This window comes from Borostomias antarcticus (genome assembly GCF_949987555.1).
Source record: "Borostomias antarcticus genome assembly, chromosome: 3".
NCBI classification, from domain to species: Eukaryota; Metazoa; Chordata; class Actinopteri; order Stomiiformes; family Stomiidae; genus Borostomias; species Borostomias antarcticus.
Window position 1 is genome coordinate 4,273,491 of NC_140236.1, and position 72,089 is coordinate 4,345,579.

The following is a 72,089-nucleotide window of genomic DNA, read 5'->3' on the forward strand; positions in this document are numbered from 1 at the left end:
AACAATCAGAGGTCGAGTGCAAGTGGTGCAAAGGGTATAGCGTGAGTGTGGGTGGGTGGAGGGGGGGTCGTGGGGGGACGCAAGCCTGGTTGATGAGTCTGGTGGCTGTAGAAAGCAGATTTTGTGGCACTCGATGGACCGCAGACTCCTGCCAGAGGGTAGTGGTTCAAAGAGACTGTGACTGGGATTGGAAGGGTCGGCCACAATCTTTCTGGCCCGTTTGTCCTGTCAGTGAATGAGCTTCGATTAGTTCATTTGAAAAAATCCTTAGTCTCTTTTGTCCACAAGGAACACAAACATTTGCAAGGGTGGGTGGGGGTGCTCATTGCATGTTATGCTTTTGTGATGTCCCTACCCTAGGAGGTGAGACCTTAGGGGGTGGCTGTAGCTCAGGATAATTTTTGTAAGGCTAAGTTTGCAAATGTTAGTTAGTTAGTAGATGATTAAAGAGAAAAAAGAGACTGCGTCCATTTTTTTTGTATGATGTGCAATCTTTTCAATGTTTGATTTTGAAGTAATCCAAAAGATCAATTGTTTGAGATCAATTGTTTTGTGAATTAATGTATAGGCTACTTATTACAAAAATGGCATGTAGGGTTAGTATTCAGTAACTATATTTCAAAGTAATCTAATCCCACTGACTATTGTTGCCTACTTGCTTTGCATATCTTGCGTATCAATAGATGTCTCATGCCCGTGTCCACTTTCGCTTTGTCATTTGACTCCGGAAAGGCGTGAAGAGTTGGCCAAGTGACTGGAAAGGTGTGAAGAGTTGGCCAAGTGACATGCAGTAGTGTAATTATTAGCCTACTCATGGGAGTGGCTGACAGGTCATCAATCAGACCTGTTGGCAATGCTTAGCGCAGGCTGCAGACAATTTTAATAGGGCTGTATCAATGTAATGGTCTGTTCTCTCTACTGTAGACAGTATAAGTCGTCTGCGCAGCTGCGCCTATGAAATTGTTGACCACAAGATGGAAGCAAAGCAACGCATTACGAGTTGAGATCCTTCAACATAAACTCAAAACCATATGAACCAACCAAAGTCATTTAGGATTTTAGGTATACTTCTGTTCAGTGATTACTACACCAGTCCATCCAATTATCATGTGTCTGACTGAATATTTTCTGTGTGTGTGTGTGTGTGTGTGTGTGTGTGTGTGTGTGTGTGTGTGTGTGACTTGTAACTTGTGACTTGCTTGATCTCATGTGTGTGACTTGCGACTACTAATAGTAGTAGTAGTAGTAGTAGTAATACAAAGAGCGTGAAATGTACTGTATACTTGGTTAAAGAGTGTGATATGTACAGTGTACATGATTAAATAGTGATAGACAGATAGATAGATAGATAGATAGATAGATAGATAGATCAATTCTTTATTGTCCTCTACAGGAAATTCATTTTCATGTCTCTGCAGTGCTACACATAAAACAAACCCATTATCATAAAATCCCCACATTTACCATTGAGTCCCACATTTACATATAATCACCAGCCATATTTACACATACACACCCCCCTGTGCATACATTTGTACACATTGCATATGATGATTGAAGGGTTATTATGGCGCCGTCTTGCTGAGGAGTGAAACGGTAGAGGGAACGGAGCTCTCTCCAGGCCAGGGCTATTTATCTGCGGGCTGATGGGAGCAGAATGAGAGAGGGGGCGGAGGGGGTGACTGGGGTCAGGCGCTGGGGCGTGAGCTCTGTTTGGGGGGTGTGACGGCTCGGTTGTTGAGGCCTGAGAGGCCGGGGGGGGGGGGGGTGGGGAGGCAGGTGATTTTAGAGGCGGAGTGTGATAGATTAGAGGTGTGTGTGTGATGCGGAGGCGTTTGTTTTTGTTGGGGGTAGTGAGCGGGATGAGGAAACAGGGGGAGCAACATAGGAGGATAGGATGGATGATGCTCTGGTAGAGCAGAAGCAGGAGGTGAGGGGGCGACAGAAAGGCGCTGAGTTTGCGGATGGCAGAGTGTGATATGTACATGGTTAAAGAGTGTGATATGTACGTGGTTAAAGAGTGTGATATGTACTAGTACATGGTTAAAGAGTGTGATATGTAGTGTACATGGTTAAAGAGTGTGCTAAAGAGTGTGATATGTACAGTACATGGTTAAAGAGTGTGATATGTAGTGTACATGGTTAAAGAGTGTGATATGTAGTGTACATGGTTAAAGAGTGTGATATGTAGTGTACATGGTTAAAGAGTGTGATATGTAGTATACATGGTTAAAGAGTGTGATATGTAGTATACATGGTTAAAGAGTGTGATATGTACTAGTACATGGTTAAAGAGTGTGATATGTAGTGTACATGGTTAAAGAGTGTGATATGTTCTAGTACATGGTTAAAGAGTGTGATATGTACTAGTACATGGATAAAGAGTGTGATATGTACTAGTACATGGTTAAAGAGTGTGATATGTAGTAGAACATGGTTAAATAGTGTGATATGTACTAGTACATGGTTAAAGAGTGTGATATGTAGTGTACATGGATAAAGAGTGTGATATGTAGTTTACATGGTTAAAGAGTGTGATATGTAGTGTACATGGATAAAGAATGTGATATGTACTAGTACATGGTTAAAGAGTGTGATATGTAGTAGTACATGGTTAAAGAGTGTGATATGTAGTGTACATGGTTAAAGAGTGTGATATGTACTAGTACATGGTTAAAGAGTGTGATATGTAGTAGTACATGGTTAAAGAGTGTGATATGTACTAGTACATGGTTAAAGAGTGTGATATGTAGTTTACATGGTTAAAGAGTGTGATATGTAGTGTACATGGATAAAGAGTGTGATATGTAGTGTACATGGTTAAAGAGTGTGATATGTAGTATACATGGTTAAAGAGTGTGATATGTAGTGTACGTGGTTAAAGAGTGTGATATGTAGTGTACATGGATAAAGAGTGTGATATGTAGTGTACTCCTCAGAATTATTTATTATAGCTATAGCATTTTCAAAACACACCCATGCACCCATATCTCGCTGATATGCAAAAGAAAATACAAAAGAAAATACATGAAAATACATAATTCCCCCCCAACAAGAATGGGCTCTTTCTATAACTGGATCAACAGATATGTGTAATCACAATCCAGGACTTGCATTGGACTGGCTGCTCATGGCTGCTTTGAAATCTAGACAAAAACAACTGTTATTAAATGAGATTGTGATAGGTCAAAAGAGAGGGAAAATGTGTGTGTGTGTGTGTGTGTATGAGATAGAGAGAGAGAGATAGATAGAGAGAGAGAGAGAGAGAGAGAGAGAGAGAGAGAGAGAGAGAGAGAGAACGAGATAGAGGGAGAGATAGAAGCAGACCTTTTCAAAATAGGCCACTGTACTGGGAAGACCATTCTATTTGTGTCACCGGAGTGACAATGGCGTCCACCTAAAGAGTCTTAACAAACAAATTAAAGGTGGGGTTCACTCTCCCTCTCTCTCAAGAGAATTAATTATTGGTATCAATCAATGATGCTATCTCTCAGTGCCTCTCGGTTAAAGAGAGAGACAGAGGCAGACAGTGGCATTTAGCTATGATTAATGAAGTGACCTTCCCTACAGCCTTGGCTGTGTTCTAGAAAATCTATTCCATTTCAAAGTGACCTACGGGGCTGCTGGGAACACCCATGCTCTCAGCATCCAAATGTACTTAAACCCACTAGGGGTCCCGGCACATGGAGCTCTCCATCTCTCCTCTCACATCTCTCCCAGTGTGAGGTGGTCACGCAGAGTTGCGATGGCGATCAACAACAACACATTCTCTCCCGTCTTGAAGACGTTTCGTTCATTTTTTAAAATATTTTTTTTATAGATATTTTTTAGGGCTTTTCACCTTTTAATGGGACAGGACAGTTTGAGAGAGACAGGAAACATGGGAGAGAGAGAGGGGAGGACATGCGGCACAGGACCCGAGCCGGGAATTGAACCCAGGTCTGCCACGCGAAGGACTAGCCTTCATATGGGGCGCACCCCGTTTTGTTCATTTTTAATAGATTCCCATTTGGTGGCGGGCAGGTATGCACACACAGAGAGAGAGAGAGAGAGAGAGAGAGAGAGAGAGAGAGAGAGAGAGAGAGAGAGAGAGAGAGAAAGAGAGAGAGAGAGAGAGAGAGAGCATCAATCAACAGTCATTACCATTTTATAGGAGTTTGCTCCAGCCCAGACGGTGCCAGCCTGTAGCATGGCAGGCTCTTGGAGGGCCCCACAGAGCCACTTTGCTGTGCCTGGGAGGTATGTACCTGTCTGTGCTCTAATTCATCTTATCTGCTCATTAATGACGATAGCAGGGCAGTGCAGCATGAGGGACTTTAGTTTACCACCGTTTCTTGGCAGTTTTCCCACTCTGGAGTGGCCTTAATCAGTTCCAGTTGATTGTGCGTTAGCCTACATACTATGCAGTACATTTGTGGGTCGTGAGATATGGAGGAGATTTAATAGAAGCAGAATGATATATTACTACATCTGCTTATATTATAACACATATGCATTCAATATTTTGCAATTATGATGACTCAAAGTCTAAACTACAGTACATCAACTGAGTAAACCCTGTAAATGTGATTATGTTTGGAAATGAGTGAACATACTACCATGTCTGTGTGTTCTGCTCTCCACCAGCTCCAAGCTCTGCTGGGTTTGGGGTCTGGTCAGACTGGCCTGACCTCAATGACCTTTGTGTTAAAATTGGAGCATCACTGGACTGAGTGATACTGTATTGATACTGAATATTATTTATCACCTAATAATGGTACCTTGTAAAGTTAGAACAACAGAGACAGCAACAACATTGGACTGGTGAAAAACTACAAGGAAAGCTAGCTTGTGCAGATCATACTGGCTCTCATTCAATATTCAAGAATCTTGCTTGCTTTGTTGATGAGAACATACTGTAGTCACTTTTACAGTTAAAGCCAGATTACAAATCCTTCCAACTAGACTCAATTCTTCAATCTGGTATCCTAACTTGTTTTCTCCTCATTGTCTACACCATGATTATAATTCAGTCATAGAATCATTGTCACATATTCTAAATGGCTGTTATTTGTATAATAGGATGTACATTGCAAGGCATGATATAATTGTTTATTTATTAGTTCAGGACATAATTCCATATGTTCCATTTTCCTTCAAAATATACAAACACTCTTGTCTCAACTACAATGTTCAAACTGTGCAATAGTGAATATGATGCCAAATGTTACAGCTACAGTAATACACCAGATGTTGTTGTTGTTGTTGTTGTCAATGAGGACAGTAGAGAAATCAGAAGTAGGATGTACATTCGATCACCTCGATTAGGCAATCCTTGCCAAGCTTTTAAACTACCAACTGCTCAAGGATGCTATTATACAGCTTGGGTACAAATGTAATTTCTTGGTGTTTATATCTGGAGGTAATGTCCACAACTAATTAGTTGTGAGGGGCTCGCAGATGGCAGAAATGCCCAAGACAAAAGGGAAGGCATTGGTATAATTCCGTTTGATGTCTGCGATAATTGGCAGTCGCCATTTATGGAGGAGACGCTGCTTCCTGTATCCGTGAGACTGAAAACTTGTTGTTGGTATTCTCAAAGATTGTGCATCTTATTGTTCAAGAATTTCCTGTCAAATGTGAACACAAATAAAGATATTATTAAATGAATGAATAAATGTTGTATGCCACCTTTGTACTGTATGTGCTCCACACGTGTGGGTGTTCGTGCACATGTCACAGTGAGTTAGCGTCCGGGGTAAAGCGTGTTTCTCTCACCTGTCATCTCCCCTGGCAGCTGTCAGGCGGAGGTGACAGTGACGACGAGCCCTGTCCAGCTCCTTGTCCCAGAAGGCCCGTCGCCTGGAGGAAGTGGCACTAACCACTGTGAACCCACCGCCATCGCAGAGTTCAATTGGTTAAAGCTCAGTCCTCAGTATTAAATACCGACCAGCTGCGCCATTGAATCGCTAGCTCTGCGGTGGCGTACTGTAGCTGGCTAAAGCGGTGTTTATTTACGAAAGGTTGTCATGATGTGCGCTCGCGGGTCAGAGGGGCTGCGATCGAACCCAGCATGGGCGAAGCGAATCAACAAACGACGCCGTGGTTATATCACTAGGTCCACTTACACACCCCCAGTCGTCTACTTCCCTCTCTCTCTCTCTCTCTCTCTCTCTCTCTCTCTCTCTCTCTCTCTCTCTCTCTCTCTCTCTCTCTCTCTCTCTCTCTCTCTCTCTCTCTCTCTCTCTCTCTCTCTCCTTTCCAGTGGCCCTTGATTGTGTTTGCCTCCCTCTCTGAGGTTTCCTTTTAGTGCCAGATGACCAGAGGCTGACCAAGGCTAGTGGTCCACAGCTGAAAGGACCAGGCAGGTCCACCGCCTCCTCCTCCTCCTCCTCCTCCTCCCTCCCGCTCCAGTGTGGGGAAAGGTGTTGTTCATCACCACAAGTCGTGGCCTGACGAGGGAAAAACCTGCTCACCTGCAGTCACATGGTTGGTGAACACATTTTCATGTCAGATTGAACAACGAATAATGGTTTTATTTATGTCCGTGCATGCATGTGTGCGTGTGTGACTGTGTATATGTGTTTATTGTGCATGTGTTTCAAGTGTGTGTGTGTGTGTGTGTGTGTGCACGCAACTAATTGTTCAAGCGGCACCAAGTCTGTGCGAGACTGTTCAAGCATCACCAGGCTGCACTAATATCTGATTGATGCCCAGCCAACCCGCCCCTGGCTGGCAACATGTAAACAGAGGACTCAACTGTTTCCTTGCGGCGTAATTAGTCATTGATGACAGGTATGTATCGCTCGCTCGCTGACAGGACGGATACCTCTGCTCTCTCCCTTCTGTCAACATGGCCCAATGCTGCTGTTGACAAAAAGGTTAGGATTTGCATATAATCTATCATTCATTTCCCGTTTTGTCTCCTTGTGAGGGTTTTCATAATTATGATTGTTTATGGCAATCTTTCATTTTCACACACACACACACACACACACACACACACACACACACAAATACATATGCTTTATAGAACCTGTCATCTTTCATCATATTGTGACACGACTAGTGAATTAATAAACACCCTCAAGCATTCGTGTAGCAGATTGCCCTGAATGAATGGAGGCCTGTGTATCCCCATACGACACACCTTGCCCCAACTCCACAACGAGGTCAAAGGTCACAACATCCGTCTCTTTCATCCAATCTCCCATTCTCCTCCACCGCATCCATCAAGATGCCGATCACTCCGCCAGATATCGGCAACAACACTGTGAGCAGCGTTCGGCGAAGATATTTTCCGCTGATATGCCACTCACTCCCATGAATGACAAATAGTCCTTTTATTATCTTGAATTTACATGATCTCGGGAGCGCCTTGGTTTATTACTTGCGTCTCACCCCCCCCCCTCCCCCCCCACCCTCCTTTCTTTGAACCCACCCTGATATCAAAGCGTTGCATCATTACGCAGGATAATGCCATTTTTACAAAGCTGACAGTCAAGTTTTTTTTCTCCCACTTTATGAGCGCCGTTTTTTTTCTTCCGCGGTTTCGGAATGGCGATGAAACCATATGGAGACGGGGGGAGGGGGGCGCACGGCCGTAAATGACTTCTTAGCAGTGCAGTGAGATGTGAAGGACAGACTGACAGGAGACGGCGCGGCAAGCAAACTAATGAGCTACGCGCTTCACACGGAGACACAAGGGGGGCGAGAGAGGCGAGCGGGTGAAAAGAGAGAAGGGGGAGAGGGGGGGAGAGAAGGGCTGAGAGGGGAAGAGAGAGAGAGAGAGAGAGAGAGATGAAGTGATGGGGAGCAAATAATGAGAAAGTAAGAGAGAGGGGGATAGAGAGAGAGGGGGGCGGGCGACAGAGGGAGGGAGTGAATAATGAAAGGAGTCGGAGAGAGAGAGCCTTGTGTACATTCTAAACCGAAAGAAGGAAAGATAGACTGTGGTGAATGTGGAGCAACATGACTGATGACCTTTTGGCGCAGAGCTCTCTCATCTATCTCTGGGGTGACGCGGAACAATAAAAGTTTGTTGCGACGACTTATTGGGCGGCCATGCCTTTTCAGAAGCCCATGACTGTATTGAAAGCCTTATGCCTCACTGTCAGCAAATTGTAATTTGATGCTACTGTACTGTGTTGCAGGTGTAGGCTACTTCATCAGAATTTCCCACAGTGAAGAAAGAAAGAACATAAAAGAGAAGATAGTGCTATGAATGTTATTGGAAACTTGCTTTTGGCCTAGGTGGCAAATATTTCTTTATATGAATACTCTGTCATCAGGTGGCAGCTGTGGGATTATTATTGTGGTCTCACTAGACATTGGGGGAAGGGGGGTCATTATTTTCATGTGGGACGCAAAGACACTATAAGAAAGACTTTAACAAAAGTGTTCTGTCCTGTCAAAGGGCTCAGGATTTGGGCTGAGGTGGCCCATCATACAGGAACCATTTATCATACATCTCTTCGGCTCATTGACTCTCTCTCTTGCTACACTGTCTCTGTGGTTAGGAGGTGGTATAGTTTATGAGTATGAAAAAGCCATATAAAGAAGTTACAGTATGTGGCAGCATTAGAGCCTAGAGTTTTTCCTCAAGAAGGGGGGAGGGAGGGGGGTCACTCAGTCCTGTCAGTTGTTCTTGACGAGGAAGACTTTGACTTTGACCGCTTCTTCTGAGGGAAGAGTATATATGAGACAATAAAAACTTCACATCCTCATTAAGAGTTTTTAGCTAGTTTTTGAAGGTCAGGCTAATCGTCACATAATCTCTTCATGCTACCTGGAGGTGAAGAAGGGCCAATGCATTCATTTATAAACACTTACCCTTTTCTACTGAGCTAATATTTTAAAGCTATTTCAATCTCCTTTCCTCTGATAAGAGTTCATTACCGGTGCCTCCCTACTGCACTCACTAATGCCTTCCTTTTCATGCCAGAGAGTTTGGCAAAGTAGCCAATTGCTTGTCCCTCTAATACTTTATTAGGGTCTGTGAATGTGTGCACTCTCTCTTTCAAACTCTCTCTCAGTTGAACTCATTCACTACTGACTCAATCAATCACATACTCTCTCTAACCCTACCTTCTACCAGAGTCGTATGGGGGGGGTTGGGGATTCCAAGGGCCCTGCACCTGATAAGGGCCCCCATAAACCACTATTATTATTTTTTATTATGATAAGCTCTAGGCTTGGGGGGCCCAATATTAATTCTTTCATAGAGCCCATAATTTCTCACGGCGCCGTGCCTCTTACACGCACGCGCACACGCACGCACATAACATCTGTACTTCTCTCAGCTTTGCATGGATCCAATGGCAGCATTTGACTACCACAATCCACTGCTACTCAGATCACGCAGTCCCAGCTAATGCCTCAGGGAAGAGAGAGAGAGAGAATAGCAGGTTTATTCTCCCACACAGAATGTAGAGGAACGCTAATCTAATTGAGCGCAGACAGCTTCTATCTTCCTACAAAGAGGGGCAGATAGCGTGCTGTTTTAGCTCTGACACAAGGCTAACCTATTTTATTTTTTTATGATTCATAGTTTATTCAAATTTTCAAAGCAATTTACAATGGACAAAAATACCAAAACAACAGCATACCAAAACCAGACAGAAGAAAATCAAAACAGAGAAAATTGAACACACTACACCAAAAAGTACACACACAAAAAAAAAACTAGAAACATACATACTTGCATTTGCACAATTCAGAAATTTACATGTAGCTCTCAGTCAGTTTAAAGTCTGCTCTCATAACAAAATCACTGTGCTATATAGGCTAGGTATGTCCCCCATTTAAAAGTATAAACCTCTGACTCGTTATGCATCCTATAAAACAAACACTCATATGCCGCAATATTTCCCAGTAGAACAGGTTGGAGGTAAACAGTTCCCAGAAAAAGTTGAAATTCTCAATGAAGTGCACTGAATGGATGGTACATGCAGTTGAAAGCCATGTGTTCAGTGCTAACAGTCTGCTGAATCTCTCATCCCCTCTTCTGACTGGTGGTAGAGGACCACTGATAAACACCTCAGCTTTCAGAGAATTGACTGTGTTCAACACATCAATAAAGTCTCATTTGAGAACTTCAGACTGCTGTTTCACAATCTCATTTGTCCCTTTTACGTGCACTGTGATGTTTTTCACAGTTGGGTGTAGCCCCGATATGCAAGATTCTTTCTGTCATGTCAGAGACCATATCCTCGATAAGAGTACCATCTAACTCCATTCACCTCCAGCAGTCAGAGGTTCAAAGACTGGTTCTTTATTCCAAAAATACATACAGTGGCAACTAGGCTCTTGGCAAGAACACCGAGAGACATTCACCCAAGAACTGCACTTTTCCTCTTGTGCACAGCTCTATATTCAAAGCTAAGCCCGGATATGACATTCATAGAATCTGATTGGCTAACACATCATTTATATGTCATCAACAATAGCGACACATCATCAACAATGGCGAATCCACAGGGTCGAAAGTTCAACACGTGATACAGCAGAGTGATATGACCAGGTGGTTCTGCAAAAATAATGACACAATAGGAGACCACAGTTTAGTAAACACTAGGATCAGTAACAAGGCCTGGAGATAATCTACCCCCTAGAGAGGTTATCCTGCCCTAAACCATGAAATGCCCAAGGCAGGGGTCTGTTCTTACAAGCTTCAAAGAATGAGGACAGCAGGCACACAGAGGTCAGTAGGTTGAAACAGGACGGCCAGGGCAGAAGAGAACAGCCGAAACTCATCTCTCTGCTTAAGCCCCCAATTTCTATCACAATTAACGTTACAGAAATGCCAGCGAAGGGTGAAAGTGGGAAGAATCCCGTTTTGTCCAGTTCTAACCGGTGGGGGGGGAGGGGGGGGCTTTCTGGAGGCAGGGACGACTGAGTCAGGTTCCTCAAGCTAAAGGCATAGTGATACAAAACACGTTTAGGAATCCCAAGTCCACCCTTCAGTCAACTGGCACCTGTAGTTTTTCCAGTCTCATTCTGGTTCTTTTCCCATTCCATAGAAAGTTATTTCAAATATTATCAAATTGTTTGAAGTATTCCACAAGGTATGCATACTGGAAGAGACTGCAGAAGATGATTCACCTTTGGGATGCAATTCATTTTTAACACATTTACCTTTCCCCACGGAGACAGAAATAGAGAGGACCATCTCTCCACATCAGCAGAGATCTTTCTAAAAAGAGAGTCAAAGTTCACTCTTATCACTTATTTGTTGAGGAAAGAGGATTCCTAAATACCTCATGCCTCCTGACACCCACTGAAATGCCTTTCTTGGAAAAGTGTGCTTGGGCACAACGCGGTCAAGGGGAGAGCCTCCCATTTTGACCAGTTAACTTTATATCCTGAGAGTTAAAGGGGAACGCCGCTGTCATAGCAAGTTTAGCTCAAATGTTGCTTTGTCCTCAATGAAACCGATCCGTACACACCAACATGTAATCGATCCGTGCAGGAGTAAGCTAGCTCCTTTTTCCTCTGTGCGGCACCCCTTTTATAATGGAGGTCTATGGTCACAGGGGTCTCAAACTCAAATTGGCTTGGGGCCACTGCTGGTATCGTCAACTCATAGGAGGGCCACTTCAATGTCTACTAACTATAAGAAAGTGCAATATTTCTGAAAATGTAATTTTTCATTTCTATAACTAACATTTTCATCATACAAATTCAAACCGGTTTCAAAACATTTTAATGTATGTTAACAGTGCAAATCTTTTTTCCTTTCTTTTATTTTATCTTGAATAGCCTACATTTGTACTTTATTCTATTTTAGCTGCAAGATGTATCACTACTGTAAGCCTGCCCTGGACCTGTACTTGCATTTACTTCAAGAGTTCAAGTTCAAGTTTGTTTCCATTTCTTGCCAGACACTTGAATACATCTGTAGGCTACTATTCTATTTCTTGCCAGACACTTGAAAGATTGCTGAGGCGTTATCCCTCTCAGCTGTGTGGCTCGTTTATCCCTCTCGTCTCCCTATGACTCACGCTGTTCTCCATGTTTAGTAATGAATAGCTCTTGACATTATATTCCTTTAGAACGGCGACTTTATTCTTGCATATCAGGCAGGTAGCATTTCCATTGAACTCCACAAAAAATACTGCAGTGTCCATCTTTCTTGAAACCGTCTGTGTTCCTAACGTTAGTTAACCATGAAAACAGCCTCTCGGTGGCGAGCTGCATTCCATTCATAGTTCATAGTTGCATGTGGATTGATTGCACCTGTTACTGTATGCAGCATTCAACTCTCGCACGGCGCACAATAACAGCATTGCAACTTGAATTTCACATTGTAGGCCTGCCTGCTGGCACCGTGTACAAGAAATGTTTTTGCGGGCCGGATTACATTATATTTCTGACATCATGTCACGGGCCAGATGAAGGGGTGGGGCAGGCCGCAGATGGCCCACGGGCCGGGAGTTTGAGACCCCTGCATTAGCATGATCAGAAATCTGAATGTTACCTATTGAGCAGGATAAAGTAGAAGGAAGTAGTGTCTTAGATACCAAAAACTATTCTTGAATACATATTATGTGGGCTAGAGTAAAAGGTATAATCCCTTCCTGCTGGGTTTATTAACTTCCAAATATCAACTAACCCCAAGGAATCACATAATCCTTTCACTGTCAGGGCAGATTTGGGTGGCTTGTTCCTAGAGAGCCCATTGCGGTCCAAATTAGGTTATAAAATTAGAATTCTCCACCAGGGATAACAGGGTAAGCATCTAATTCCAGGAGTTTACTTTCAAGATCCACAAAAAAGCCAGGATGATCCTCATTAGGTGTGAATATATTGGCCAGTATTAGTGTTTGACACTGTATCTCTGCCAGAATAATAACCAGGCGTCCCTCTAAATCTGTTATTTCTCTTAAACATTTAAATTGCAAGGTACTAAAGAAAGCATGTCCCACCCAGTCCCTACACAACCTTTTGGACTCCCCAGGAGACAAATGGGTTCCCTTAGCTCCTGGGCTGCGACCTCGAATTCTATGGGCCCGGTCAATCTCAAAACCCCCTTCTGGAGCATTGATACCCAGCGCTGCAGGCAAACATTTGTTTAGAAAGGTGATAGAGTTCCCATTCTCTTTGCCTTCTGCAATGCCGACGAATCTCAAATTATTCCACCTTGATCTATTTTCCAATGCTTCCAGGCTAGCTCTCAACGCCTCCACCTCCTTCTTTGAAGCGGGGGTCAGCTACAAGTTGCGTCTGTGTATCCTCCAGGAAACCCACTCTTTCCTCGACATCACTGATTCGGGCCAAGAAAAACTTACAACTTTCCCTCCATAGGAGGGAGGGTCTTTTTCTTGATTTCTTTCTTGAAGTCTCCCAATTCACGGCTTATCTTGGTCAGCGTGGCATTTATGTTAGCAATGTCAAGAGCCATGCTAGTCGCCATGCTTGTCTGCTACAGTTAGCGAGCTAGCCGACTCGGGCTGTTTCCCTCAAAGTCTGGTCTCTTGCTTCGCCCCTTTCGCACCATCTGCCACTCTTTTAATTAGCACTTTTAATTCTCACCAAATGTACACAAACTGATCCGTAAATACAATATTACCAGGATAATTTGCAATGTTGCACGGAGCTTCTCCACTAGCCAGCCGACTCAGTCAGAGCATCACGTGACTGACACGAGGCTAACTTGATGGAGATTGTGTAGATGGAGAAGATCTCCAGTTCTCTGCGCTTCCTGCTCTCCAGTTTCTACCACCAACACCATGTCCCACTGCCAAAAAACTCTAGCCTCATGAGACTATCCAGACCTCCCGAGCTCACATCCCATTTCTCTCCACAGCTCAGGCTGGCCTTCCCCCTCTCTAATGATTTCAGTGGGCGGGAGTAGCCCACTTGCCTTGACAGACATGCCGCGACCCGAAACGAATGCACCCATTTTATTTGTTTCGGTTAGTGGTATACGCCAGAGGGGATGTTTTGAATGGTGAATTTAAACTGGTTCTGTCGATTTATCTGGCTCTGGTGGTGTGAGTCATGCTTTCTGTACATGCAGCCCTGCAAAGTTTGCTGTGTGGGTCACAGATTTCACTGATGTTTGATAGACAGACAGACAGACAGACAGACAGACAGACAGACAGACAGACAGACAGACAGACAGACAGACAGACAGACAGACAGATAGATAGATAGATAGATAGATAGATAGATAGATAGATAGATAGATAGATAGATAGATAGATAGATAGATAGATAGATAGATAGAATGCACAGAACAACCACGATGGGCACTTCGCACTAGTTGAAGAAAAGAGAAAAACTAAATAGTTAATGCCTTGTCAAAGTTCCCAGAGTCTGTATATCCTCTCCATGATAATTATCTATCTCTGTCAGCTTCCTTCCTTCCTTCCTGGGGGGAGTGGTTGTTTCTCTTCTGGAACAAGGTGGACTGCCTGTGCTCTCAATTACCAAGCCCCTGTTGGTGTCATGCCACGCTCTCTCTCTCTCTCCCTCTCTCTCTCTCTCTCTCTCTCTCCTTGGCTGGCTCTCTCTCCTTGGCTCTCTCTCTCTCCTCTGGTCTAGCATCACCACAGGACGGATCAGTCTATCGCTCCATGGCACTGAGATCAAACACATCGGCTCATGCCTTCTTTTTAATGACAGTAGGCTCCTGGCAGGATTTAGGCTCTCCTAGCCCACTTCTCACCACTTACTGGAGCCAGATAACCTCAGCCGAAGCTGGAAGTATGTCTAACGGCTGCAGGGGTTGGCCCACAAATAATGGGTTGGACCAGTGGTTCAGCGGCGGGTGTGTCTGCGATGGGGATTATATGGCATTAAGGGTGTCCTGTTTTCTCATGTGAGTGCCCGGCACAGAAGACTGAACTGGTCACGTACTGTGTAGGTAATGCCATAATCCATTAACCGTGACTTGAATTGAACATTTAATAGAAAAGAAATAAAATAGGTTAAATCAATAACATTTTTCCACAGTAGTTTAGCTCAGTATGAGTGAATGCGTTATTGTACGTCCCTCATCATCTATAGCCAGTGACCTCCTACCTTCTCCAACCTCTATTGTTAGTCCTGAATGATGATATAAAAAATATAGTGCAACGACTTTATGGGGGTACTTACATAGACGGAGGATACTAGACAGTTCAAGGTCAATCGAGAGTGTGGGAGCAGCCAATCTGAAAAGACCTTTGTCAAGTCCTTATTGAAATTCATCAATAAAACTCAGCTCCTATAGACCTTTTCAGAAATAAAATCGTCATGCTAATTCATTTTGATTGCCACGTAGAAGTGGCTAAACAAAATGAATCGCTTGGCCAGATGTGTCCACTGAGGCGGAAACGGGATATTTCATACCGAATTACCCGGATCGACTCAGCTCACGGATCTCTGAGCGTTTCTGATCAGACCCCGCCTTCTCCCTCCACCATCGATTTGCACGCTGCTGAGGCGTGTGCGCGGAAGGAGGCCTCGGGAAGCGCTGGTGCTCATGGGGATTTCCAGGGGGATTTTCTTTTCTCTTTTTTTCAACAAAGGATGGATAATGGATATGTGAGTTTTAAAAGCTATTGAAATGTTGAAAGCTATTGATTATATATGGAGGAAATATTAGCATATCCATGGTTTACTGGACCAGTGAATATGATGAGTGTTTTACTTTGAAATTGTCTACTCCGTGAAAACTCAGCTGCCAATATAAATTCCCCTATGGAACAGTGGAAAGCGGAAGAGATTCACCTGCAACTCAACCACACACATCACCTCCGACCTGAGTTTGTAATAAATAGAGACTTAGAATATAAACTGCCTGTAGACAATACAGAACCACAATTCTAACCTATTAGAAGTCAATAACTGTATTCCACATACTTACATTACACAAATTATACATCTTACATACTTACTTTTAATGTCTCATGTAAAGCACCTTTAATTGCCCTGTGGCTGAAATGTGCTATATAAATAAACTTGCCTTGCCTTGGCTTATCATGTCCTCTATGAACAGAGAGCAGAGTGAAACTATGGTGCACAATGAGGAGCTGGTCTGTTAGCTGAGTGAAGGAGAGGAGGAAGTCTTTCCAGCAAGCCATCTGGACATAGAGGCCGTCCTCCATAGGGGACAGAGGGCAAAATATGTTCACTTTCTCTCTCTCTCTCTCTCTCTCTCTCTTTCTCTCTCTCTCTCTCTCTCTCTCTCTCTCTCTCTCTCTCTCTCTCTCTCTCTGTCTTTCACAGTCTTGCTCTGCACATCACCAAACTCTCGCCATGGGAGACGGCAAAGAGGTCTAACTGGGAAACAACTCCCACTCGCTGGTAATGACTCATTGAGAGTTTCTATTTGATGCTCTCCCCTCATCCATCGCCTCATCCATCTCCCTCAGCCTCTGTCTCTGCTGCTCTTCCTGTCAGTTCCAGGGCTGCTGGGGCCCTAAGGGTATTGATCCGGCTCAGCTTGATGCTGTCAGAGTGATGGGGGGGCTTTGTGATTTGGAGACAGGCTCCTTCCCTAGTATTCTCACGCACACACACACACACACACACACACACACGCACACACACACACACACACACACACGCACACACACACACACAACACACGTGCGCACACACACGCGCGTATTGGTGTTCTCATGCATTCATGCATGTATGCACGCACGCACGCACACACACACACACACACACACACACACAACACACGTGCGCACACACACGAGTGCACATACACGCACACGTACAGTACACACACACACACACACAACACACGTGCGCACACACACGAGTGCACACACACACACACACACGCACACACACGTACAGTACACACACACACACACACACACACACACACACACACACACACACACACACACACTCTCTCTCTCTAGGCTCTCTTGACACATCCAGTCTGTCACAGTTGACACCTCAGGGATAGCTGCTCAAACTTGGTTGACTTGGACACCACGTTGAGTTTGAGCTAATCAGAATTGTCTGTAACACGCTGCCTGGAATGGCCGATCTAGTTTACCCTTCAGTTTTACGGTTGAAGATATCTTGTTTCCCGGGGCTTAAGGCAGGGAATTATGGTTTGTCAGAGAGAGCGAGCATATCAGGTGCTCAGCCCCCCACCGCGGCACTCAGACTGCTGTGGTTAATGGAGTCAGTATTCCCACAGTGGGATGTTTGTAAACACAGAAACATCACAAGGGGGGGGGAGGGAGAGGATGGGGGAGGGAGAGGATGAGGCGAGAGGAAGAGTCGGAGCAGCCCTCCAGGAGGACTCTTATACTTCACAGAGCACATGATGACATGCCACTACGGAAATTATATCATTCATTTTCACCCCTGCAGTTCTTCCGCCTCTACTGATGATCACAACGAGAAGCCTGGAGAGTTACTGTGACCATGTGACAAATGACAAGGACAACAGCAACGTGACAATGACAAGGGAACAAAATAAAAATAAAATTGCTGTTAAATCAACCCCCTCAATAACAGAATGTGAGATAATATATGGTGTCTCTACGTCCAAGAGCATATAAAATATTTTTTTATTATACCTTTATTATACCTTTATTTAACCACTCATTGAGATTAAAATCTCTTTTACAAGAGAATCCTGGCCAAGAGAGGCAGCAACACAGTTTCCTGAAAAAAAGACATAAAGGTTACGATACACAACTAGACATAAAGGTTACGATACACAATGACAACAAAAAACAACAATAACAACCGCTACAACAATGACAACAAATGTTAACAAGACTAGCTCAAAGCGCAAAATCAGTAATAGTTCATATGACGATCAGTTAACAATTACAACTACCAATAGATTCGGTTTCTATAGCCTTTACAGCACTTTTGAATTCATTTAGAGTGATTCCGTCGTGTTTTGTAAAGTGTTCCATGTTGAGGGGGCAGAGTACATAAAAGCCTTTTTGCCCATCTCGGTCCGAACTCGTCAACTTGTCATTGTGATAGAGTCCTGTGGGATCGCAATAGTCATAGTCATAGTCATCTTTATTTGTTACACGCATATTATTTACAACTGGTCAGGTTGCCCAAAGCGTAGGTTCCATCAGGTGAAAACATGAAGACAACAACTGAGCAGAAGGAAGCAGACATATAGAACTCCACTAAGGGTAAAGAGCAACAAGAATAGTCAGATAATAATACAAATTAGATATGGAGCACATCTCAGTAATTCAGTTTGCGCCAGAAATATGTCTTGATCTCTCTCTTGAATGTAGTCGGATCAGGGGCAGTTCTGATGTCCAGTGGCGGTTCATTCCACAGCCGTGGTGCTGCTACTGCAAAGGCTCGGCCACCTCCTGAGACCAGGTTAGACCAGGGGACGTATAGCAGTCTCTGAGACCAGGTTAGACCAGGGGGACGTGTAGCAGTCTCTGAGACCAGGTTAGACCAGGGGACATGTAGCAGTCTCTGAGACCAGGTTAGACCGGGGGACGTATAGCAGTCTCTGAGACCAGGTTAGACCCGGGGACGTGTAGCAGTCTCTGAGACCAGGTTAGACCAGGGGACGTGTAGCAGTCTCTGAGACCAGGTTAGACAAGGGGACGTATAGCAGTCTCTGAGACCAGGTTAGACCGGGGGACGTGTAGCACTCTCTGAGACCAGGTTAGACCAGGGGACGTATAGCAGTCTCTGAGACCAGGTTAGACCAGGGGACGTATAGCAGGTCTCTGAGACCAGGTTAGACCAGGGGACGTGTAGCAGTCTCTGAGACCAGGTTAGACCAGGGGACGTATAGCAGTCTCTGAGACCAGGTTAGACCAGGGGGACGTGTAGCAGTCTCTGAGACCAGGTTAGACCGGGGGACGTGTAGCAGTCTCTGAGACCAGGTTAGACCAGGGGACGTGTAGCAGTCTCTGAGACCAGGTTAGACCAGGGGACGTGTAGCAGTCTCTGAGACCAGGTTAGACCAGGGGGACGTGTAGCAGTCTCTGAGACCAGGTTAGACCGGGGGACGTGTAGCAGTCTCTGAGACCAGGTTAGACCAGGGGGACGTGTAGCAGTCTCTGAGACCAGGTTAGACCGGGGGACGTGTAGCAGTCTCTGAGACCAGGTTAGACCAGGGGACGTATAGCAGTCTCTGAGACCAGGTTAGACCGGGGGGACGTATAGCAGTCTCTGAGACCAGGTTAGACCAGGGGGACGTATAGCAGTCTCTGAGACCAGGTTAGACCAGGGGACGTGTAGCAGTCTCTGAGACCAGGTTAGACCGGGGGACGTATAGCACTCTCCGGTCACCTGATCTAAGGGTTCTTGATGCTTGTGTTGACGTATACTCCAGGAGTTCTGAGATGTAATCAAGTCCATTTAGTGCTTTATAGGTGAGCATGAGGGTTTTGAACTGTGCTCTCTCCCGCTCTGGGAGCCAGTGGAGGGAGACCAGGACAGGAGAGATGTGATCCCTCATCCTGGTGCTTGTCAACAGTCTGGCTGCAGAGTTCTATGCAAAGTTATATGGCACCATATAGTATGGTGTCTCTACCTCCAAGAGCATATAGAGGGCTATTCTACCTGGTTTTATGCTGAGGCCATGTGTAGTTCATTAAGGGCTTGCATGGCGGTAGGTGGACAGACATCAGCTCAAATAGATGCTCAAGGAAACAATCATGTAATGTATTAACCCCGGTGTTAAATGGTGTCACTCAAGCCCTGAAATCCAATACACAAGTCAATAGTTCCACACAGAGATTCAGACCTTCATCAGATAGCATTTCCTCCTTGACTGGGTCAATGACTGCTTGTCTACACCGAGGGGAGAAGAGACTGAGAACACAAAGAGTTTGAAGTTCACTTACAGTCCCCGATCCCAAAGATCACCGTCACCTTAATTGCCATTGACACAATATTAAACCAAGAATCTGCTACGGTTTGTTGCTGTTTGCTCACAAAAGTCCTACAGTTCGCTCCCAGATAGCAAGCGGATGTGTAATGATTCTGGGCCATATATGGGCCGGAACTAAGCCACAAGGGCCAGATCTGGCCTGTATATGGCCCAGATCCACTTGCTATCTGGGTTTCTCCTCTGTAGTTGACCCTGATGTGTACCCGGTGTTTATGAGTGTAGTGTCTTTGAAAAAAACCAAGACCCTGATAAAGTGGCATCCCTTAACGTACGTACATGCACTGGCGATCAAGCTTCTCTCATAAAAGTCTGATACCCCACAAATAAAATCTGAAATATGAATAGGGCTACGTACACATCTGGTGAATGGGTTTAAGCAAGCAAATGGAACATTGTTAAAATCGGAGCTTGACAGTCTCAGACCGGAGGGAGCTGCTTCAGTGACGTGAGAGGAATGAGAAGACACACCAGGGGCGCTAGGACGGTGAATAGTGACAGAACGGGGGAACGATGATGGACAAAATATCAAAGGAATTTCAAAAATGTCTGCAGGATTTTAGTGTAGTATGATGTAGCGCTTATAGGGGCTTTATGAAAGCTTATTGGGGCCTTTATGAGCTGCACTTCATCTAAAGCGAGACCAAAGGCTCTTGTAGAAACTGTTTAATGATTATCTTTATTGTACAGAGAATGTTAGGATATCTTTATACAGTGTGTGCGCGTGTGTGTGTGTATGTGTGTGTGTCCGTGTGTGCTTGCATCCATGTGTGTGCGTGTGTGTATGTGTCCTCTGTATATTTTGGAAGAAGATCTGACAGCAAATCAGGCTAAATTTGGCCCAAGCCTCTCCTTGACTCACTAAGCGAGGGGAGTGAAGGATGTTGTGCTCTTCTGCATAAGCGCTTTCGGCAAAATAGACTTTATTAAGACCCATAAAAAACACCATTAAAATTCACAACCCAGGGAGCGTCGCCTGACCCCTAGAGAATGATAAATTAGCCTCGTTGCTCTAGCAAAACGACCATTTTATAGCTTTATCTTGCCTTACTATTCATAGCCGCTCTGCTGTGCGCTCAGCAACACAAAGGCTCCGACCTGTGATTGTTTTTAAAAGGTAAAATGTTCCTGCTTGTCTTTGCCATAAAAAGCCACTGGTGGCAGAACATTCAGAGTAAAGAATGCTAAGTTGAACTAACTACGTTGCTTTAACTGGATCTTTTGAATTTGCCCTCTGTCAATTCCATTTCCTAGAGAAAAGCGAAAGGTTACGCACATCCATTTGGGCGCTGGTGCAGAAGAAAAGTCTGTACAACAGCTTGCTGAGTTGCAAAGACAACGTTTCAACCACAAATTGGCCTTCGTCAGGTGAGTTGATTATATTGACCCATGACCTTTATCTACCATACCACATCAGGTGAACAAGAGAATCATGTAATCAATACAGACAAAATGTGCCACAAGGGTTCCATATATACCAGAAGCAGATGAGCTACAATGTATGTGGCAGAGAGAATATCCACAACCTCTTATACAAAATGAGGTATATTGGATTTATAGCCTTCGCACTTTACAACCTGGAGGCCTTAATGAGGATTGCAACGCAACACGTTTTCTCTAAGTACCGACTTGGTCAATGACCAAGGGGGGAGGGGGAATGAACGCTGGATGGGTGAAGCTGGACTATGGCTCGGACGTCAATGTTTGGTTTCCTGGTTATTTGGCTATTTAACCTTTTTGATATATTTGATCTATCAGCTTTCTTCCCTTTGTTTTGTCATTCTACTGATATTCTGCAATTGGGTAAACTGGTTGGACTCTGATTACCTCCACCCCAGCGACAGCACAGGGCGAGAGGTAATGTTTTCAGTGGCGTGTGTTTGTTGGTAGGCTGGTTTATTTGTTAGCAGGATTATGCAAAAACAACCTGACTGATTTTCATGAAACTCAGTGTAGCATGGGTCATCTTTTGGGCCAACTACTTTTTTTTCCTCCATTTTGGAGCGGCTCTGAATAACGTGGTGGATCCACAAATTAAAACGGGGGGGGGGGGGGGGGCCCGGAGTGCAGCGGGCAGCGACTCTCTTTCAAGGCCCTGTCTCCCACATTCCAGAGGTGTAGAGAAAGCACGGACTGCCTTTAAATGACATATTAATGAGAAAGAGATTGTTGCTCCCTCATGCAGAAAACAGCTTGTCCGTTGAACTAAATGCCATGTCCGTCACTGTGCAGCATTGTGTCAGACCGTGAAAAGAGCAGGACTTGACTGCAGGTAGCTGGTCAAACAAGACAAGAGCTCTTTCTTACACTTGTGGGGCCTCATGCTGCCCCACAAGTGTCTGCCTGTGATAACAAAGAGCTAGTTTAAAGCCCCCAGTGAGTCGTCATTGCCGTCCCATTAGGCTTGTGCTAGTAATGGGTCATCAAATGGACTTTTATGCAGACATAAATGCAAATTCTCTTTGCGGTGGTGCTGTTCAACGATGCTGTTTAGTGACTCCAAGCCTCAAGAGAATGTCCGTGCCTCATTGGGTGTACTCATGAACACTACTAGACCGGATTCAGACACTGAATAAATGGAGACGATGTGACCCAGGATTGACCCGACTCCCACCAAAGCTGCATATCTTTTGAATGTTCTTGGTAGATGCAAATATTGGGCTGTGGAGAAAAAATGTTATTCAGCATTCAACATTGGATTTGTAAAGGTTCTATGTTCACAAATAGCATTTGTATATTGCAGACAAATGGCCACAGAAAAGCTTTTACCCTGAACAGTCATTTTTCCTGGAGAAACTTTTGATTGCAAATACTTGTATCTTCCCTTCAGACAGCAGAAGACTGTCACCTACATGCTTGTATCTGATGGTAATTAAAGGGTTCTTCCACATCTTCCTGTCTGATTGAAATCACAATAACATTTTATTTGTGTTGGGCTCAAAGCAAAAGTGTGTGAGATAATGTCAGTGGTGCAGCTTAAAGAAAGAGGCATTGGTGATTGGTTGAATAGTAGGCTTCTTTTTACAAATCAAATCCCGTAAGGACAAACAGCACAATCCCATATACATGCGTGTGCGCACACACACACACACACACACACACACACACACACACACACACACACACACACACACACACACACTCTCTTTCTCCCAAAAATATGCACATAATTATTTGAAGGAGGCAATTACATCAAGCCAAGAGATGTGAGGCTTCTTTTTTTATCATGTTTTGCAAACAATAGATCACATAAATTAACATAGATATTTCTGGTGGAAAACAACCATTTTTTGTGTGATTCATATACAATGTCTGGAATGGTCTCACTCTTCTGAGACTGCAAGTCTCTCTCATATTAGTATTATATATATTCCAAAAAGAAAATACAGTGAATGCACTGTGTACATCATATCAAATATAAGCTGCTGTATTTAGCAAATGGCACCTACAGTACTTATACAACATTTACATTTTATATCAAAATATATGCAAACTTAAACAATAACTTTGAAACACTGTTTAATGAATCCAATATTACACATAAATTGACATACTCACTGAATTAAATGTATGTGACATACATTTCCCAATATAAATATATCTATGTATTAAAAAACAGAAGATTGCCCTTTAAAGCTGCAGTATGTCACTTCTCTGAGCTATTCTATGAGCTAGCAGCGAGGGTAAATTCAGTCTGCCAGGGTAAATTCAGTCTGCTTCAAGCTCACAGTTTGTGGGTTTGGGTAACTACCATAAAACCATAAAAGAAGTCCCCATGTTGCTGATTGAATCCCCAACACGCATGCACGCTTTGAACCAGGCGTGGCCGTGCCTCTATGGGCGGCTCCTTGCTTTTTTTATGCTCCGGTGTCGACCCAAGACTAAATTATAATATTTATTATAATTACTGTAGTAGAACCAATCAGCAGTCTAAAAATGATGTGTTTTTCACAGAGAAGCTCAATCACTTATCCCTCTCAATTTATACTATCAATACAGCAATATTTAACGTTTAAAATCTTACATACTGCAGCTTTAAATAATGATTCACAAATCCTCCCCTACGCTGGAACATAAGGTTGTAAACTTACAGTGATACGTTTGCAAGAGCGTCCACTCCAACGGTCGAGACTGGCGAGAAGTGATACAGAACTGGATGTGTCAAATCAATGGACAATATCATAACTATTTTGATTTCACAGTGAGGAGGCAGACACATGCGCACTTGCATGGACACACACACTCGCACACACACACACACACACACACACACACACACACACACACACACACACACACACTCAAAACACCAGATAAGGGGACAGGCAGGAAAAATCTGTCAAACAGACTGTCTCATATTGTAAGCTCTTCTTGAGATGTGTGGGGTTTATCGAGAGACTCGGTTGAGGAATTTGCTCCATCTGTTCCATCATGTAACAAACAAAGCCTTCTCGACAAAGAACTCCTCCTCCAATCCTCTCTTTCACTGTAGAATTATAGAGAGGGAAATATCTTGTGCTCTCATCACATTCCTACAGTCCTTTCCTCATTCACATACACATCTCTAGGAGGCTCACCATGAAACAGCACGTGTTGATGATCTGTGGAGGACTGGCCTCAGCGTGATCCAGTCATATACAGTAGCAGATGAGTACATATGCATGTGGATAGCACCCCACTGGGCCTGCAGCCTATCTGTCAGCCACTCGGCTCCAGTATCCAACAGAGTCATGGCTCCTGGTGAGAGTCATGGCTCCAGACAGCTACCATGGATGGTTCTGGTATCAGAAATCATATAAGGGTGGGGGGCCGGGGGAGGGGGGGTACTAATGCTGTCAAGACTGAACTGAAGTCACCAAAATATACACTGAAATATCTTGGAGGGGAAAAAAGGGGTGATTTCCGTTAGACTCCACATGATGCCGTTCTTGGTTTGTTGAAAGAGCACAATGTTGAAGGAATGGTCTCTTTCGGTGTAGAGTAGGGCGCAATTTCAATGATGATGTTGCTTTCTGAGTTTGGAGAGTGTTGGACCATCGGTAGAGTAAAGTCTGTCACTGTCGCCCAACGGGGCTCCAATAACTGAAGGACGAGGATGCTGACTGGCCAGAGAGAGAGAGAGAGAGAGAGAGAGAGAGAGAGAGAGAGAAAGAGAGAAAGAGGAAAAGAGGAGAGAGAGACACTTACAAATTATAAATAAACAAGTTGGGAAATAATGTAATAATACCGTAATAAAAGTTTAATGATAATAGGTCATCAGAGTATCGATTGTATATTGAATCCATTTTAAATTACTGTACCAAACTCTTGATAAGCATATCAAACTCTGTAATAACAAAACAACCACAGTATAACATAAACTTGTTTGAATAATTCCACATGTATAAATGATTCAGTGTGACAATGGGGAACTTTGACACTCAAGATTGCCCATATGAATCTTTCATACACTTAATATATGAGTCCGAAAATCTGTAAAAATACCATGAATTTCAAACCCCACTGCAAATATATATTTATGATCCTACCAATTCCCCCTTTCTCTCTGTCTCTGGTAATTGTCTGTGATTCATTTTTGTTTTCTCAGTGGAAGAGGGAAAATCAATCTATAAGACATAAACATGCAGATACAGCTGCCTACAGATCCGAGCATGGTTCACAGCCCCATGGTGATATTCTAGAGTGATATTCAATCAATTCCAAATTCACTTTTTCAACCACATTCTGAAAAAAAATACTGCTTCCATGCTGCATTTAAACATTTTCAAAGTATCTCAATTAAACTGGTGAATTTAACTGGGTGATTCAAATGATTTACATTATTTATTTTTTTTGCTTCCCTCTGGAATATGTAGAGAGTGGGTCGTATGCCCACCTCCCTTGTTCTCTGTAAAGCTCATTGTTTTGCCTCTGGGTATGAAATGCGCTATACAAATAAAGCTTTGATTGATTGATTGATTGATTGATTGATTGATTGATATTTTCTGATTCAGGAGGAGTTGTCTCACTAACGCAAAAGTGATGCTACATATAACTTTTCTACATCACAATGTAAAAAAAAAAAAGCTGAAACGGAGAAACACTGAGGCTACAAACCAGAGCGCTTCATATAAATATGATTTTCAGGCAATGGAAAGAATACCGTTTGAAAACAAACATAAGACAGGATGAGTCAGAGTCACCTACCCACTATTTGCAGAGCTCCCTATGATGGCTCCTTGGGCAAAGGCTGCAAGAGAAAATAAAAGGTCAGAGACACGGGGGAAAGCACCACTGTCTCTTAGCAATTTAAACTGTCACGCTTTCCTCCGCGCCAAATGGCCTTGAGCAAGGACCAAAGCATATGTCCGCTTTAAAGCACAGATGGCGAGTCTCTCAATTATATCTGAGGCTAGCTGATGGAAAGCTCAAGGTTGTATGTCATTTCACACTTTCCCCCGACCTCTGTGGACTCAGCCGCTCTTCCACAAAGAGATACCAGTGCGGGGGGCTGTCTGATGCTCCCAGGTACCCCGACCTTTGCCACCCGACAGTCCCCGACCTTTGCCACCCGACTGTCAGAGTCGAAAGGTCAGACTGAGATACGGCACCAGGGGAGGAGTTGCCATTGCTGCGAGCATGTAACAGCACAGAGATCTCTCTCCACATCATCCACTGCGAATACACATCATCCACTGCGAATACACATCATCCACTGTGAATACACACGCTAAGAATCCCATCCACTCCTTCAGAGCTCCGTTTCGCATTTTGTTTAGAAACCCATGAGGGTATAAGCGGCTAGGACATAACAAACAGTTTTTCCTTTTACCCAGTGGGCGAAAACAGCCAGGGGTTTCTAAATGCGGGGAGCGAGATACTTATGTGAGAGGATAATGGCCGGGCTAATCATAATCAGGACATTAATGGGGCATTCAGCCGAGGCGGCCGAGGGAGACGGGCGGCCGCGCTAGCGCATTGGCATTCCCAGCAGCCTCTCTGCAGCGGTGGTCAGAGTTTTTGGTATTCCGATGCCCACCCGCATGTCTCTCAGTCCGCCCCGCCCCGCCTGTCCGTCCGTCTGTCTGTCTGGGCGTCCGCGGGCGCCGCGGTCCTCGGAGCGCTGCTGATCCACGGCACCTTTCTCTCCTCCAACATGTCATCTAAATGCTAAGTACTCCTACTGCATCTTTAAATCAGAACTAGAACAGGAGCGTATGGCGAGAGAGCTCACAGAGGCACAATAGAAAACTCCCAGCGTGTCCACGGTTTCAGCATTTGATTTTTTTGGGGGTGGGGGGGGGGTAGGGATGAATGCCCTAGATTGAATATTCTCCGTGTGAAAGGACTCCCAAGGTTTTGTCATCTATTATAAGCGTAAAGCAGCAGAGGAGAGAGATATTCGTTGATACACCCAACTCTGGCCCTCGTTCCCTTGTTCCCTTTCAAGGAAAAATTGCTTCCCCCCCCCTCTCCTCAGACGAAAAGGCAGGCAGGGCCAGCACTGGTAATGTTCCAACGAGGATCTGCTCCTTCTCCCTGACTACAAGTCTCAGATATTGATTGTAGGGAAACTAACTGAGGAGAAAGTGCTGAGGCGGCAGACGCGGCCGCACTATTAACTGCTCCTGCTAATTAAAAGGCTAACAAGGTGAGCCGGGCCCCAAGAGAGGAGATGTGGGAGAGATGGAGTGTTCCGTTGGGCTGCCAGGCACACCGCCTGGGCCGCGCCGAGCGTTTACAGGACAAGAGCCCAAGGACGCCAGACACACAGACAGTTTAAGCTAGAGAGGGAGACGAGAGAGAGAGAGAGAGAGAGAGAGAGAGAGAGAGAGAGAGAGAGAGAGATACTGTACAACAATTGAAGTAATGAGCGTTCTACTAATTAATTTGCTGGGATTTAATTGAAAGCCGGACTGCCTGTCCCTGAACTCCATGTATTTACAGCTCAGTGTGAACTGCATCTATCAGAGATTCGGGTAAATAAAAATTCAATTAAAGTTTTCTAATATAGAAGTTTTTCAATATTCAGGGACAGAGAGTAACAGTGTTACAAATTCCCCCCTGTGATCAATAAAGTACCTATCTCTCTAACCGTACAATTTCTTTTTGATTTAAAAAATAAAAAATAAAAATCCCATTTATCATGCATGGTCCAAAACACAGTAAAAATGTATCAGTGTCTTGCTGAGCAAAATAGTAATATAATTGTGGTGCCTAGTGTCTCTTGGGGAAAATGGGTTTGCAGTTGCATTCTACATTAAGCAACCTGGCTGCAGTGGTACTTTCATTGAAAACCATGGCTCTGAGAAGATAAGCTGTGTGTGTACACGTGAACAAGGGGACAACTAGAGCCTCCATGTCACCCACACGGGTAGTTTGGCGGCAGCTCAGTGGGAAACGGCAACACAGTTTGAGCATAGTAGTAGTAAACAGTAGCTGTCCCCCAGACAAAACATTTTTTTGACTTTTTTTTGTTGCTAGCTCGCTAGCTAGCTTGTCTGGTGTCAGTAAACATATAATATCAACGTTTCTAATTCATTTGAATGAAAAATCCTGTCCACAAACATTAGCTACCACGAACGTTAGCCAGCTAGCTAGTCTAGCTCCCAACGTTTGGGGAACCCACAATCTCTACCAGCCCCCCCGCCCGCCCAGTATGTAAGTGGCCAGAGCAGTGGTTCACCATTTAGAGGGTCATCAAGCTTCCAGCCTTGCCGCAGAGCATACTAACAGAGCCCAGCCTGACATTTAAGTGCCAACACCACAGTGTACAATGGCTGAGGGCAGAGGAATTGGTTATCCAACATCTGGCCTCGTTTGCTCTGCATGTTCTCTGTGGATGGAAACCTGCAGCCAAATCTGGTGCCTTCTGTCTGCTGTCTCCCAGAGAGGGGTACAGTCGCTCTGGGAGGGAAAGGCGTCTGTTCATGGTGACAGTCCAGCCGCAACCAGACACAGCAAGGTCTACATACTCTTTTTATTTTCTGTTATAAAATATAACTGCACAGATTGACATACTGAACCACATGGCTACAGGGATGATAAGTCTTCAGAAACCGTGAAATTCAGTGTACAAAGCAAACCTACTGCAGGGTTTTTCCTCCATAGAGACATTTTTTCCGCCCCCCAAAGAGATTTTAGCCAGAGCCAAAGGAAAATCACCAGAGCCAAAATACAAAAAAATGTGAATAAAAATAGCAATTCAAATCCTCTCCAAATGTGTTTGAGAGCTTGTTTCAAGTGCAGCCCATCCCTCTTTCTTGTATTGTCCATGGTTTGGACCACTAGTAATCGATATCATTAATAGACAGGTGATCAGTATCTTAAACATTTTGTCTTCATATCCATTTTGTGTCACGTCGGGAGATTTCCAGCAATTGTGAAAAGTGAGCTCAGTCAGAACGACAGTGAAGAATACAGGCCTATATATGCTGGTAGAATATAGGCCTATATATGCTGGTAGAATATAGACCTATATATGCTGGTAGAATATAGACCTATATATGCTGGTAGAATATAGGCCTATATATGCTGGTAGGCTACTCCGCATAAAACTGAGGTCTCCCCCCAAAATTGTGTGCACATCACCCCCCAAAGACCCATTCTGAGCCAGGAAAAACCCTGTACTGTAGCACTTAAGCTAAGTCTGTTCTATATTCTAGTCTGTTCTATATTCTAGTCTGTTCTATATTGTAGCAGCACTGTCTGTTTCATGTGGGGCTTCACATCAAAACAGTACAGCTGACTAAAACACAAATGGCAGCTCAAAGAAAGGCAATGACAGAATTTCACATGGGAAGTGGGCTGAATATAGCCCTCTCCCTGACAGGGAAAGGCACTACTGAATGTTCACAGAGGATCCCTGAAAAAAACAAGAGAGGGGTAATATATACGCTGTGGTGAAAGTTAAAGCAAAAAAAAGAACTGAATTAATAGATAGTGGCAATATTACAGTGGTAAAGAAAGGGTTGCTTTATTTATCTTTAAGAGGAGGGCTCGGCCCAAGGGAACATCTGATACTGTAAATGAAGTCATGAAATTGACTGGCTCCTAAATTGGAGCTATAATGTAAGGACTATCATTAGATCTACTGTATGAGAGACGAGAGTAAATAGTGGAGTAAAATGGGAATGATTTAAATGGTAATCTGTCTAACTAGATATGTTTCTGTCCAATCAAGCTGTTATTTCTTTTCCCAAGCCGATCCTCTCTCGTTCCTCAGGCCCCTGCTGACTCATACTACAGATTCAAATTAATTCAAACATTTTCTTGACATGATTAATGATATGAATTATTCCGGCCAGACAGACTAAAAAAATGAACAGGATATGTTCTCTGCTTTGCACATCTATAGTCTGTGGATAGAATCAACTTGTACTAAACTAAACAAACAAGATTTCTAACAAGGAATCCAGTCATGCATAGGGCTCTTTGCTGATACGATTCAACCAGTGGAACAGGCCGGGCTGTACTGTTAGAAAACTGAAGAACTTTATCCTGACCTTTCATTCGTCTGAGTGCCGAGCTCATCTGAACGCCGTCTGCTCAGATACTTTTGGAGGCCTATATCAAAGGAAGTCTGGGTTTGGTGAAACATAGTCTCCTATCTCCACACTTTTTGTTGACTCTGTAACTTTCTTTCACCGGATTGCAGTGATTTGCGTGCTGAGAATGCGCGCTGAGATTATGTGGAGAACAGATAACATGGAGAATCAATAGCAGAAGGATTGAAACCCATTGAGGGGCCTCTTTCACTGGCCTGATGTTAGTAATCAATCATATGCTTCTACAGCTGAGGCAGTAGTGCTTTCAAAACCGCAGTCAAAACAGCCCAAAAGCAGACCACCAAGGACGAACCAATAAATACACACAGACACGCTGTAGGCATTTCTAACCCCATTAGGATGGTTGCCCATGTCTTCACACCCTCTACCGGCCCCCCGACTTACAAACATACATTACCACCTCTCCTAAACACCACTTTGGCCAGCTACACCAGCGCAAGAGCTCGCAATTCGATAGCGCGGGTGGGCGGTACTTACACTGAGGAGTGAGTTTAAATCAATTCCACTCGGTCGCGGTTACACCGAGGTATGGTCATCCTGCTAGTAGCCTACAGTTATTTCTGTGGGAAGCATTTCACGGCAGGTAAAATGCAAGAAGTACAACAATTCTCTCTCTCTCGCCCCCCACAGTAGCTGAGCGAGGACAATTGCTGTGTGGGAGTTGGGACGTGTGTAGAGCTGAAAGCATACAGGCTGTACAACAAAAACACAATCCAATTATTACAAATAATTGCTGAAGCTCCCCATAGCTTGTATTGCATTTATTAGCAAGCCTTTGTTATGCTAACAACGTTTTCATGAACCCGCTCTTTTCGCTGTGGCACCACATTAATTGATGGTAGGCTAGGCTACACGCCGAAAGCCCCATTATGCACAGTGCCTGGCTGGCCCAACACACAGTCTTCCCACACACGTCGACCGATCCGTTCCCTAGACTCTCGCCTGCCGCTGAACACACACACACACACACACAAACTTTACACACGGCTATGCCATTCATAACCATGAATATTCAGAGCCTCCCTTGTGCACAGTGTGGTGCCTGGCCCTGGACATGGTCTCTCCACAAACCAGCCACCCTTAAACACCCGCCCCCCCCCCACCCACCCCTCCTGTCAAGTCTGTGAAGCCACAAGCGTATTCTTCACTTCCCCCCGCTGAGGCCCGCGCCCCCAGAGAATATCATATTTGAACCTTTCAGCGGCCTGCTAGTGAAGACAAATTGCCAGCTTGTTTGGGGGCCCTGTGAGTGATTCATATTAATAGCTGCCTGGCATGGGAGCACGCTGCATATGCAAACTCCATTAGAGGGTTAGCCCAGAGTGTGTGACCTGGCAGTGTGGCACAGCTACCAACTCTGGAGGGGGGCCGCATTTAGAAAAGGCGTTGCCGGTGCAGGGAGGTGAGTGTGTGTGTGTGTGTGTGTGTGTGAGTGTGTGAGACAGCAGAAGCACGCACGCACATGTAGATAAGGATGTAGAAATACGCAGACATAAACGCAGAGATGGACGCAGACGGACGCAGACGCACGCACACACACACACACACACACACACACACACACACGCACAGTACACTGGCAGCCTGCCGAACCACAGTCTACATCACTCTCTTTACCCCGGACTCTCTTGTCCTTCTCTTCCTTCCCATCATTCACTCTGTTTCTCTTTATGGATTTCTCATTTCCATCCATCGTCCACTCACAGTAAGTGCCTTTGTTTTTTATATCCGTCGCACCCTAATTATTCCTCGCCCCTGAAGTTTGTGTAACATGAGTCCTCATCACTACCAGCTAATTGAGAGAGACAGTATCTCAGAATAGCTCAACAACGTACATATAAGTAGTGTTTTCAACCATTCACCGAACCAGTACACGCTAGTCACCATACCAAACAATCTGTGATCTCCACCTATCAATATGTCTGCTGATTTCTATATCTGTTTGACTGGCAAACCTACGTCTCTACTGCTTTGGACTGGATCAAACCTGAACAAATCTACACTTTGGATTGGTTCTGCAGTCCGCTTCTTTTTTTTTTACCCAACTAATTTTTAAGCTAATTGTCGACACCCAGTTTTAGGTTGGGAGAATGTCCTCATGTGTGGCTGATTGAAGCCTTTAGTGATTGAGTTGAGAGTCTCAAACTCAAACTCAACTGGGCTGTTCACACTCGATTCTGTAGCTATGAGAAGGCTAGCATGATACAGCTGCAGCTGGCTTGGGCCCTAAGATGAACTGTAGACTGAAATAGTGCGTGCGCACGCACACACACTCACACACGTACAGTGACTGGCTGACCTTTCACCCTGTCTACCTGACAATGAGGACAGCGCTCTCTGGCTCGCTCGCTTTGTCCTTGTCACGGTCTTCCTCGTGTACTCTGGCTGGGTCCCTGCCTCTCTCTCTCCCACTCGTTCACTTCTCAAGTCTGTCTTGGTCTGGCTCCTCGTCGTGTCGAGCAGCAGGGAGTGAACTGCGCTATTTATTTTTTTTGAGCCCTGGGACAAACCCATACGCTGCGCGAAGCCACTCCCCTCCCCCCGGCGGCGCGGAGCGCGGCCCCCCCTCACCGTGATGGTCTTGATGCGCCCGCTGCCCCTGGTGCAGGTCCAGCCGGAGCGGTTGTAGAGCAGGCCGCACAGCTCTCCCTCCAAGCAGGGCGCCATCTCGCACCACTGCCTGCTCCGCACGATGCGCGCTGTGGGGGGGTGGGGTGGGGGGTGGGAGAGCGTAAAACGAAGGGGTAAAAAAGCAATAACACAATTCGATCAATATTCATGGACACATCGTTCTGCTTCTTCGTTCCTCTCAAGGTGAGCTGTTCTCCCGAGGTGTCTCTCTCTGACGTTTTTGAGCGGAAGATAAAGGTACGAGTAACGGCCGAGCACAAGGGAACACAAGGGTGTATCTGTGTACAGCTATAAAGTCTCGCCCGTAAATACGCGCGTAGGTCCGCGCGGCGTCACCATGGCAACGCGTACGCTCTCTATACGATCTCCCTGGACGACCCGCATTAACCTTTTGTCTCCCGTTGACGATGATACACAGCGATTGTTCGTCCTAACACTCTGCAGCCGTGCCCACTCAAAGGTTATGTGTTCTGGAGGGCAGCTGGCAGAGCGCTTGATTCGGCCCAGGGTACGAGCCTGGGGGGACCGGCGGGGCTACGGCAACGTGACCGGCGCATTCAAAGAGACGGCGGTCTCGCGCGTTCACAGGCAGATCGATGAAGCGGCAGCTTAAAGTCGCACTGAAATGAAAAAAGCATTCTGTCCCATTTTGGTTCACATAATTGGTCATAGTGTTCACCTATTCAACGAAGTATGCCAAAAGAATTACAAAATTCTACTTTTGTTGTAATCTTATATCAAAGTATATAATTTCTTACTTCCTGGAAAACGGTAGGTCACGTGCAATGACGACAACAGGTACCTTCGATTTTAGGCCAATAATCTCACGACATCCACCCCTTCAATCAACGCTATCCTTCTATCGAATCTGTCTAAAGTTCTTAAAACCCGTCCACTTGTCAATGTTCCAATCAAATTCCTCTAAACATATGTCCCACCCTCATAGCTTGTTTGCGTCGGAAATACGTCAAACTACGGAAGTTAGATGATCTCAAACGTCCGTTTCAGTGCGACTTTAAAATCGCTCACGTGGAGCACGATGGCGCGGTACTCTGTACTGTCGCCTCACGGCGAGAAGGTCTCCGGGCCTTTCCGTGCGGAGTTTGCATGTTCTCCCCGTGTTCGCAAGGTTTTCCTCCCAAAAGAAACCCAATATAAAAAACATGCAGAAGAACAGATGCTCTTCAGTCCGGTCCCTGACCAAGACTTGGACTGAGCACTTGGACTTGGTCCCCGGGCGCGGATGGCTGCCCACTGCTCCTGGCTGCCCCCGGAGAAGGACAGCTGGGATGGGAGAAATGCAGGGAACAATTTCCACCGGCGACACCCGAAGAATGCATGAGTGTGTTGTGTGCCGTGTATCACGCGTGTATCTAATCGATGTCACTGTGCGGACAATGAAATGACCGTCGAGGGGGATCTTAATTGGAGATGGACGGGGTCAGACAAACATGAAAGAGATTTCAGGTGCAAACAATCATTTTTCATATTGATTCCTTCGTCACCAGGAGAAGCTAAGCTATCCTGCTCCCGATACAGTAACATCCCCTCCACTATCAGATTTCCAACGCTATCCATCAAGAGTGGGAAAGAATAGATTCATCAGTCACTTGCCAATGTAGCGGTGAGCGAATTACATGGCAGCAAAAACACAATTCGGGGTTTTCAGAAGAGATACAGCTGAGTTTTCAAAGCGACGTCTATACTGAGTAACCTTGGATCACTAGGATTTCTTTCCAGCGATATCTATCCTTGGATAGACAAAGGTTCTATTCTACTCTATTCTATTATTTTCCACACAAACTCAGGATGGGGACTAGAACTGAAACAGCTGGATGTCACCGGACTGACTGGCTGAGCGGTTGACATCGCTGGGTGTCTCTGTGACAGCGACACCGGGGCAATGTGGGTGGCGGGCAGCCCGGGGTTGTCAGCTGGAGGGTTCTCCGGGCCAGCGCTGTCACTGCCACCGACTGTGGTGCCCCCTCCCCCTCCGAGATCACACGTGTGACCATCTGTCCCCTCGCTCAGAGTGCCCAGTTTAGTGGGTTAGGGGTGAGGGACGCTCCCATTGGGGTACCATAACCATAACAGTAAAGAATCTCACTGGCACTGCCAGGCATAATATTTCCTGTCGGCTGACCACAATGTCCTCTCATATTTTTTTTGGGGGGGAAGTATTTATGCAACCGTTCCAATAACATGTGCTGACATTAAGCGTCCCCCATTCTCCATAATGGCCTGTGAGGCAGCCCGTGAGGAACAGGTTCCTCTTTAATGCACTCACTATTAATGGACCGTGGGGGCAGCAGTGGGCAGCCAGTAATAATCAATTTCCTGCTGCTGTAATTATGGTTCTCTCTTAGTTAATTAGCGGCGGTGCTGGAGTGCTATGAGGAGCCGTCAGCCTTGAGGCGTTGGAAAGAATGAAGCGAGTTCCAACGCCTCCGCCCTGGGGTGCGCCGCGAGCGTACGATTTGAATCCTCCTGACCCTGCTGGCCTTTGTTTCCGGTCTGCGAGTGAGAAAGGGTTTGAATAATTCGTCAGAGCGCACGACGCCCCACTCACCATCCACACAGGCGGGCCTTGCCCGCGTGGTGCCAGCGATCTGGCCCCTCCGGCAGGCACAGCGGGCCGTCTGGCGCGCCACGGTGCGCCTGGGCACGCTGCTGTCCCTGTTCAGCATCACGATCTCGCAGGTGCCCACCACCAGTTGGCCTGGCAAGGGGAGAGAAGAACATCACGTTATAGCATTTACAGTACAGTCATTTACTGCAGCAGAGCATACTGTACATCACTACATTCAAACTGGTCAGACTTGTTATGCAGAAGATTCTCCTCTACCATCTACAGTCACCTACAACCAATAGACAAGAAATGTATTAAAGTTACAGTAAGTAGGACCTAAATTTATTGAATTACCACAGTAAATGACTACCTAGGGGGGATATACTCTTTTGCAACAACCCACTGTCAGAGCCAAGGCCATATTTGGAGATTTGTCAGCGTCTGTCTCAGCCAATAAGACTGATGTATTAACTTGACATGTCAGCGCCTCCGGGGTAATGTTGACCTATCACAGCCCACAGAATGTTTGCAAATTTCAAAGGAAGTGAACTAACTGAACCGGAGTTCTACTAAAGTCCAATCAAAAATCAATCTAAAAGCAGCTTATTGTGTATCAACGTGGGTTTTGGGGGATTTTAAAGCTCCCCTCCTTTAAAGGCTTGAGTCCCTATTTGTCACCCACCATCACCAAAATGCAATTCCAGCATTTATCCAGCAGTACTGACGACCACCAACGTTATCTGGTCAATAATCTTCTCACACACAGCTGAGTCAGAGAAACTCTCTTTCCTGCAGAGCCTTCCCTTCTGAATAGCAAAGAGGACCCAATGTCGAGAGGAAGAATCAAATAATGTTGCTTTGTTAAAGTTAAATGAGGGAACATCAGAGCGCAGGCCTCTGAATTGCCTTTTAAAATGGCCGTCCCTTTGAACAGATTCAATTACAGTGCGTTGTTAAACCCGAAAGGGCAATCATTGAGGGTTTATTTCCTGGTCTGCAATGTGGATGAGCCTGGTATTTAATTGAAAATAACAATGATTGAATAATACTATGAATATATAAAACTATTGTTTCTCTAGCACTGATCGCAATGGGCTCCCTGAGGTTCAATTCTCCCGGTCCGACTCCCCCCCCCCATCCACCCACCCACCCCCCACTCCCCCCCTCAGCCGTTCGGAGTAAGCTCCCACTGCCACACTTCATAACATACCGCACACTAATCTCCGGCAAGCACTGTGTTAAGATAACAGATCCTTAAACACAGTCGGCTCCAAATGCGGCGCTCGGTCGGATGCCGTGTTCATATCATTTCTCCCCATCAACCCCCCCAGCCACTCTCTCCCTCCAACCCTTCTGATCTCCAGCGGGTCTCTCCACTCCTTCAGCCTGCGTGTGTGTGTGTGTGTGTGTGTAGTGGGGGCATGGCTGTGCCATCAGATAGCTGCGCCCTCTCCCGTGTTCTACAGCTAACAGATGAATGGACCACATGCGATAAGCTTGGGGAGGAGGAGAGAGGAGGCGGGGCTGGGGGGGGGGAGGAAGGAGGAGGCGGGACTGGGGGGGGGGGGAGGAAGGAGGAGGCAGGACTGGGGGGGGGGGAGGAAGGAGGAGGCAGGACTGGGGGGGAGGAAGGAGGAGGCGGGGCTGGGGGGGGGGGAAGGAGGAGGCAGGGCTGGGGATGAAGGAGGAGGCAGGACTGGGGGGGGGGTGAGGAAGGAGGAGGCAGGGCTGGGGGTGAGGAAGGAGGAGGCGGGGCTGGGGGGGGGGGAGGAAGGAGGAGGCAGGGCTGGGGGGGGGTGGAGGAGGAAGGAGGAGGCGGGGCTGGGGGGGGGAGGAGGAAGGAGGAGGTGGAGCTGGGGGGGGAGAGGAGGAAGGAGGAGGTGGAGCTGGGGGGGGAGAGGAGGAAGCGGGGCTGGGGGGGGGGGGGGATGAGGAGGCGGGGCTGGGGGGGGGTGATAGGAGGGAGGGAGTAGCAACCGTACTCAGAGTGGGGGGGGCGGGGGGGATCTCTTCAGTGCGTCCCTGGCTACAGCGGGCTGTCATACGGGGAGCGAGTTAATTCATGCGACAGGGGGTTTCTGTCAGCGCGTGGCATGAAGGCACTTGGCCTCGTCTCTGTTTATGATGATGGAATGCGCGTAGCCCAACCGCGGAGCTGAGGGATGGCGTGGCGTGGCGTGGCGCGTCGGGGCGTTGGTTTCCATCACACATGATGACTGGGGGCCGCGGCGCCCACCACGCTGCGAAGAGACCGGCTGCCATGACAGACTGTCAGGCAGGCACATGACCTTATCACTGAATCACACATGTATATGTACACGCACACGCACACGCACAAAGACATACTGTACACACACACACACACACACACGTACAACAAGTTCTAGATGACATTGTTTTTCGCCTGTGGTACTATGCTTCAAATAATGATATTCTGCCATACAGTGGATCAGTAACAATGGCATCACAAAAGCAATATGTTTCAAGGTTGTCTGTAGAATATGCAGCTGAATGTTTACATCTATTCATCATTTTATAAAGGCCTCTGCAATCCTCCCTTAATCTCAACAGATATCAGAGCGTTGGATTCCTGGGCATAATCAAAACCCCTTTAGAGATGTACATCTCATTACATCTCTGCCGCCGGCTTCTACACAGGCATTTCAAAAGGCCCCTTTTTTCTAAGATTTCCTCATATGTCAATATTTTCTTCATTCGTAGAGATTCTTTAAAAACTACAGTGTTTTTTTTAAGCCGGAGTACACGGTATACAAGGTGATATAGAAACACTAACACACCTCATTCTACATCTACAACACAGCACAGGCGTGTGTGTTTAGTAGGACGCCAGCTGGTGTGAAAGCAGATGTTCACTGACCTTGTACAACTAGGCTCTGTCTTTACTGTGAACTTCTGTTCCTATACAAGTAGGCCAGCGAGGCACCGGAGCGCTACGATATACCGAACGGCGTCTTGCTGTGACCTGGCTGACCGTGTCTCAGTCTATATAACCTTTATCTGCATGTAGCTTCTCAATGTTGATCTACAGTTCCTGCTATCACGCCAGGCTTAGACAGTTTCTGCTACGGCAACATTGAAACTATCCCTTTAAAAGGGGAAAGATGCCCTTTCCTGACATTGATGAAATTTAACTGTGGCAGTTAAAACAAAATGGGACGGGGGCATTAAAGAGAACACAACACTTTGAATACTTTATACGCCCACTCTCTCTCCCTGACATCAAGCATTCTATCTCCAGTGGATTCTACACGCAGAAAATAACAATGCAAAGCAGCGAACAGAGCAATACACTCAACCACAAGGGAAGCAAACAGCTGACAGGAAATAGAATTCATATTCCTGGAGCTGTGAAATATGAGTTTTGCGTACAGCCAAATTGATTTTGCCGTAAAAAAACCTTTTCATTTTTCCATAAACATCCACGTTTTATGGCTTCATTACCCATTGCATCACAAGTGGTGGTTTACTCGCAATTCATATCCGAGGTTGTAGTCAAAGCCATTCTTCCAAGTGGCTGTTTAGTGCTGAGCTAGAGAATAAATATCTTCTTTCTAACTTCTCAAGGTGTGTATTTCTCTACTTCTCAGATTTAACGGCCAATCGATCTTCACAGAGTATCTCTCTATGCTAACTTGCCTATAGAAAAATACAACCATCTTTATTCACATTGGACCAAAACAGATACACACTCTCTTTCAACCAAGCAGCCACACACACCTGATCAAATGAATGACCGTCATCATGTGATTCAGTATTGGATACAGGTTCCTTACTGCTTGGTCGTTTTAGCCCACTAGCCCTCTGCAGAGTCCTCCTGTTATACCTCAACCACAAAACCACCTCACTGTAAGCACTTTAAACTCTCACACCTCAGACTTATAAATCCCAGAAAAACCACCTCTCCTCTCTCCCCCCAATCAAGCACAAAGGTTTGTGGTTGACAAAGCATCGAAGGGTTTCTGATCGCATCGCTGAGCTGGAATCAGCTCCGGTCAGGAAATCCAGACATTTCCAAATTTATCGTTGAATAAACTGGCAGCGTGGAGAGGGGGCCTGACAGGCCATCCATCTGCGTGGGCGCCGGCCCAATGGCGTGAGCGGACAGGCTACTGCACTTTGATTTCCTGTCGGTGCCGCCATGACGGATGGTACAGAGAGGCGAGGGAGGCGGTGCAGTCACGACATGATCCAGCGCTCTACCCAGATGCCCCAGGGCCCCTCTTTGTTAGCAGGGGCCCCCCAGGGAGGCGTGGGTGGAACCTGGAGCCACCGAGGAGCCTTGGGAGGGCGAGGTGTCGAGGCACGGTTGTCATCGGCTTACAGAATGAAGGAGTCGCGATCGCACGTTAACGAACGCCGAGTCAGGACGCTGATGGAGTGCTTGCGTGGATACTTACTTTACAAGGTAGCAGAAATAACATGGCTGCCTTCGAAAGAGGATCTCATCTAGTGAGCGAAGAGCATTCGTGTTATGCTAAAATATGACTCCCACGAAACAAGCAATTTGATTTCACTGAGGTGATAATGGAGACATAGGATGATATCCTCATAACTCATCCCAAAGCTGGACAGCAGAGGGAGGAGGGCTGAGAGGTGAGATGATAATCTTGGCAGCCAGGTCATTGCTCAAGAGAGGAAACATGCAGGCCATACAAATCTAGAGAGCTCTCTCAGTGAACTGCTCACAGTCACGGTTGGAGCTGCCAAAGACGAAACACCATTGATTGGTTCATTTCGACACCTGCTAATAAAATGCTGATGGCAAACTCATTAAAGCTGAAAATATTGAATCAAAGACAAATGTCCTTTGTCTGATTATTGTCTCAACATGTTGATGGAAGGGTATGGTTGTCTCAACGGTGATGATGTTTATAGTGATAACAGACGTGTGAGATGTAGATGTGTTCAGATCAAATGACTGATGGATGATGGACAGAGGCCTCTAGGCCTGAGTGTGAACAGGGTCTTATGCTTAGATTTCCTTCCCTCTTGGCAAAACCAAACCATCTTGTTCAGGGATGTGGACCATAAAGTGAACTGAAATTGGCTTTTGCTTTCCATTTTGAGGAAGTACAGTGTGAATGAACTGAAGCAGTAAATGTATTGTGCAGTAGACATCAGGCCACCATTATTTCAGGCAACAGTGAAGGCAACAGTCGTGGCATGTAGCCTACAAGGCTATCAGTCTGTAGCCTGTGAAATGATTAAACCCTTAATAAACCTGGCAAAGCCTGACTGTCATTGAAACTAATTGCCAAAGCAAACGGATTATAGCTTCTAGCTTCAGCGTTGTCTACCAATAACGTTGGAAAGAAACAACCATCCGGGTGGCACATTGCAGGAGTTTTAATGACATGCATTTATACACACACACCCACACAAAAAGTTAAGTTTGGTAGAATAGGTACTGTATTGGGGATGAATAGGGTGAATTGCAGCAATCGGATCGTTGGCTTACACCTCGACCAGAAAGACACAGATCCCCGTGGCATTGGCATCAATGGCATTGTCTAGATACACTTACCCTCTCTGAGGATGTGAGAGTAAATCACCCACAGCAGCAGCAGGCAGCAGAGTGACGCGCCTCCACCTGCGGAGAGCGATCTGACTCCCGACTGCATCCTCCTCAGTCTTGTCGAATTTTATCCTTTGTTTTCTCCCAATTAGGGAGTATTTAAATGTCACTGTGGTGAAAACGGGTGAAGGATGAATATTTATTCCAGCGGTGTTTCGACGGACCGTCGTTGGCATCCATTTTGAGGGGTAAATTAGTGAAGAGAAAGCCCGAAGATTGTCAATGACTCCTTTTATCAGAATCTCCCTCTCTATCTTCAACAGTGATTGTCGCTGATGCAGTGGTGACTGCGACGCCAACTAATGCCTGTAGTCCCAAGTTCAAGCGCAATTACATGTCATTGGCAAGTTTTGGAAAGCGGTTTTGAAAACCTAATAAGCAGAAGACTCTTTTGAAATATCGGCGATCAGAAAAAAAAACAGTCATCCCTGCATGAGGCGGAGTAACAGTGTTATCCCCGGACTGCAGAATGGTATTCCCGGTTCACAGGCTTCAAGACGCGGGGTTAAAGCGCAAGATCTCCGCAAGCATCGTCAGCTTCCTTGCGCCTGCACGACGCAGCACTTTATTCCCCATCAACTTTGCCTTCACTCGAGCCTGAGCGATACCCTGAGGGAAATAAAAGTTATTACAGAGCAAAGCATAGCCTGCCATCTTTCTAGTAACGTGTAACCTAATAGCCTACACAACACTGAAAGTAAAAACATATGGGCAGCCTGTAGGCTAATGAAAAGATAGGCTACAATAACAGTTTGGCGTCATTAAATAAAAATAACCTACTTTGTTATTTCAACAACAAAAAAATCCAGACAAATGCCATAGCCTAGTAGCCTACTCCTACCATGTCGTAGCGAATAGGCTATATTATACCAGTCAAGTTAACTAGCCAAATTGATGATAAATTCTCTTTATAATTCTTATCACCTGTATGCGTCTTGAATGCGCATCCCCCAGGTATAGGCTAAGTTTTGCAGGTGTCGACATGGTGCTTTTTATCCCATGAGTCACTCACCTCGCAAGTCCATGGAATGCTGGTCTGTCTACCGACGTGTCTCGCCACATCAATACTGGCAATGGCCTTGCCTCGTTCTGACCGGTCAGCATGTGGGCTAAAGATAAGTGAAAAGCACAAAAAAAGATGGCTACGTAGGCTATATTTTATATCCAGCTAATTTTGAAGTTGTCGCGCTCTTTGAGTCCATCAAAATGCCTTTGGCCACGCCAATTCAGGCCACGCGACTTCCCTCTCATCCGTGGAAAGAAAGCCAGCACAGCGGGCTGCCTCAAGTTTATCCCGACCTCTCTCTCTCTCTCTCTCTCTCTCTCTCTCTCTCTCTCTCTCTCTCTCTCCACATTAACACACACAAACGTACGCACCCACACACACACACACACGTACGCACGCGCGCACGCACGCACGCACGCACACGCACACACACACACACACACACACACACACACACAGAGAACACAACCTCTCTCTCAAACACGAATTAAATGCTAAAAATATAAGAGATGGGACCAGAATAGGACAAAAAAATCTATAAATCATATAATTGTCCCCTAATTTTTTTTTTTTTTTAAATAATAAATATTTCTGCACATTGATTCATGCCCTTGCAAATTGCCCCTGCTGGTCCTAAGTAACACTCACACTGGCAATACAAAATGTGATATCTCTCTAAAGCTGTATGCAGGCATCCTCAGAGAGCTGGTTAAACATTCATGCTTGTACTGTATGTAACAATCCTACTAAACATTTGTTCAAGCGAAATGGAAGCCAATCTCCTTTGGGCTGTGTGTGGTGTGTGTGTATCTCTAGTGAATGTGTGTTTGTCGCCAAGAGAATGACTCTCAGTCCTCCTCTCTCTCTCTCTCTCTCTCTCTCTCTCTCTCTCTCTCTCTCTCTCTCTCTCTCTCTCTCCTTCTAGCTACATTCCAGACAGATTTAGGGCTCTGCAGATGTCAGTCTATCTTTTAAATGACCGCCATTAAAAGTCCCTGGTCATTGACTACTATGACTATAACTCGTCCCCCTGGTCTACGACCCGTCTGTGTGCACTTCATTAACAGATGGAGTGGTGGCCTCTGTGCTCTTCAATGTTAGGCCTGGATCCCTCTGTCCCCTAGCAAAGCATACTGGGATGACATATTGCCCTATGTCCTTATAGTCAGGGTGATAAAAAACAGTCTCATACAGTACTATTGTTTATGTCACAAGAACTTTTCACCAAATAGTAATTCAAGTAATTGAAGGGATGTTACATACACTACATTAATGATATTCAGCTTATAAGTGAATTCAGTTGTCAAGCTGTTGTAACTGTTCCTCAGTCAGCTCGAGAATGTTTATGCAACAGCATGCGCAGCGTAACCTGAACACAAGCTGTTTACAAGGCCAGTTGTGTGGGTTCACGCGTCTCCGACGCCCCATAACACCAAGGCTACATGGCTGGAGAGTGTGGTCCTGGATCTCAAATGGCCCTCTGAGCCGCCCTCCAGATAGGCTTGCTGTACCCCCCCACGCTCCGCCGTACTCAATGCAGATAAGGTTTTGTTATGACTATGATTACTCCCTCCCTGCGCCCGTCTTCTGAGATTCCGTCCGCGGCGACACGAGCAGAAGTGTTGGGGCGTCTCCCACGCCGGCCCGTTTTCTGCTCCGCTGGAGTGCGAGCCCTGTTGACAAGACACTGCAAAAGGAACAGAGCGTCTGTCCTTCTGAGAGGCAGCGGACCTTGAAAGCACAACACAAACAAATCCGAGAGCCACACAGCAAGGCCTCCGTGCAATTACCAAGTGTACAACGTGCCCCTCATATTAACTCTGCTTCTGAGATTTTCCTCTTTCAAGTGCAAAACGATTTCCTTTTTTTTTTGTCCAGAGACAATGTAATTTGGTGGAAATTTAGTGAGCAGAAGCAAGTAATTACATACATGTCAAGGCTGCAGGTGTACAGAGCTGTGGTGTTATGCAGGGTAAACCATGCTACAGTAGGCTATGTAGCCTATAGCATCAGTCAAGAAAAACTCAAGATTTTGAGATAGTGATACAGTACCTACATGTCATATTTGTTTGTGCCAATAATACATTATGACTCAGTCGAGTGTATCTGCAGCCTCTGCAGTTAAGTGTCACCTCAGTCTCTCTTCCTATAATCGGCCTGAGTCTTCCAGAACCGTGGTACCACCACTAGATCACCCTCCGGCGTCTGAAATGGACTTGGAACTAATCGTCCGAGGAGAGGACCTTAGAGCTGAGGAGATTTTGGCAAACTCAGCCTTGACCAGCCTCTTCAGTCCTGGGCTGAGTTTCCCAGAGGCATCGTAGCGCTACGTTCATCGTAGCGCTATGATGAACGCCATAGTTTACGATGAACGTAGCGCTACGATGCCTCTGGGAAACTCAGCCCTGGACTGTAGGTACGGTACAGTTGAGGAGACTGACAGAAGAGAGGGAAGCCTCTACATATTATTCTGTATAATTCCCTCAGACCCTCAGAGAACAGTTGCCTCCACGATTTATTTCCCCTCAACACCAAACTGGCTTTCATTGTTTGTCTTCAATCTCACTGTTGGGAGGGAACTAAGAATCCTTAGAGTGGTTGTTTTTTGATTAGTAGTGTTTAATGGTCTCTACACATTCAATTATCAGCAGCCCACACTGCCAGTCGATAGTCATCCAACCATTAATGGAGCAGAACTGATTGTCAAGGAGAGGTGGGACGAAATGTGATTTATTCAAGCCGCTAATTAAATCCATACAGAGAGGAAGGGGAGAGGTACGAACCTGGTTCAAAAATCTTCCATCTATTTCACTTTCTGTGATTACGGCCAGGGTTTGGTAGCTGAACATGACCAGGTACGAAGTAGCAGGTATAACCAGCCAAAGCGTCATGGACCATTGTTGTTGGATGCCAGATGTATAGATCTCATTTAAAGACCACGCTAACAGTTCCATGATCTAAGTTTGATCAAAGTGGCTATGACGAAAGGCTCATTACATCACAGTTTAACTATTGCTGGAGTCTTCGAGGCCCATTTCATTTGGTAGCCCATCCGTACAGAGCAGGGTTCAGCTCTGTTGTGTAAAAGTATGAAGAGTCTTCATGGGCATGCAGCCAATGTCCTGTTGTCCCTGGGCAGGGCCAGTGTCCTGTTGTCCCTGGGCAGGGCCAGTGTCCTGTTGTCCCTGGACAGGGCCAGTGTCCTGTTGTCCCTGGGCAGGGCCAGTGTCCTGTTGTCCCTGGGCAGGGCCAGTGTCCTGTTGTCCCTGGGCAGGGCAGTGTCCTGTTGTCCCTGGGCAGGGCCTCTTGGCACAAGCACCTCCAAGCAGAATTAGGGGAGGAGGGCGTGTGCACAGCATGGGTATGCTTGTGATGTGACCCGGCAACAGTGAAAGGGTGTGTTTGTGTGTACAGTGTACTGTATGTGTGTGTGTGTGTGTGTGTGTGTGTGTGTGTGTATGTGTGTGCATGTGTGTCTGTATGTGTGTGGGTATGTGTGTGTGTGTGTGTGTGTGTGTATGTGTTTGTGTGTGTGTGTGTATGTGTGTGTGTATGTGTGTGTGTGTGTGTGTGCATGCGTGTCTGTATGTGTGTGGGTATGTGTGTGTGTGTGCATGCATGTCTGTATGTGTGTGTGTGTGTGTGTGTGTGCATGTGTGTCTGTGTGTGTGTGTGCCGGGAGCCCTGTGTGATGAAGTGGGTGTGTGTGTATAGGCATTGTATTCCTCTGGTGCATTTGAATCTGCTGCTCACTTAATTGCGGGGGATACAGTATGCCGATGAGTATTACTGACTCTCGGCCCAATCATGCGCAATCTAATTTGCCCTGGCGTTGTCACACGTCACCAACATCAACTAAGGAAAGCAATAAAACAGTTTTACCCAGGGTCATTCTCTTCCTCCCTCGTGAACCCGCCTTCTCGCTTTCCACACACAGCTCATTTGTTTAGTTTCATTCATTGTAATCACATTGAAATAAACGAGTTGCCGCTGTATTTCGGGTGGGGGCCATGTAAGGGACAGGTGAGTAATGACGGCTTGCCAGGCGCCGGTTGCTTGATTAATGCGGCATGGCGGCCGCTAAGCTTGGTTGGTAATGGAAGTACTGCGGGATCGATAAGTTAGCGATTACCAGGATAGTTAAGGTTAACGATGGAAACGCTTGTGCGATCAACAGTGATCTGCTTGTCGTTGTCCTCGTCGTCATCATCATCATCATCGTTTAGTAGCAGATGCTTCAATTCTTCACGGTTGAATACTTAAAAAATACTTAAAGATTTCCCTCAATATCCACAGGTGCTGTTATTCAGAACGTGACCTAAACCTCCATGCTCTATCGACACACTGGGGCATATCATTGGCTCCTTGGTTTGAGGAGGTCTTGTGATACATAGACTACCCTGTATAGCGGAGCCTGGAATGTTCTCCTGCTCTGTATCGCTCAAGAAAGCGTACATGGTCTTCCGTCCGTCTACAAGCCAGCTGTGCGGCATCTCCGCATCTCCTCCCCGTTGGGAAATGCCGGTCCATATACTCATCAACAGAGCCTTCCACGGGGTGCTACAGTTATCACTGCTCGTTGGGCTGCGGGCAATCCTGGTGTTTGTCTTGGTATGTAGGCTACAGTAGCCTAACTCTGCGGGCCGCGGGAGATCAACATGTCTACCCAGCTCTCCGCAGATGGAGAAACCAATTCTAACAGCAGGGAAGAATAGCTAGCCTATAAGGTTGATATAGGCCCTACCATGAACCGTCTGAACAGGCACAAAAGCATGTCAACACTGTTAAAGGGGCCTATTCAGAGTTTCACAGTAAGCTTATATATTTCAAACTACTATATTTCTCTTTTTTTTGTTTTCATATCTCCCCAGCGCTCTCATTCGTTTCCATGAGAACAGTGACTCAGTTTAGGTAGGTGTCGTTGCTATCCCTGTGCTTTTGGGAACATTGAAAATAAATATTTTCAGGTTCTGTATCTATAGTAACAAATTGAGCAGAATTAGTGAGATGTTTTTTTATACGCTGGTGCACTGGATCAGGGTCTCTCAGGCAAATACGCCTTTTGGCAACTCACACATATGGTCACACATTCACACACACACCCACTCACTTACCGACATTATTCCCCCTCCCTCTCTCTCTCTCTCTCACTCACTCACTCACTCTCACACACACACACACACACACACACACACACACACACACACACACACACAAACACACACACACAACACACAAGAAAACAAACCAAAAAAAAGCAAAGGTCCTTGGAAAATGTTTCTTCCTCCGAAGACATGAGGAATACTAAAGCGTCTATGAGAGGCTGCAGACTCGTCCTCAGGCGCGCGGATCCTTTTGAAAAGAACCAGGGAGCCTCTCTATGCTATTATAGCTTCATAAGACACCGTGACAAAGTGGAACCATGCAGTCCTATTCATCTTCCAGCTCTGGCCAGGAGCCGCAGAGACGTCGCCAGACAGAGGGGAAATGAGAAAGGGGGCGGCGAGTGGCGTAGTTCTGTATCTGCTGAAAGATGAGGCTTATCTGTTGGCTGTTTGGGCAGCCATTTGGAATGTAAACAGCAAGCGGGCTCAGCACAAGAGGAAGAGGAAGGAAACTCTCGGTGACAGCGAGCGCAACGATGAGGGCACGATATTCACGGCTTAAAAGCGCGAGCTTAAGTCGGCAGGGTCAGAGGGGATCGTTTTCTCCATCGTGAACGTCATCTCCGGGGGAACCGGTGTCACCTTCGTCACATGAGGAACCGTCGCAGCTCTCCTCAATCAAATGTCACGGCCATGTTGTTTTCTCCTCAGCAGGAAACCAGGGAAAGAGCATCTGTTTATCACTACCTGTTGGTCTAATCTCCACACCTCTAGTTTGACTGACTGAATTTCACATAGGCTACCGTACGCAGTAAGAACACGGGCCTTTGAGTCCTGTAAGCCTTTTTGGGCTGATATGAGAATCAAAAGTAATTACCATATTCAAAGCTTTTTAGCATGCCATGAGGAATACAGTATGAAATATTCCATTTTCTTTTGCTCTCTTAAAAGCAGCAATGTCACAATGGTTAGCATGGATCAAAAACACGTTTCACCAACTTGACATCAAAGCCCAGAATTCTCAATTCTAAAACCATGTACACTGAAATATTCAGTTGGGTTCATAGCTGCTGTCATATTGCTGGCTTCTGTTTGCATTTTAGAACCATATCTCAGGCAACAAAGAGCTGGCGTTATGTTCAAGACATCAGGCAAAGTGAATCAGAAGTCTGTGAGCTAGTTAGGCCTAGGCTACTTGTATAGTTACTTGTCTACAGCCTCGCTCTCTTCTCCCTGGCAACCTCACATCTACCCTGCTTGAACATGAAGTACCGCAACAAGGATCTAGACATAAACACCCCCATTTTGTGCACCTCAATACAGGGCCTTTGATATTTTGTTCGGAAAACATCACGCAAGCGAGGTGATGAAACAGAAGTGCTCCCTTCCATTTAGCTGGCGGGTCATTGCTGCAATTGTGATGGAAGCGTTGCTCCCCTGAATCTCAAACGGCTGTGATGTTCCAGGAAGTAATCTGCTCCGGCTCCACTGAGCCACAATCTACATTCCAGCCCTCGCACGTCCGAGGTACAGACACGAACGAAGACCTGAACAGATGGTTTGTCTGTTTTGTAATCATAATTTCGTAGCAAACTGTCTGAAATACAATTATAGTGCGACATTATTACACAGAACATATTCATATGAGAAATAAAGGGATGGATGGATGGATGGAGAGAGAGAGTGGGAGAAAGAGAGAGGGAAACCAGGGGGAGAGAGAGACAGAGAAAACACAGTCTAGCCAGGCACACCGAAGGAGTGATGAAGAGCAGGAGAGAGAAAACCCAGATCAGAGGTAATCAAGCGTGAGGCCGTTGTGCAGAATTTACAGCTGTAATTTGGGATTGCAAGGCCGTCGGTCTGGACGGGGAGCCGGACAGATTCTCATTTACCAGGAACGTCTCTGCTTGGCGAGTCCTCTGTCTCTCTCTAATGGCTCAGGGCGTAGCTGGATATTTTCTCCATCCCTGCAAATAAAACCTGCATATCAGATGACAGGAGGCATACTGTAGCACAATCACACCTCAGTGGTCAGTCAGGAGAGAAGGCACCACGGCACGAGGATTATTACGATGGAAAATACTAAAGTGAAAAATGTGGAGCCAGGAACTTAGGATGGTTTGTTTGCTGTCTTTTCAGAGAAGATAAACCAATGATGCAAGATAACAAGTAAATAACTGAAAAATGTTACCTTCAGAAATGAGCTTGAGAGTTGACTACCAATGCCTGGTGACCGACAACTTTCAACTTCAACTTTGGTGAAAATCCAGCAAGTATTAGAAATGTGTTTGCTGATGCCGTTTCTATGGTTAACAGCGAATCATCATGGGTAACACTTTACAACAAGGTACAAAAAAATTAGTAGTTACTGAGTAACTAATGAGGAACCAATGATTACTTAATGAGTAGTTACTAATTAACTCTGAGATTAGTTAATGAGTAGCTACTGAGGAACTAGAGAACAGACTGGGGACTACTATAGTAGTTAGTGAGGAACTAGAGAACAGACTGGGGACTACTATAGTAGTTAGTGAGGAACTAGAGAACAGACTGGGGACTACTATAGTAGTTAGTGAGGAACTAGAGAACAGACTGGGGACTACTAAAGTAGTTACTGAGGAACCAATGATTAGTTAATGAGTAGTTACTGATTAACTCTGAATCCTAATGATTAACTTATGATTAAGTAATGATGAGGTAATGAAGGACCTGGTAACTACTCTGTATGATGTCTGACTTTACAATAAGGTACACAAAAGAGTAACTAAAGAATAAGTCATGAGGAGGTAATTAAGTAGTACTTGGTATTTAGTTCCTCAGTAACTACTATAGTAGTCCCCATCAGTAACTACTCATTAACTAATCATTGGTTCCTCATTAGTTACTCAGTAACTACTTATTTTTTGTGTACCTTATTGTAAGCTCTCTGTCCCCAGAGTTAAAACAAAACATGGAGAAGCAGCGTTCAGTTTTTATGCTCCACATATCTGGAACAAACTTCCAGAAAACTGCAGGTCTGCTGCAACTTTCAGTTCTTTTAAATCAAGACTGAAGACTTTTCTTTTCGCCACTGCTTTTTATTAAATCCAATAATTATTAATTCGTACACGGCACTGTAACTTTTATTCCTGTATTTTATTTTTCTTGCATTTTGTTTTAAATGCCCTTTTTTGCATTTCATTTTATATGACCTTTTATGTGTTTCTTGCACCTTGTCTTGAGGCTTTTAATATCTCATGTAATATCTCACTTTGAATTGCCTTGTTATTGAAATGTGCTATAAAAATAAACTTGCCTTGCCTTGCCAAGAGTGTTACTGAATCATGCTACCAGTTAATAACAGAATTGATTATGTGACATTCTTTATCATACCGTACATGTACCATACCCTTGGATCTTGAAAGAGTTTTCTGGCTGGCTGCTCTCCCATTCAACTCTGGTTACCTTGAGGAACAGCCTGCAGTCCAATGGCCGAGCAGCCAGTCCCATGAGGGAGGAGGAGGAGGAGGAGGAGGAGGAGGTGCAGTCACTGATCAAGCACTCTGTCTTCTCCCCCATTCACCAGACAACAGTCAAGCGTCAGCCTCCGGGGAGGAGGGGAGGGGAGGGGAGGGCTGGAAATGAGTTTGACTAGCAGAACCTAGAAACAATTACCCCATTCTTATTTATACAAGGCATTAGCCTACAGCTCGAAACTGTGAATATGTAACAATTGTGAATATGTAAAGGTGACAGAATCTAGAGCGCTGTGCATGTATGTGTGTGTGTGTGTGTGTGTGTGTGTGTGTGTGTGTGTGTGTGTGTGTGTGTGTGTGTGTGTGTGTGTGTGGTGGGTGTGTGGGGGGGGGTGTTGGTAGGAGTGTGTGCGCTTGTGCATGTGTGTGTGTGTGTGCGTGTGTGTGTGTGTGTGTGGGGGGGGGGTGTTGGTAGGAGTGTGTGCGCTTGTGCATGTGTGTGTGTGTGTGTGTGTGTGTGTGAACCCTCCAACCAGAGCAGCACACAAACCAGCAATGTGTTAGCGACTGCTCTCAGACCACATTTAGCTATGCTGCAGCTAGCTGGCTGGATGTTGAAGAACAGCCCTGTAGTCCCGAGGCCGCCACCATCACCACCGCCATCGCCGCCACCGCCACCAAAACAATCACAATCACCACCAACCACACCAGCATAGTAACACTATTGAGTAAATGTCATAATGTTGCTATGATGTCTTCCTATAGAGGGCAGTGACTGCTGGGTGCTTGTGGTTTCGCTGCGTAATGAAATATGTCTGCTGTGATGTATGGCTTCGGGAGAAGCCCAAATCGAAAATTGAATCACACTAACTTAATTTGTGGTCGGGGCAATCAAATTACTTGTTTTGGCTGCAGTGCTGACGATGAATTCATCTTTGTGACAAAGCTGTCACGGCCGCATATAAGGGGGATTGTGTGCTTTTGTGCGCGGGTTTGCGTGCTGCATGTGTGTGTGTGTGTGTAGTGGGGGATGGAATGGAATTTGCTGTATGTACCATATGCTGCAGCATTTTGCTGGTGGCCATGTTAATGGACATAATAGCAGCCTATTGTATGTGAAGGTTTGGAGGTGTGAAGGCCTAATGTAGATGTGCCAGGCTACTGTAGGCCCTAGATGCATATCGACTAAAAAGATACACTCAGACTTCAATACCCGTAACCCTCAGGATCTTCTATCGCCAAAAGCCCCAAACCGACATGATGAGTGTTCGACAGACCAGTCTGAGAGTGCGGTCCATAATGCTTTTCATCTCAAAAAGGGAAACATGTTTCCCACAAAAAAGAGCCATTTTGAGAAAAGGCCTTTCTTGGCGGGAGTTGCTAGGCTGCGAAATCTGAGATGTTCGGGGGGGTGGAGGGTGCTTGTGACTAAGTGCTAAGTGAAAAAAATATCACTCCAAACTTTTGGTTAAGCTTGGCAGCCCTGTAGTGTCTATATTCGGCAGAGCAGCGTATGGGAGGGACCGTGACAACCGAAGATGCATGATGTGCGTATTTTGTGCCATTTAAAAAAAAAAGACGTACATGCATAGAGCATAAAGGCCTCGCAATGCCTATTTTGCACAGGGCCTCGCATATCTCCCAGATGGCCCTGGGTGACCCGGACAGTGAGCGTTAGCAAGCCTTTGAACCGACTCTCATGTGTCTAGGGGACAATATCGCCAACACCAATTCCCTCTCCTGTATTTGTCAGGCCGACCTTTATTCTTTATTCGGATCCCCATTAGCTTCCACAACAGTGGTCGCTAGTCTTCCTGGGGTCCTCATGACTTTACTCATGGCGCTCATTCTCCTGCACACTAGCGTCACAGCTGTCACTCAGCTTGAGTTCATGCAGTTTTTATAAAGTTCTAAAAGGGGTTAGGCTTCACCAGCCAATTGGCCATTTACTGCGACCCAATGGTACCTGTGGGAGATCAGTCCACCTTCGCTGGGGTTGTCTCAGCGTCTTCCTCGTTCTCTCTCCTCTGGGCTCTAACTCGAGAAGTCCTTTCAAGTTTGCTTCACGCGCCAAAGGAAGACCACACCCCCTACGTCATCAGCATTTCAACCATTGTCAATTATCATATTCTGCATCCAGCAGGCATTAAGCTGGTGATATTCCTGACACCACTGCGCTGCGCGATTTGTTGACGGGGGGGGGGGGGCAGACCAAACCGATTTTTATGAAACTCGGTGGAGGGGTCACCTTAGAACCCATTACATTTTGGAGCAGATCCCAATCACAGGCCGGATCCATGAATGAAAACAAAACTTAGAACGAAGCCAGCTCCCTGTGTCGGGGTGTTAGAGACACAGGGTTTGGACTGGGGTGTGCGGGGGGGAGAGCTCGGTGTGCACTGCTCTGCCCCCCGCTGGCTGTGACCTGAGGGGGGCGCCACAGAGCCAGCCAAACAGCTACACATTCACCTCCAGTCATTTTTTGGACTAGGATTACGCAAAAAATACCAGACTGCTTTTCATGAAACTCAGTGGAGGGGTGTAGCATGGGCCAATTGAGAACCCATTAAATTTTGGCATGCACAGAGCCATGAAATGCATTCAGGGGTGGAGGTCTGTGCTCTCTGATCACCATTTTTAATATTAGTTTAGAAAAATAGGATTCTACAGCCACCCCCCCCCCCCCCCAGTTTGCAGCCCTGGCTACACCTACTGCAGGCTGAGGGTGGGGTAGTGTTAAAGACTTCACACATCCTAAACATCAACCCCGCAGGCATGGAATGGTGATGCAGTGAATAAATCTGATAAAATAATGAAATGTCGTCTTTTATCCACTGAGGTATTTGCAGAATCAATCAATTGTGAAATTGCGGTCACTGTTCAACCAATTATTCCAATCGGAAAGAAGTGTCTGACAGGCCATTCCAAATGATGACCCTGCACGCACACACACGAATGGCTAGACACCTGAATAGCGAAATAATTGCTTTGGGGGTAAGTGCAACCAGGCAGAAAACATAGATAGGGCGAATGTAAAAATACTCCCACAAAAAGCTTCTTGCATTATATTGACGGATGCAAATTTACACACCCACAAAAAGCTGCTTGCATTATATTTTTTAGTTTGACTGTACGGCAATAACCAGACCCCCTTAGTGTACAGAGGAGAATAGAAAGTGTATTGACCATGTGTAACAAGTACCAGTAGATAGAATAGGATGGAAAGTTTATTCGCCATGTGTAACAAGTACAGCTACATTGGAATTATTGTAATCGCTTATCTTTACAGTATCTTATCAGTGCTAATCAGTTCCCCATTCCAGTTCTAGGTACTCAGCTAAACATTTAAATGTTCCCAAACTGGCAATTTACTATACTAGCCGTCGTCTATCATCATCATCTACTTGTCCCATCCAATCATGGATGACTATGTCTATATGTCCATGATGTGGGCATTGCAATTAAATAACGTTAGTACACATTGGTGTGCATAGTGTTCAATTGTTCTAGTGTTGTCAGGTCTTGGTTCAAGTGTCAGTTGTTGTCTACTGCATAGACAGTGGGCAAGGTACACAAAGTGTCAAGTGATCAGCTGTTGGTCCAGGGGTGTAGGGGTAGGGGTGGTGGTGGCGATGGTAGGCCAATGTGGGATATCTGACCAAGGGGTATCAGTCTACAGCTGTTGGCTGTTGAGCTTGCGGACCACATCCGGAAAGAAGCTGTTGTGGAACCTCTCCTTCGCGGTCCTGATGCTCGGCCATCTTCCATCTCTCCGGCGAGATGGTGTGAACAGATGGCGGCGGCTGGGGTGGATGGTGTCTTTTGTGATGGAGATGTTCTTCCTGCGACAGCGTTGGTTTGTAGAGATCCTCGATGGCTGGGAGCTCCACACCCATGATCTTCTGCGCTGTCTTCACCACCCTTTGGATGGCGTGCTTGTCGTGGGCGGTGGTGTTGCCGTACCAGGATGTGATGCCTCCAGTCAGGATACTCTCGATGATCCTGTGCTAGAAGTTCACTAGTGTTTGTGTGCTCACGCCCCATCTCCACAGGCACCTCAGAACGTAGAGGCGGTGTTGTGCCTTCTTTAGGATGGCCTCTGTGTTGTGTGTCCAGGTCAGGTCATCAGAGATCTGTATCCCTAGGAATTTGAAGTGGCTCACCCTCTCCACTTCCCGCCCCGATGATGATGATGATTCGGGGGGAGGGGCTTTTTCCTCTTCTCCTGAAGTCCACAATCATCTCCTTTGTCTTGTTGTCACACTAGCACTTCGGATTCCTCCAGACCTGTCACACACACTTCAAACCCAGAGCTCCTCCTCTTCGCTCGCTCTCCTATTTCCTTTAACCGTCAGTGAAGGGAAGTTCACTGCATTCAGTTCCTTCAGGGAAAACAACCACCTATAAATAGCCTTGTTTACCCCTCTGTGTTTTGACTGAGTCCTGTGTGTGTGCGCGTGTGTGTGCGCGTGTGTGTGCGTGTGTGCGAACTCCCAATTTTTACTTTGACATATCACAGTCTATAATGAAAAGAGGGACAGTGAAAGGTGAGCTAAGAAAAAGAGACAGAAGAAAGAGACCTGACTTAAGAGGAGAGCCACATTATCAGGGCAAACGCATGACAGATAAAGGGTAGAGAGAGTGGAAGCAGAACGAAAAAGAAAAAAAAAGCAGAAAAAAAAAAAGACAGGTCCTTTGAGAGTTCCTGATATGCTCGGTCTCCTTGGCCCGCGAAAGTCCCGTTGTCACGGTAATGACCTGGAAGGACATCGTTTTATTATCGCCTCGCTCCCGACGGTCGAACATCGCCACTTCTTTGTTTCTCCGCTCTCATCTCGCTTCACTCCGGATCTCCGTACAAGTGACTAATTGATCCTCTGAGACAGGCCTTTGTGTCCCCGGACTGATGAGCAATGGGAGAGAAAAGAGCTGATGTGGAATATGGAGCAGCTTATCCTTGTGGCCTGGATAATGTGTTCTGTCTGACAGGCTCTGCCGTGGCTTCTCAACACAGGCTAACCGTAGGCTTATTCTGCTGGACCCCCCCCCCCCAAAAAAGTGTCATACCGGTTTATTTATGACGCTTACACCCCCCCAAGACTCTTCTTTTTAGACCTTTTCCAGAATTTTCCTTGCCAAACCAGAGGAAAGACTTACAGAATCAATACATTTGGAAGATGGCACTGTAGGCCAAAACCCCCACGCTTCTCATCTCAAACAGCCCCCCCCCCCCCCAGCCCGCCTCACTCACCTCACATCCCCTCTGATTTAATGTACCCAACAGTTTGGCGTCAGTCCATCTGGCTGCACTTCAGCTGACCTCCTTCCCTCCCTGATTGGGCCTGAGGATGACACATAGTAGCAACACAATGAGAACAAACCCTACTGGAACCTTAACACTGAGAAACAGTGAAGCTTGGAGGAAGGAAGGAGACCAAGCACACAAAGACCCCCCCTCCCCCCCCCGCCTAACACCTCTGGCACTGTCAGACATAGTTAATATTACGAGACACAGGATGGGGTCAGTGCACCAGCATATTTCATAATCCCACTTCACACTGGCGATGACAGGAATAGACTTCTGACTCACAGCTGAATGTAAGTGTACCATTAGGCTTTGTATTTGGGATGCTATGGAGTGGATGAATGAGTTGGGCATGAAAGCTAGTGGCCATAGAGAAGTATTAATAAAAGGATACAGTGCACCGTTGGCTACTGAAGATGAAGATAAAAATAAATAAATAAATAATAAATCTGCATGAGTCACACTTCACATCTTTTATTTTTGTTCTGTCTCCTTTCTTTCCCACTTCATGCTCTACTTCATAGATATTACACATAAAAGAGCAAACCTCTGTGTCTCTGTCTTTATCTCTTTTTCTATTTTACCCGGATACCATCAGCATTCATATTTGCCTTTACAAGCACAGGTACCGGCAGGGGTACCGAGCAGACGGTGACAGGACCAGGTTTTTTAATTAGGTAATTCATGTCGACTAAATGGCTAATTTGTGCTCAATAATTATGGACGATAATATCGTCTCTTCCGCCATCTTGGATCACACACCCTCTCACAAGACTTTCCAAGCTGCAGGAATGTCCGCTTGCCTGATACTAATGTTCTACTCCATTCGCAAATGGCAAGTTTGGAGTCGATTAGTGTCGTTATGAGCATGGAGAATAACCACCCATTGACCGTCATTCAGTTGAGACTTAGGCTCAGGAGAGAAATACATTTCCCCATTCATTCATAGTGGCCAGTTCTACACCTGTATATTGGGTTCTGGGGAGCAAGTGATGGGCATGGAATGGAAGGGCAAGTGCATTTTGAACAGGCCTAAATCTAAACTCTTAGCTAACAGAGCTAACTCTTATCTACAGTCAGTATAGTTGGTTGCTCAACACTTGAATGGAGTTGTAAGAGTCACACAATTGATTTGAGGCATGAAAGAAAAATTATTCATTTCGGTTTGTGGTGTTGAGGTGATTATTTAAAAGGTGTATTTTTACTGTTTTAGTCGATTTATCTGCCCCTGGTGTTGTGCTCTTATGGCACTTTCATGATGGAGTGCTGTGTGAGAGTCGGTGGCCAACAATCCCCATTCTTCAGTGTGGACGTGGGGGTCAAGCAAGGGTGTGTCCTAGCCCCGACTATTTTGAACATTTTCCTCTCAACCATCACTCTTCTCACTCACAAACCCCTGGATCCCACCGATGGGGTACATACACAGTACAGACTGGATGGTAAGAAGTACTACCAGGATCCTCCCTCTAAAGCATCTATTATATTTTTAGATTGCTATTCTTGCACTTTGCCATCGGCACTAGATTATGCTCTTACAGTAGTCACTTTTTTTTAGAGAGGAGAAGCACTTGGCAAGTAATAGCACACTGACATTTCCTACGTTCAATGCAATTATTGTAAGTCGCTTTGGATAAAAGCATCAGCTAAATGACTAATGTAATGTAAATAGTAACCTCTTTGATATCAGGAGCCTTCAAGCCCCACCCAACACATCCTGGAGCTACAGTACAGTATGCAGATAACTGCTCTCCTCACCCACTCACCAGGATTCCTACCGCGTGCCAAATTTGGTCGCTTCCATACAGTATACTGTACAGTGCCACTGGTCTCCAGATCAACATCAAGCAGAGTCCATCCCCCATCTGCTGGGGGCCAGAAAAAGCACTTCAGGGGTCACCTCAAAATGCTCCTGAAGAGGTGCAACATCATACCTACAGCACTAGAGTCCCTGACTGCTAATCACCACACCTGGAGCTCCACCCACCACCAGGGGAACCAATCACCTTCAGGAGCAGAGCAGACCTGGAGCTCCACCCACCACCAGGGGAACCAATCACCTTCAGGAGCAGAGCAGACCTGGAGCTCCACCCACCACCAGGGGAACCAATCACCTTCAGGAGCAGAGCAGACCTGGAGCTCCACCCACCACCAGGGGAACCAATCACCTTCGGGAGCAGAGCAGACCTGGAGCTTCACCCACCACCAGGGGAACCAATCACCTTCGGGAGCAGAGCAGACCTGGAGCTTCACCCACCACCAGGGGAACCAATCACCTTCAGGATCAGAGCAGGCCGCAGAGAGGAGAACACACCCAGATAGCAAGCGGATCTGGGCCATATACAGGCCAGATCTGGCCCTTGTGGCTTAGTTCCGGCCCATATATGGGCCAGAATTATTACACATCCGCTTGATATCTTGGCAGCGGCGCCGTGCACAGAGGCATCAGTGTGCTGCAAGGCCACGCCCCCTTCCCTGCGCTGGACAGGTATAACCCCGCCCCTCACGTGGCAAGACCTGAGGATCACGCACCTGCCAGCCAGGTGAAATACCCCCTAATAAACGCCCAACTAATCGATTTGGAGTAACGTCATCGATAGATGGATAACAGATTAAATCAGATATTTGACAGACAGACAGACAGACAGACAGACAGACAGACAGACAGACAGACAGACAGACAGACAGACAGACAGACAGACAGACAGACAGACAGACAGATAGATAGATAGATAGATAGATAGATAGATAGATAGATAGATAGATAGATAGAGACAGACAGAACAAGGCTGGTGAAAAGCCACTCTTGAGATAAGAAGGGATGGAATGGAAAGACAGAGAGAGAGAGGTAGAGAGAGAGGGAGAGAGGTAGAGAGAGAGAGAGAGAGAGGCTATTTTTTTCCATTCCAGTTAAAAATAATAGGAGGTCTTGTCGGAGAGTCCTTCTCTGATCACTTGATTGCAGTGTTATCTTGCATAACAAAGACTATTGCGTAACACTGGCAGTATCTTCTTAGCAAACCAAGTATATCTGTAGAAGCACACTGGCAAACAGGTTCAAACTTAATATCACAGTGATTGCATCACAGCGTTAATTAGCCAAGCAGCAGTAGTATAGTCAAGGGTATACGGACTATACCCACTTCTTATCCACCACCGATGTACTGTAGAAACTGAATTTCAGAATATTTGCTGTTATATAGTATATCCACTTCTTCAGTCATCACTACACCATTGCCTAGCACCATATCACTGCAGCGATGCCTCTCTTCTGGTAGGGCAAGGGGATACTGTAGAAGTAATATATCAAAGAGTGTCATCTAATTATCCCTCTTCCACTTCCTTTTTGTTTCTCACACTTTGCCAACTCAACCTCCTTCCCATAGCCCCCCCCCCCCCCCCCCCCCTCTATCACACCCTAATCGTTGAGACTTATAGAAAAATCAATTTCCACTCCCTGCGGAGGGGCCCAGTGTTTCACTGCTGCGTCTGATTGATGACATGCAGACGCCATCCCACACCCCGCTGGCTTTTATAGGCCCACTGTTGATCGCCATTCAGATGCTTTTTATGGCAAATAATAACAAGAGATGTAATGGTCGGGCCTGGTGGGTGGGTAAATCTGGACTGGGAGACAGGTTATGGTCAATGGAGGCAACTGTAGGAGTGTTCAAGAGCAGTGAGTTACTTATGTCCTGGGGATTGATCGCTGTGCATGATGATGGAAAGAAAAAAAAAAAAGAGACTGATAATGGCCACACCACAACATATGGACCAGGGGCGGAGCCAGGATCTTAAGTGGATGGGCCTGGAGAAATGTAGCTGGACCACACACCCAAGAGGGCCATACTGTAGGGGTCCGCCGACATTAAAATCACTTTGAGCAGCTGTCTGTTTCTGGTTGGATGGTTCTGAATCTTGAGTGCTAACTCGTTTTATAAACTGAAACAAGTTCGTTTTTTTTTTTTTAGCATTAGTTTGTTTCGCAAGCGTACTCAACATGGTAGCTACCTTTCCATCGTTTAAGCGCGCACAGCGGAAATTCTCAGACTCTGAACCGATCAGGGAAGAAATGTAATGACAGCTGGAAATTTTACTCTGTAACTAGTAGGGATGTCACAATACCAACAATTTAGTAGTCGATACCAATACCAGTGAAATTCCACGATTCTCGATACCTAATTCAATACCACGGTAAAAGATCCCATGTACAGTAGCCTACTTCAACATACAGCCTACTTTATTAAAACATCATCTTCTGTCTGATACTGTAGGTAGGCCTACTGTGAAGGGAAGACTGAAACCTCAATTATCAGGTATAGTTCAGTGACTAAGAAAACAGCAGGATACAGAGGCATTATGCAAAATAAACAGACCTGATGGGCTAAAATGTTAATTAAAGCAGACAAATATTATAATGTTCCAATGGCTATTGGAATCTAACCTATGGAGTATTTTGATGTACAAAGAACTGGTCTGTTCCCCCGCAGAGAAGATAAGTTCTCAAAGTCCTACAGACTTCTTAGTTATTCATAGTCAACGCAAGCCTCGCGAAGGCGAGCTACGCAAGGCTACGCAAGGTGACGTTGACGCGTCCTTGCGTAGCAACGTGTGTCGTGCAGAAATGTGTAACTTTACGCTGACGCAAGGCAGCGACCCCCGTGAACCACTTCACAGCCGCGTCAGCGTAGCTTGCGTTGACTATGAACCAGGCCTTTCCTCCGAGGCCTTGATGCTGTAAACAAGCCTCCAGCTAAGGGTAAACCAGGCCACGTCTCTGGGGAGGAGGAGGGGGGTTGTCCTCAGAAAGCACATCTCAACACGACTAAACTGCTGTCAAGTTCATCGATACAAGCTTTACACCAGAGTGCACAGAGACTAGCCTCAGACTGTCTGCTCGCCTGGCACTCCAGTGCTGCTATTGAACTCTCCCATCTGTCAATATTACACTTTTCTCTACGCACCAGTCAGCCACTTAGAGAGAGCGGGATCAGTTGAGGTAGAACAGGACAGTATGGCGGATAACGGAGGGGAAGGCAAGTCTGAACAGTTGGAGGAGCTCACTAGCCCACTAGCCTCTGAGTTCGTTGCTTTATGCCCTCTTTTTGATTTCAGTGAGTAGGCTACCGGCTAAAACCAATTCACACTTCTACGCTAAAAACAAGCTAATATGAGCTTCAACATTTCCTGATCATTGTGTGAAGTGCCGAGCAGAGAACAACAACTAATTGGGTGTTCACACGTGGGGCCTAATGTAGTAGGGGCAGTGGCGGGGATCTGTAGGCTATCCAACTTTGGGGGGGACATTTACATTGACATTTTGCAAGAGTATTATTTTTTTTCCGGGGGGACATCTTCCTACGCGGCTGTATGGTCATTTGAATGCCACTACCGCAATTTAAATATTGGGGGGGGACATGATCTTAAATATTGGGGCCCCCTGACCCCCCCATGACCCCCTCCCCTGGTTGGACGGTTAACTCCGAAGATATATCCAGGGTACAGATGGGAAAGAAAGTGAAGAATATATATTAGGCATCAATGATGACGGTATCCAAGTAGATATGGAGGACACTGCTTCAGAAAGAACCACCCGCGGAAGGCGGAGGGGAGGGGGAGAGAAAAAGCCTGCTTGCCAGTCCATCCATTTGAAGCTGAACCCAGAGGGAATCTGTAGCCCTGGAAAACCATGTGTACACCATCCGTCGTCGCGTTGCCCCTCAAGGTGCCTGGCCGCCTATGACAAGCTACAACTTGATAAAGCACAGCGGTTTCCTCAGCCTCCACGGTCGGGCCCTTCACCCTCCGTCATTAGGAGCACTGTCTCCCGATGAGTATCATTCGTCACCATCAACTGGCTCCGCGGCCCGTCTTCTGCTCTGACCCGGCCATCTCCCCCATCTCCACACTCGGTAAACAGCTAAATCCCCTCCCCTCTTCCCCCGATCGATGGAGCCTATTTAACTTGAGCTATCGACTCGCCGCCCTGGTCCTCTCAGAAGACCGAGGGATAGAAAACTATGTAGAAATCGGGGCGAGAGAAGAAGAAAAAAGCACTGCAAACGAGGGGGAGACGCGGGTATGAAAACTGAGATTTCCAACAATGAGCTTTGGAGAGAGTAGAAAAGGGAGTGAGAGAGAGAGAGGGAGAGCGAGAGAAAACAGAGGAGGAATCGATTGACGCGAGGAGATAATCTAGGGCTCTGTCCCAATGTGTAAACGCATGACATTGCAGGGATAGGTACAGCACGGAAGAGATCAATTGGAGGCCTTTTGTTGCCCAGTAATCCTTAACTATCTATAAGTAATTAACCTTCAGGAGAAAGAAGGAACAAATAGAGAAAGAAATGGCAGAGGGCGAGTGTCGGGGAATAGCAATGAGCTGAGCTTCTGCTGCAGCTACTTAGATTCTAGCCGATCTTGACCTGCAGCAGCCTTCCTTTGAGATGTCTGCGGTCCAGCCTCCTGGATGAAATGTTATCATTTTTCTATGGTTCAACATTTATAATGGATCTACAGCTGGACCGGTGGTGTGATTTCCCTGATGATATTGGCCCAAAATGTCTCCAATCTGTAAAAGTGTGACATGCTATAGGCTTCCATCATCAAAATGGCTTATTACATGTATATATGGAACTCTCCTAGTGAATAATATTGCCCCATATCCCCACCTGTATGGAATTGCTCTTTATAAGAGACACAGTGCCCCCTGGGGGGAGTTTAAAGGTACTGTTTTAGGATATCCTTGAAAAATTGACCAGCACATTATATTCACATACTGGACAGAAGCATTAGAAACTAGTGGTCGACTGATATGGGTTTTTCAATGTCCGATGACAATACTTAGAGAGCAGGGCGTCTGTTGACTGATATATAATGCCAATATCATGTTTGTTTTTTTAAATATACAACAATTTAATAATAACAAATGAGACAAAATTGCTGAGCTTAAATGAACATTTATTTAACATTGTTTCTGTCTGCAGTGCACTTATTATTTTTTTAATCGGCTGACGACAATCATCTTAGAATGGCATTTAATCGGTCCGACTACTATTAGAAACATCCTCCAATGCAGACAGGATAGACACAGAATAAAACAATTAAGGTTAATATCTTTACACGATTTATTGGCATACAAATTGATATATAATCACCATCCTGAATCAAATACCTTCATGTCTTTTCATAGTTAGTCATTAAACACAGGACCACAGGGACACAGGAAGTGACCTCACACTGGATCATCTACAAGGCTCCTCTACCAGAATGGACACCTGGGGAGAGAAAAATAACACTATAACAACACTGTTGTGTTTCCATTCAACCATATAAGAGTTTCCTCTTGCCAACTTCATTTTAACCAGGTAACTTCACGTATAACCTTGGGGGGCATTGATTTACTGTTGAATTCAGAAACACAGCAGTGTCCTGGGGCTACGCGAACGTGAGGAATGAATACTGACCATCCAATGTAGCACTGACACAGGTTCTCATGTGAGGTGGCTTGTTTGATGAGGAGCTCCACTTGAGTCGGCACATCGAGAGTCTCATCGTGTGAAAAGTCTCTCCCTGACAGGAAAAAACGCTGATCATTAAAAACTGTTTTTCTGACATTGTTTCGCCAATGTCAGTAGTATTTCTAGTTATAAAAGGCGAGAGACGTACCAGTTAGTTTGTCTCGTACTCTGTTGATGATCTGGATAGCCTTTTTGTTGAGGGCTTCAGGCTGCACAAGGCCATCGCCGACTGCAGAGACAGAAATACACCGAAATACTTAGGACTAGGACTAATGTCCTTGGTGGCAAAAAAACAAGCGGTGTCCTTCCTTACTACTGTGTTTCATCAAGAAAAGAGATGTTTTTAACGATACCGTCTATACTTGGTACAATTCTGGACTTCCACAACCTCCCAAATACAGTCCTCATACAGTAAGACACAAGAATGAAAGCCTGCCATCATAACCGAGGGTTGGAGCAGCACCAGGCGTTGCGTGGTATCTAAGCAGCGGACTCACTGAAGGAGTGAATGGACTCGGGCACCGTGGATCCGGGTTTCTTGTGTGTGGTCTCTCCCAGGTCAATCCCATCGAGTGCCTCTGCAAAAAAAAGACACATTCACACTCAGACTCACGCTTCAAGCAAAAACGGCAAAAATGACCATCGCGGTACAAAATGGCCGCCGGTGCAAAACTGACCGACGGACTGTCCCGCGGTGTAGGAGTCGGTCCTCGTCCTGGAGCGCTTGTTTCCTTTGGTGTTGGCTGGGGACGACACAGCAGAGGCACGTCGGAATTAGGGACTGGGTCAAAAAAAAAAATTAATCGATTCTGAATCATTTGATTCAGAATCGATTAATCAACTTTTTTAATCGATTCATGAATCCCAAAATCGATCTTTTATTTAATGAATGAATGAATGAATAAATGAAGGAATGAATAGTTCATTCATTCATTCAATGATTAAATTATTCATTCATTTTTGGAAATCAGCATCGATACCCAGCCGTAGTATTGATGTGTTGCATAACTTGGCAGTCATGTAATTAAGGTTACAGCTAAAAAAAAAAAAAAAAAAAAAGGGTTTTAGTAACACTAACCGAATCAATATTGAATCGAATCGAATTGTGATGATCCGAACCTTGTGAATCGGAATCGAATCGATTCTTGAAATTCAAATTGATACCCAGCCCTAGTCGGAATTGAACGGCGCTCATTTAATCTGCGGCACCATGGCTGTTCTTTGCAAGTCTACTCCCACACGCGGCCACTGAGGACCGCTGGTCGTCTGAGTCAGCCATCTGGCTCGGTACCGTGGGTCCACGGGTCGTGTGGATAGTGTGGGTGAAGACTGTGCGCTGGCGGTTTGTCTTACTGTCCATCAGCCTCCAGTTGAGCAGTGGGTCGTAGACGAAGGCCTCCAGCACGGCCATGACGCTGTCCCTGTGCTCCCTCAACACCTCCATCACCGTGTGACACGTGATCCGGTAGTTACCGTCCAGACCCGTCACCTGAGAGAGAGAGAGAGAGGGAGAGAGAGAGAAATAAATATAGAGGAAGAGAGAGAGAGAAATAGAGAGGGAGAGAGAGAGAGAGAGAAATAGAGGGAGAGAGAGAAATAGAGAGAGAGAAATAGAGAGGGAGAGAGAGAGAGAGAAATAGAGAGGGAGAGAGAGAGAGAAATAGAGGGAGAGAGAGAAATAGAGAGGGAGAGAGAGAAATAGAGAGCGAGAGAGACAGAGAGAGGGAGAGAGAGAGAGAGAAATAGAGAGGGAGAGAGAGAGAGAAATAGAGAGGGAGAGAGAAATAGAGAGGGAGAGAGAGAGAGAGAAATAGAGAGGGAGAGAGACAGAGAGAGAGAGAAATAGAGAGGGAGAGAGAGACACACACACACAGAAACCAAGCGTTTTCACTAGTTATTTCAATGAATAATTCAGAATCTTCTTTCAGAAACGTGTCGCCAAAAACCCCAGCAGTGGTTCGGCTTGTCCCCACGGTACCTCCATGGCGTTGGTCAGCATCCGGGTCAGCCTGAAGGGAATCTTCTCTGGGAACTTCTCTCTGGTCATGGCCACCTGCGGGGGCGGCCAGGTTTAGAAAACATTCACACGACCGTTTGCACATTCAGGTCTGGGGGAGGAGAAAGTGTGTTTGTGTGTGTGTGTGTGAGTCAGAAAGAGAAAGTTTGTGTGTGTGTGGGTGAGTCAGAAAGAGAAAGTGTGTGTGTGTGTGTGTGTGTGAGTGAGTCAGAAAGAGAAAGTGTGTGTTTGTGTTTGTGTCAGAAAGAGAAAGTGTGTGTGTGTGTGTGTGTGTCAGAACAAGAGAGAAAGTGTGTATGTGTGAGTATGTGTGTGTGTGTGTGTCAGAACAAGAGAAAGAAAGTGTGCGTCAGAACAAGAGGGAGAAAGTTTGTGTGTGTGTGAGTGTATGTCAGAACAAGAGAGAAAGTGTGTGTGTGAGTATGTTTGTGTGTGTCAGAACGAGAGAAAGTGTGTGTGTGTGTGTGTGTGTGTGTCAGAACAAGAGAGAGAAAGTGTGTGTGTGTGTGTGTCCAGGGGGGGGCGGGAGTTCACCCTCACCTCAAAGCAATCTCCAAAGTCAATGTGGAGGATCTTCCCACTCAGTCTGTCCAGCATCAAGTTAGACGGATGCCTGCGGAGACACAGAAGCGTCGGATTGAGAGACGGCGTTCAGTTATCGCCCCGGCGTTCAGTTATCGCCCCGCCGTTCAGTTATCGCCCCGGCGTTCAGTTATCGCCCCGGCGTTAACGGTGACCCACATCACCAGTCCGGAGCTCCCGCTGGTGGAGAGGCGCTCACCTGTCTCCCAGTCCCAGGATGTAGCCGACCATTGACATCACAGCCAGGGAGCGCGTGTAATTGGTCCTCCTGTCGAACCACACCTACGGGGAGAAACGACACCCGCTCACTGTATCTTTCTCAGTACGTTGCTATTACGTTGTTGTTACGTTGATGTTACGTCGCCTTTACGTAGGCCTGACGACGGGCCTTACCTCAGAGCTGGGGCTCTTGAGCCAGAGCAGCTTGGCCAGGTCGTCTCCCGCCGTGTTGTTGACCGCGTGTTCAAACACCTCCACCTTCTCCATCAGGGTCAGGTGGTCGTAGTCTGGGGCCATCTGCCAACCGCAAGACGTCCACAACGTCAGATTTCATCGACCGCAAGACGTCCACAACGTCAGATTTCATCAACCGCAAGGCGTCAACAACGTCAGATTTCATTGACCACAAGATGTCCACAACGTCACATTTCATTGACCGCAAGGCATCAACAACATCAGATTTTATTGACCACAAGGCGTCAACAACATCAGATTTCATCGACCACAAGGTGTCAACAACATCAGATTTCATTGACCACAAGGCGTCAACAACATCAGATTTCATCGACCGCAAGGTGTCAACAACATCAGATTTCATTGACCACAAGACGTCCACATCATCAGATTTGGATCCTTTCCAGACCGTACTTTCTTGCTCTTACCGCCCTATTCTACGTTGGGTTCTCACATGAATTTCCTTCGTTTCACACAGACAGCTTTAAGACAGCTCAAACTGACAAAGACCCCCCCCCCCCCAAAAAACAGCTACAGACAGGACTCTTCTAGTTATCTTGCTCTGACCACGGAACGAGAAGCGCTGACGTCCGTGTGAGAGAGAGAGAGAGAGAGAGAGAGAGAGAGAACGGGAGGACGCCTCCCTACCCTGAGCATGATGCGGTGCTCGATGTTGAGCAGGATCTTCTTCTTCTCTCGGTAGTCCCGGATGAGGGCGTGGAGGGTGTCGCAGTGAGGAACCCAGCCGATCAGACCGGAGTTGGTGGACAGGGGGATCACGGCGTAGCGCTGGATACTGGGGCGGCACACACACGGAGACACGGACACGTCAACGTCCACGCATTAGAATTCAGCTTCTCTAGCGCCACGAGAATTGAGCGAATCTGTTTGTTTCCATTGTCACTGTCGCCCCTGACAGCTTCCGTATTTGGCACGGGTACCGGCAGGGGTCCCAAGCAGACGGTGACCGGGATTATTTAATTAGGTAATTAGAGCTGACTTAAATGGCCAATTAGTGACAGCACTACCCACAGCAGCCAGCAGGTGGCGTGCCGTGTGCGCACACACCCACGCACCAATGGGTGTCAGAGCTAGTGTGCGTGAGGCCGGCCTCCGGTTTACCTGAGGTTCTTGCGCAGGGAGGCGGGGTCATTGGCCAGCAGGGTGTTGACCAGACCGAACAGCTGCATGACCCGCTCATCCTGTCTGAGGTCCTCGTGGCCCTTCAGCAGGAACATGAACTCGTGCCCGTTACTACCTGCAGGGGGCGGCAACACACAACACTCGAAATCTCAACACTAGAAATGAGTCTCCATTTTCAGATGGTACCAAGATGGGGCCCGGGGATTTTCTCAGTAAAGCCGAACGACGTTTAGTAAATCATACAGTTACTGCATCATTACTGCGCCATCTAGCTATAGATGGAATTCCTGGAAAACTTATTTCGATGTATTTTCAAGAGAATTCTCAGTTACCGAGAGAGACGGTCGGCAGTGACCCGACCGCTGCAGTCAACCAATACTCCCGGTGGACCCAGTAGAATAACGGATCTGCACAGTCTCCCCAGCCCAAACACTCCGGCAGAACCAGACGTTATATAAAGACAGACACCGAGAGCGGAGCCGCAAGTCGGGGTACTGTGTGTTCCGTCTGTGTTGCTAGGAGATTTCCTCCTACCGATTGTTATCAACAGCGCGCGGCGGGCGCGTACACGCTCGTCCGCCAGGTGAAAGGAGAATAAGCTGAGCTTTGTCTTCTTAGTATGGGTTCGTCTTTTGTCTTTCTACCGACGACTTTGTGGTTTAGCGTCAAAACAAGTCGGTTGATTGTTTTGAACGAGCGCTTATTTGTCCAAACGGGCAGGACCAACTGAGCCAGACCCGGGTTCGGGCCGGCACTCTTACCCATGATGGTGAGTTTGCGGGGGCGCTGTTTGGAGGTGATGACCTGCAGTGAGGCGGCGATGGATTGGATGCGGATGATGGGCTGGTTGGGGTCGTAGGTTCCGGGCACGGCCAGCTCCAGGTCCCGACACATCAGCAGCTTGGGAGATACGTACTGCAGCTCCAGAGAGGTCAGCTAGGGGGGTCACAGGGAGAGAGAGGGGGGGGGGGGGTTAAATGTGCAGGTGGCGAGTGTTTGTGAGTGTGTGAGAGTGTGTGTGTGAGTCAGAACAAGAGAGAGAAAGTGTGTGCGCGCGTGCGTGCGCACGCGTGTGTGTGTGCGTGTGAAGGTTGTTTCACCGTGCCACCATGTTACCATGTCACTCTTTCAGACTCTCTCCTGTGTATTTCAGTCTCTCTCGCCCTCACGGTCTGACCCTGTCTATCACGGATGTTCATTCTCACTGGTTGGGCAGGTCTCGTTTGAAAACAACGTTCCTCCATGAATGGATCACCTATTCTACAGTAACAAAGCCTCAGGACTGTGCTTTCCCTACTACACAAGCCTTTGTCTCAATCTGGCAGAGCACCGTGTTTATGCACAGCTTGGCCTTAAAAGGAACCATAGCACAAAAACATTATTGATACACTTGGCTTCACCTGTTCCAAAAGACGTTAATCATCACATCACAGAATGACTTTCATTCTTTTGGGACACTGACATGATCCAGATAGATGGGTTTCTACTGTCAGGATGGAGGAATGTACGCCTGGACAAGTCAAATGAAACTCATTATTGCTGCTGATAGACTGGTATGCACACACAGATACGATATGCCAACATCAAAGCGGGCAATCAATCAGAGTAGCTAGACGATTCAACTGGCACAACTACAGTCTAGATCCTGAGTTGATGTACCTGTTCCCCATTGACATTTCCCCACAAATCTGCAGCTAAAACCGCTAGACTGGGAAAACCTTCGCCGTGCACTGAAGTTACCACGCAGTCAGCGCTGAGAGGGCTTGTGCGCATTTCTATGTGATTTTATTTTATGAGAGAGAGAGCTCAGTGGTGTGTATAGTACAGTGTGTGTGTGTGTGTGGGTGCGTGTGTGTGTGCGTTTAATATGAGAGGGAGCGCTAGAGGTGTGTGTGTGTTTAATACGAGAGGGAGCGCTAGGGGTGTGTGTGTGTTTAATACGAGAGGGAGCGCTAGGGGTGTGTGTGTGTTTAATACGAGAGGGAGCGCTAGGGGTGTGTGTGTGTTTAATACGAGAGGGAGTGCTCAGGGGTGTATGAGTGTGTGTGTGTTTAATAGGAGAGGGAGCCCTCAGCTCAGGGGTGTGTGTGTGTGTGTGTGTGTGTGTGTGTGTGTGTGTGTGTGTGTTTAATACGAGAGGGAGGGCCCAGGTGTGTGTGTGTGTGTGTGTGTTGTCCTGACCTGGGGCAGCTGTTTGGAGATGCGTCTGAAGACGTGGTAGTAGAGGTCCCAGGCCTGGGTCAGGTCCTTCACGTTGCCAGAGCGCATGTACTTCCTACACCAATCCTGGGCCTCCATCAGGTCCCGCCCATAGGCCTGCCACAACAACGACAACAACAATAAGGACAACAACAACAACTCTTTCAACTTTGCAAAAGAATAATGGGCAGCTAAAACCAACACACTGTTCCACTCTCTCCCTCTCTTCCTCTCTCTCTCCCTCCCTCCCTCTCTCTCTCCCTCCCTCCCTCTCTCCCCCTTTCTCCCTCTCCCCCTCTCTCTCTCTTCCTCTCCCTCCCTCCCTCTCTCCCCCTTTCTCCCTCTCCCTCTCCCCCTCTCTCTCTCTTCCTCTCCCTCGCTCTCTCTCTCTCTCCCTCTCACCTGATTGAAGGAGGTCTCTTTGAGCGTCTGCGGCCCTCGCTCCATCATGGCGTGGAGGGGCTCCAGCACGGCGAACATGCCCTTCACGTTCCTCTCTCCGAAGTACAGGCGCGACGCCTCCTCCAGGCCCTCGTGCCACATCTCGTGCCACAGGATGGCCACGCGGATCAGCTCCTCGCTCACCTGGGGGCACGGGACACCGCTCAGGGAAGTGTGTATACTGTGTGTGTGAGACAGAATGTGTGTGTGTGTGTGTGTGTGAGAGAGTGAATGTGTGTCAATGTCAGTGTGTGTGTGCGTGTGTGTGTGTGTGTGTGAGAATGTGTGTGTGTGTGTGTCTGTGTGTGTGAGAGAGAATGTGTGTGTGTGTGTGTGTATGTGTCTGTGAGAGAGAATGTGTGTCAATGTCATTGTGTGTGTGTGTGTGTGTCTGAGAGAGACTGTGTGTCAATGTGTGTGTGTGTGTGTGTGTGTGTGTGTGTGTGTGTGTGTGTGTGTGTGTGTGTGTGAGATGGTCACTAACCATGATGGCCTGCTGGACCAGCGTGTTGCAGTGCTCACACATGTTCTTGAGGATCTTGTTGGCGGCGTTGTGGCGCGCTGTGGTGGTGGACTTGGACGCCACGGTCAGAGGATAGATCAAAGCCTTGGAGAGGGGAGCAGAAAGGACAGACCATCAATCAATCAATCAATCAATCAATCAATCAATCCATTCATTCGCTTATTTTTAATTCTCGGGAAGACAATTGAAGAGCAAGCCCTCATTTTCAATGTAGCCGAGATTGCAAAGCAAATAATAAATAGAAGACAATACTGTAGAATATATACAATTTCAATACCAATAATACAAAAAAAAGCACAATTAACAGTACACCAACACAAATAATAAAAGTACCCATTGTTTTTTGTTGTTCTTGCTGTGTTTTTTTTCTTACTTTATTGGATAAAAGAAGCTCAATGCATTCTGTGAAACATTCATTGATTTTTCTGTACTGATTGTGGATGCATACAGTTCAACCGTCTTCGTATTTTATATGGCTTCATAATAAACATATTTGAAACACAAATAATAAAAGTAGAACAATAAAAAGTAGAACAGAGTCCAGCTCAACACTCAATCATCAAAAACGGCAACAAATCAATCAATCAATCAATCAATCAATCAACCAACCAACCAACCAACCAACCAACCAATCAATCAATCAATCAATCAATCAATCAATCAATCAATCAATCAATCAATCAATCAATCAATCAATCATCCAATCAACCAATCATCCAATCAACCAATCAACCAATCAACCAATCAATCAAACACCAATGGAATACTCTTTCCTTTGTAGTAGCTGATGTGGGGTGCAGGGGCGTTACCTGGGGGTGGTAGCGACCGATGTCCGTGAGGAGCTGGTGGATGAGACGGCCCACCAGAGCACGGGGGGTGTCGATACGCGCGATGAGCTGAGGGATCACCTGCAGGAACCAGGGGGGGGGGGGGCGTTCAACACTTCCTTTCCCTTCCACGATTTATGTATGCACACCCGCAGAAGTGGCTTCAGAGAATAATGTCATTTTTTCGGTCAGTGATTCTGCCGTATAACCCATGTGACCTCCAGGGCGGCCTGGCCTGGGGGGGGTGTTAAAGGGCGTGGTGGTTACCTGGAGCCAGGTGTCTATCTGAATGGTCTTGATCCCCTCCACCAGCGCCTCGTTCACTTCGGGCCAGTGACCGTAGTC

The 72,089-nt window shown here is 46.2% G+C and overlaps 2 protein-coding genes across 3 annotated transcripts in view; both read right to left on the minus strand.

Moving 5' to 3' along the window:
* Positions 1–24,848: 24,848 nt before the first annotated feature.
* Positions 24,849–41,217, minus strand: tafa5l (TAFA chemokine like family member 5, like; the record flags this gene model as incomplete). Its single annotated transcript, XM_084435907.1, has 5 exons — positions 24,849–24,930; positions 26,015–26,057; positions 32,947–33,074; positions 35,576–35,725; positions 41,121–41,217. 4 exons carry the CDS (start codon positions 41,215–41,217, stop codon positions 26,034–26,036), a joined length of 399 nt encoding a protein of 132 aa, XP_084292033.1. The 3' UTR covers positions 24,849–24,930; positions 26,015–26,033.
* Positions 41,218–63,114: 21,897 nt separating this feature from the next.
* Positions 63,115–72,089, minus strand: part of mtor (mechanistic target of rapamycin kinase) — a 78,083-nt gene continuing 69,108 nt past the window's right edge. Inside the window, exons 41-58 of one of the 2 annotated variants that reach the window (XM_084435883.1) lie at positions 72,012–72,089; positions 71,727–71,825; positions 70,879–71,001; positions 70,356–70,538; positions 69,936–70,070; positions 68,516–68,690; positions 67,734–67,869; positions 67,260–67,407; positions 66,552–66,674; positions 66,358–66,440; positions 66,117–66,189; positions 65,538–65,612; positions 64,913–65,048; positions 64,237–64,302; positions 64,057–64,137; positions 63,708–63,788; positions 63,506–63,611; positions 63,115–63,316 (exon numbers count right to left, since the gene is read on the minus strand). The exon at positions 72,012–72,089 is cut by the window's right edge and continues 19 nt beyond it. In XM_084435883.1, the coding sequence (XP_084292009.1) occupies positions 63,301–63,316; positions 63,506–63,611; positions 63,708–63,788; positions 64,057–64,137; positions 64,237–64,302; positions 64,913–65,048; positions 65,538–65,612; positions 66,117–66,189; positions 66,358–66,440; positions 66,552–66,674; positions 67,260–67,407; positions 67,734–67,869; positions 68,516–68,690; positions 69,936–70,070; positions 70,356–70,538; positions 70,879–71,001; positions 71,727–71,825; positions 72,012–72,089 (1,917 nt within the window). In that variant the 3' untranslated portion in view covers positions 63,115–63,300. The remainder of the gene's footprint in view (positions 63,317–63,505; positions 63,612–63,707; positions 63,789–64,056; positions 64,138–64,236; positions 64,303–64,912; positions 65,049–65,537; positions 65,613–66,116; positions 66,190–66,357; positions 66,441–66,551; positions 66,675–67,259; positions 67,408–67,733; positions 67,870–68,515; positions 68,691–69,935; positions 70,071–70,355; positions 70,539–70,878; positions 71,002–71,726; positions 71,826–72,011) is intronic. The other variant, XM_084435884.1, reaches the window with a different exon arrangement.